This window comes from Sinocyclocheilus grahami, unplaced genomic scaffold (genome assembly GCF_001515645.1).
Source record: "Sinocyclocheilus grahami isolate Dianchi unplaced genomic scaffold, SAMN03320097.WGS_v1.1 scaffold623.1, whole genome shotgun sequence".
NCBI classification, from domain to species: Eukaryota; Metazoa; Chordata; class Actinopteri; order Cypriniformes; family Cyprinidae; genus Sinocyclocheilus; species Sinocyclocheilus grahami.
Window position 1 is genome coordinate 354769 of NW_015505802.1, and position 63495 is coordinate 418263.

The following is a 63495-nucleotide window of genomic DNA, read 5'->3' on the forward strand; positions in this document are numbered from 1 at the left end:
TTTGTGTATCTTGTATTAGAGCAGTTAAAATTTGGTGCTTTGAGTACAATTCTCTCATACTGACCACTGGATGTTCAACATGGCACCACATGGCAAAGAACTCTCTGAGAATTTGAGAATTAGAATTGTTGCTCTCCACAAAGATGGCCTTGGCTATAAGAAGATCTGTAACACCCTTAAACTGAGCTGCAGTACATTGGCCAGGGTCATACAGAGGTTTTCTAAGACAATTTCCACTCGGAACAGGCTTCGCAAGGGTCGATCAAAGAAGTTGAGTCCTCTTGCTGTGCATCAGGTACAGAAGCTGGCTTCAAAAAACAGATGCATGAGTGCTGCCAGCATTGCTTTAGAGGTTGCAGAAGCGGGAGGTTAGCTTGTCAGTGCTCAAACCATACGCCGCACACTGCAACAAGTTGGTTTGCATGGCCGTCATCCCAGAAGGAAGCCTCTTCTAAAGCTGGCTCACAAGAAAGCCCGCAAACAGTTTGCTGAAGACAACCTGTCCAAGAGCATGAATTACTGGAACCATGTCCTGTGGTCTGATGAGACCAAGATAAACTTGTTTGGCTCAGATGGTGTCCAGCATGTGTGGCAACGCCCTGGTGAGGAGTACCAAGGTAATTGTGTCTTGCCTACAGTCAAGCATGGTGGTGGTAGCATCATGGTCTGGGGCTGCATGAGTGCTTCTGGTACTGGGGAGCTGCGGTTCATTGAGGGAAACATGGATTCCAGCATGTACTGTGACATTCTGATACAGAACATGATGCCCTCCCTGCAGAAATTGGGTCGATCGGCAGTTTTCCAACATGATAACGACTCCAAACACACCGCCAAGATGACAACTGCCTTGCTGAGAAAGCTGAAGGTGAAGGTGTTGAAGTGGCCTAGTATGTCTCCAGACCTGAACCCTATTGAGCACCTGTAGGGCATCCTCAAGTGGAAGGTGGAGAAACGACATGTGTCTAACATCCAGCAGCTCCGTGATGTCATTATGGAGGAGTGGAAGATGATCCCAGCAACAACCTGTGCAGCTCTGATAAATTCCATGCCCAGGAGGATTAAGGCAGTGCTAGATAACAATGGTGCTCACACAAAATATTGACACTTTGGACACAGTTTTGACATTCACTTAGGGTGTACTCTCTTTTGATGCCAGTTATTTAGACAACAATGGCTTTATGTTGAGTTATTTTTAGAGGACAGTAAACTCTAAAATATATCTACTCTAAAATATATCCAATTTTTATTTCTATAGTATTGTCCCTTGACAATATATAATAAAATGGTTGCTGAAATGTGAGGGGTGTACTCACTTTTGTGAGATACTGTGTATATATATATATATATATAAGTATAAAGGTCCACCCCTAAAATCTAACCATTAGTGGGGCCTAAGCAGATTGCACAAAAAGATTTGTATTAGATGGTACAAATTCTTATGAATTAGCCACCAGTTTGCTGGTGAAGGTTAAAAATTGCTCTGAGACGGTTTTAAAACATCACCTAACCATCACTGTTTGTCTATTGCTATGAATTGTATCTATGAAATGCAGCACTGTCTGGCAAACAAAGTGCATGTCTATACCAAAAGGTTCCACTTTTGAGTCATCTGCCCATGAAACATTTTTCCAGAGGTCGAGAGGATCATCCAAGTTCTTCTAAGCAAGCCAGGGACGTTTTTGTTTTTCATTGTTCTTTGAAATAAACATTTTATTTGGATATTTTTAGACTGCAGACTTTTTTGAATTTTTATTCTTGTGAAACATGTTTCACCTCAGCACCTGAAAAAGAAAGTGTGGTAACAACCTTTGTATTTTTCTTGGTTTCTGCCGTGCTGCTCTGCCATGGATCCCATTTGTTCCCATCAGTGTCTTTCTGAGGTTAGAGTCATGTGCTCAAACATTAAAAGTCTTCTATCAGCCTAAACAGTTTACAGAGGAAATTATGGTGTACTGCTCAGAGACTAGTAAAGTTCCAATCCAACTGCAGCTTTTATCGGGCCAAACCAGAAACATAATCTAAAACAGGCAACATGACAATAAACAGGCAAGCAATCCAAACAAGCAACAAGGCAGGAAATGCAGGCAAAAGAGTAATCCAAGAGACAGACAAGAAATCCAAAAACCGAGAGACATAATACCAGGGCGAATGCTCAGATTTGCAGAGTAACAACTGGCAAGACTTCACAACGTGACAGAAAACACAGGGCTAATATAAGCAGAGGTAACGAGCAACAGGTGAAAACAATCAGGCATGATGAGTCCGGGCAATGGGTTATGGGAATTGCAGTCCAGGATTGAGTGGCAAAGGTATGGGATGAAGTGCCCTCTGGTGGCTATCAAAGGCACTCCAGCTGGTGATCGTGACAGGAAACCATGCAATAGCATAAAGCAGGAGACAAAGTGATTATAAAATGTGAGCATGGTGTATGGAATTATTTAGTTAGTTGCATGTTTCAGTGTACAGACTTAATAATTATGCCAAGCTCTAAACCTTTTTTCGAGTATAAATCAATTAAAAATCCTTATCCAGTAAATCATGAAAGACTGGAAAAGTCATGTAAATAAATTTGTTAAAAACAGAAAAATTGGTTAAGAATCACTCTTCTATATCCATTATGGGAGTGAGGGAAATTATGCATTTATATGTGTTGTGAATAATCTTAGTTTCATTGGCATGATCGTCACTAGCTGTCTTTTTCCCCTCTGTGCAGATTTGGCCATTTTGTGGCATTATTCCACATGTCAAAAATATTCATGCAAGGAATACAATCTATAGCAAAAAGTTTGTCTCATTCCAACTAAAACCTTGATTCTGAGAGTTGGAGAGTCTACTGTTGAGTTTTAATGCTTTAAGCTTTTCGTATGAGTTATTTTAGGCTTTCAGGCTCTCTTTAATGTGTCAGATTTTTTATGATTATGAAATGGGTATTAGGTTATGGTGTATGAAAGATTTAATTTTTTTCATTTGCCTCTGAAGCACGTGACCAGTGGAAGAGGCAATATTTTGATACTAAGAAGGCAACAACACTTCTGGAGGACACACTGAAGAGTGTACGACTGGAACTTCACACATTCTACAGTAAAATGCTACAACAACTCCAAGCACGGGATGGTGCAAAACGACGAACGCAAGCAAAGAAACATTTAAGCACAAAGTTAAAGGTAGTTTAAACTATGATTCTTTACTAGTTTTTTCAGTAAAATAGTGGCCTAATCATGCTTTATTTATAGAACTCCTCAGCAGGAAAGTAACTGTGCATTTCTTTCTTTCTAAATATAATATTTTGATACATTAAAACAAAAACATTGTGCTTTTCCATTTACAGAATGAGTTGATAATCCAGATTATGACAGAGAGCAGTGAAATTGATAATCTGAGGAAAAATGTGGATGATGCTAAAATGAAACTGGCTACAGAGATCAAGGTACTGAACAGACATGCACTGGTTAGTTCTGCTGGTTAGTTTCAGCACTTGTGATGTTTTTTATTTCTTTCTTTTGTCTAGTTGAGAAAGCAAGCTGCCACAGAACTACAGGCCCTGAAAGCAGAACTGATGCAAAAGAGAGCTCAGTTATAAAGAAACACAGAATACATGTCTATGTGCTCAGCATTAGGTTTTGTAGAAATGAGATTTGAAATGTGTTTGTATTGAACGTATCTCAGAAGATCAAAGTGTCTGAGGTTCTTAAAGACTTACAGGAACACAATACGTGAAAAAGTTCTCTAAATGTCATTGTTTAGTGCAGGGGTTCCCAACCACATTTCCAAACCACAACCAGGATACCTTTGGCAATATTACAAATGCATTGTCCAAACATGATGGAAAAAGATCAAACTGTCATGCATGCATTAATTTGTCCATTAACAGCTGTGTTTGTGTTGCACTACACATAGCTATTACTGAGAATACTTATTCTTCTGAATAAGTATGAGATGGGTGTGTTGTAGGTCGTTACAGTTTTAATGTTTGAAAACAGTTATGCATCTGGAGGTCCTAAGGAATTTTTATGGCGGTCACAGGACACAACTATAGGAATCAGTCTCTAGATGGGTGAAGGTGTGGACCAATGGGATGTTAGTCTGTCCTTCCCAGGCTTGGAACCAGAGGTCTTCTTCTTGCCCTCTAAGAAGTGTTTGGCCATTGTCCTAGCATCTCTATCTGATGGCGGACAGTTTATTTGTGTTCGTCCCCCAAGATCCAATCAAAATGTAGCAAACCTTTGTCCACTGTTGTGGCCAGAGAGGGGCCCCACCATAAAACTGGGCTCTGGAATGTGCTGTTCACCACATTAGAGAGCACTCTGTCCCAACCACAAGAATATGGAAATACCACCTAATCACACAAAATATGTTGTTCCTCAGTATTTCATTTTACAGTGCAAATGTCTAAAGATTCCTAAATCATGATACAGTGGAGATCAAAATTAGAGAACAACCTACAATTTCCTCAATTTCAAGGTCACTGCTTAGTCCTATTTGATGTTATCTTAACAAGAGTAGAAGGCAAGTTTTTGTAAGCATTTTTCATAAATTAATTGTATTCCGAAGCACAGTATAAAAAAAAATTACACAAGATATTTGAAAAAGAACCTGGTGCTAATTTCCTTAATTATATGACAAACCCTATGTAACTGGCAGCATTCCTCTAATTATCACTGATTTTGCAAGAAGGAGACTGTAATCTTGCAACAGCAGTTTGTCCAGATGAAGTGCCAACGAGATGACCCTTTCAGCCATAGCAAGAGAAGTTGGTAATTCCAGATCTGTGATTTCTAGAATATTGCAGCTTTACAATGACACAAATTCATTCAAGTCCCCCAAAAAGGCTGGTCGTCCAAGTAAGAGACAAATAAACGAGTAAGTAAGACAAATAACCGAGAAGAAGTTAATGTGGATACTCTCAATGGGGAATCGGTTCAACACTGCAGCTGGAATTGCTCTTTAGTTCAGAGATGAACAGGATATGGATTTGTCTCGGCACGTTTAAGAGAAGTCGGACTGAAAGTGCACTCGGCAGTGACAAAGCCTCTCATCAGCAGAAAGAATCAGAAGGCTAGAGTAACCCTTGCTGTGGAGCATGTTGTGTGGAGAGAGAAGAACTAGTCCAAAGTTCAATTTAGTGATGAGAGCAAGTTTAATTTATTTGGGTCTGATGGGAAACATTATGTTCGATGTCAAACTGGGGAAAGACTGAACCCCGAATGCGTAAAGAAGTCAGTGAAAGGTGGAGCTGGCCACTTATACAGATACATGGCAGGGTGAATGCAAATGTTTATCAGAACTTCCTGTGACATGCGGTCCCTTCCCTGCATTCATCGCCTAATCAGCCAGCAGTTTCCATGCAGAAAAATGCCCTTGTCACACTGCAAAATGGGTAAAGGTTTCTTGAAGCTGAAAACATTCAAATAATGAAATGGCCGGCCCAGAGTCCAGATATAAACCCAACCGAAAATCCTTGGCAACAAAGTTATGTCTAAGAAACCCACTTAATCACCAAACTGTGGAAGAAACTGGAAGAAGAGTGGACCAAGATCACACCAGAGCAGTGTAAGAGACTAGCGATGTCTGCGGCCGTAGATGTGCTGAAGTCATTCAAAGCAAGGGCCTGTTCACTTCCTACTATAATTTTTGACTGCTGTAACCTTCAGACATTTTTGTTGTGATTGTAGCATTAATCTTTCTTCATGCTACAATAATTGCTGTTCTCTAATTTTGCTTACTGTGTTTTCCACAAAATAAAGGGTTTTTGTTGAAGTGCCTTGGTTACTTTGTAAAACACTGTTCTACTAGCATGGTTTGGCCGCAACTAAAATTCCTTCAAATTTTGAACTATGAAGATTATTTCTGGGGGGAAAAAAATCAATTGTTCATAAATTTTTTCTCTAATTTTGATCTCCACTGTACATGTACTTGAGAAGCAAAAAGACCATGTTTTCTGTGAAACTGATCAAAATGAAGTGAGTTTATGATTAAAACAGAAACAAATATCTGTCAGTGGACTTAGAAAACTTAACTTAATTCTAAGAGAAAACAAGTTTTCATACCTCACTGACAGACATTAGTTCTTGTTTTAAGAATAAATTTGCTTAATTTTGTTCAATTTCTCAGAAAACAAGACTTCAACTATCTTCATTTTGCATCTCAAGTAAATGTATCTTGATTTAAGGATGTTTAGATATCTGAATTGGAAAACAAGACAAAAATACTGAGGACGTTTTTATTTTTTTTGCAGTGTATGCAGCATTTCATTCCATGACTTCATACATTTTAGACTTTCTGCTCTCTGCTCTGATTGGAATGACTAATTACCTTTTAAAACCTGCAGAACCCTGCCTTATGCTAATTTAAAATCATCATATGCAGTATTGAACAGCAAATTATGGTCATGCAAATGATTACATTTAGTAAATGTGGCAATGTCAATTAATGTTCAATTAAATAAAAAGGTTTTAGGCTTGCTGAAATGGAGTGTGCCATTTATTCAGTTTGTGATAAGACGGCAGCAGACTCCCTGTGTTCACTGGGTGTAAGGGCGTTCCACATGTCCACCGTTCTTTGCTGGGCGATTGGATCACTACTGTAGTCCAGGAGATTTCCGTTCCACATTCCCATTCCTTTCAGGCCACGCTGTGCCACATAGGCAGCTTTCAGAGCAATGCTTTCAGGGTCATCATACCACACCTGATGGACCCTGCCTTCTGTGTCCTGTAAATAAAATCTTATTCATTTTAGGGAAAAGATAACATGTCTAACAGTGAAACGGTCCACTTGAAAATGTTGTTTTTACAAGTGTATTTTAGCAGGTATTCAACTTTTGATAAGACACATACAGAACTGATACAGTACCTTGTAATTATAATATGGAGCTCGCTGGTTCTCATCCCACAGTCTTCCTGATATTGAGCTGTTGATCTGTTTCATCATGATGCTGTAGGGAATTTGTTTGCCGGATGCATCGCTACATGGAGCCCCTCTGAATGGCACTTTTGGAATTGTACATATTCCTTCCTGTTATAATAACAAACAGAGTGCCAAACAGCATAACAGTTTTTAAAAAACATAATTTATCTATTCTATTGACTACCCAACTCAACCAAATTTATATACTCAGTTGTACCAGAGATTCAGTGTTATTACTCCTATGCATTAATGTGTATTTGTTTAGTCAAGGGTCAGATAAGCATCATAGTCCATTCCTTTTTTTTTTTTTGTCCAATTGCAGTCAATTGCTTACTGTATGTTTGTGTGGAAATATTCTGTGTATGGTCTATTGAAAGCACACAATTTAAAGTATTGTATTATGAGGTATTGTATGAATATGCCAAAATGTTTCCCAACAGAAAATATATGACCAGAAATGGAATTAACAGATCTGATGACAAAAACTTTGACATGGAGAAACTGTGAAATGTATAGGTTTGATCAGATTTAATGCAATATTAAGCACCAGCTTAATGATGATATCTTGCCAGAAAAGCTTGGGTACCCACTCTGATGTGTCATGAGAAGATTCATGTGGGAAATATCCAGAAAGACAAATGAGCATGATTAGTTAACATTTGCTTTTCCAAAGTTTGCATACACAATGATTAACAGTGTTTGTATGTTGGATCTGGCCATAATCATAATCATTTGTGCAAGACTGCAAAATAGTAAGTTGTATAAGCTAGGTTGTAAAAAAAACTTTCAACCCAAACCTAAACCTCACCATTAACAATAAATTATAAATGTCACAGTTTTGTACAATCTCATACAATTTCACCAACAATGGTGAAAGAAATTGCAAACGTTGCAGGGGCAGAAGATGATATGTTTGGGAGTATGTGGGTTTTACATGTTAAGACCATATTCAAAGAGAAGTGGCAACTCAAGAGCGGAAAAGCTTTCTTGCCAAAGCAGGTTCTTTGCCAGCTTTGTTCAGAAGGCCTAGTTTTTCAAATTGATGTGTAACTATGTAGGCATTCTGGGGGGAAAAAAGTAAAGAAAAAAGAAAAGAGCCTATGCGGGAGTGAGGGGAAGTATTTAAATTATGTAAAAGATAAAATGGGAAAGGGTTCATTTGCAATAACAACCTGCCGGCTATACATTGTCCTGCTTAGTATATAGCTATTTGCCACATAAATAATTACACACAAAATATTGATTTAAACTCTGAAATATTTTATTAGCTCACTTGTAATAAACTTCTGCTTTTTGAGTACATATATGCAATAAACTAAATAATGTGTCTTTTAATATAAAATAACTGCAAATTGATTTATTGATTTGACACATTAATTAGTATATTGCACTGCATATCAGATTTTCTTCTATATCAGACAACTCTAGTGCTGCATGTCATTTTAAATTAAGTACTGAAAATACTGAAAATAAATGGTTTACCTTTGTGAAATTAAGGCAGCTGTAGTCATAACCATACCATGGAACACCCATCACAAGTTTCTTTGGCTCTATGTTCATGCTGATGTATTGATCATAGGCTGAAAAACATGTCTAAACCTTAGGTGTGCATTATTTTACAATGGTTTGTAACATGAAAACAGGCATTATTAATAATGTTATGGTCTAACCAACTGTTGTTCAGTTAACATAATCCAAAGAGAGGGGTTCAAAAGTTATATAAATATGCAGTGATGACTGCATACAGGGAAGGGATATTTTGGAAATGTCATCAAGGAAGACATGTCAGATTTAACCTTTGTGGCAAAGGGCAAACTATGTAGAACACCCGATCTCTGTTCACAAGTACAAAAGCAGGGTTCAATAACAAAAGCTTGTAAGTGCAAAGTAATTTCTTTTAATGCCTTGCAAGATGATACTGTCAAAAAGAGTGAGCTTTTATTTAATTTTTTCAAGAAATCACTTACCTGTCAATGTCTGATTGAACGGGGCATTTGCCATGGCAATACAATCACCCCAGATCTGGCTTTGCTCATCATAGGACATAACAAACAAGAGATCGCATGAATCTGCAATGGCAATGTAGTCATAGCAACGCTTATCAATGCATTTGGGCGACCAAGCCACATCAAATGATACCTGTGATTCAAGATAAGAAGACAGTACGTCAAGGGCTTTTAAAGTAGCTATACCACACAGTTTCCAGTGATATGCTGTTTTACCTGAGAGCCTGGGATCTCTGTGTGGAAACTTTCAGTGGTTTCCTTGACAAGGGCTGTCAAAGCATAGTATTCAGGGGATCCGGTTTCCACTGCCTGCTCAACGTCGATGTTTATTCCATCCATGAACCGACTCTTTGCCAACTGGACTTTTTCCTGAATCCAAGCTGTCCTATTTACTGGATCCACAATATATGAGAGTGGCACATCTCCTGTAAAAACATTTTATCCATCACCATCACACACAACAGTGTGACTGACTAAAACAATGTTAATTTGATCACTGACACTGATAGTCACTATTACTACTGTTCATACTTGGAGATCTGAATAAACCCTAATCTTAAGTTTTAGATTTTGCCACATACAATTTCCAGCTTGTTGAAAATAGGTGGGACATTATTATTATTATTATTATTATTATTATTACATCGAAGGAGAGACAGAACACCCTAGAAACACCCTAAGAAACTAAATAGCAATGCCCTGGCAATAACCCACAATATTCTAGCATCATGGTGGTGGATTTTGCAAGGGGAAGCGCCACACAGGTTGTTGAGAAAATGTAAAAATCTTGTTTGATTTGAAATATAGGCTACATCATGCTTATAAAAGAGTGAAAAGTTTGCTATATGTTCAGTCGAACCCTACCTTTCAGGACCACACGAGCTCCTTTAGAGTGAGCGTAACACATGAGCTCAGCATCATATTCTCCAAAAGTTGCAACCGTTGTCACTTTGGTCCAGTCATAAAACTTCCAAGACTTTTTCCCAACATCAAATACAAAAACCTGGAAAAGATGCAGTAATTACATGTGTTTAGCAGCTTTATCTCAGTATAAAGATAATAATTTTTAATGTCTTTATTGCATTATACAATGTGATATACCCATTTCTGACCGAAGTTTACTTTTTGAATTTTTACAAATCACAGCTTCATCGGAATTGTATGAAACTTGGTGACTTTTATGGCACTTGGAATGTGAACACAGAAAAAAAATTAGGCCATGATTCGAACAGGCTAAGTGGTCATAAACAAAATAGCCTTCGGTCAATGGACGACTATAGGAAATGAACGGGACAATTCAGATAATTTCTGTGTGCACAATCAACAAATCAGCCATGATGCAGAAAAGAAATACTCAGCAATGAATGGGTGAAACTGTAAAACATCAAGAGCGCAAAAGAGACACACCTACTCACACACGCACGCACACACACTTATACACACCAACACCTATGAACTGGTATGAATGTAACACAGCAAATATGTCAAATAAAATCAATAATTCAACCACAATGCAGTAAAAAAGTGGACCGCATGAAAGAGGTTACACTAAAACATCAAGAGTGCAAAACAGACACGCACTCACAGACACACAAACACACACATACACAATTATACACACTCAAATGAATTGGTATGGCTATAACAATATATCCAAAATGAGTCAGAAGTCTGAAATAAGAGGTTGAAATCAGATCAGACCCAGAAGGATTAAACTCTGATAAAGCATTCCTGTTCATTTTTGTAACATTTTTATAGAATTTTAATGATTTGTGTAACAAAATGCTTTCTCTATGTTCAGGTTTGACTGGAGTAATAATAATGCAAAAACTGACATTTCAGATCAAAATGTCAAACAAAAAAATATATAAACCTTGACAAAAAGTAGTCTTTGAGAATGTCTTAATATGATGAGAAACACACATGAAACTGAGTCACAAAGGGGGCGGAGTCAACTGAATCGGACTGTTTTCATTGGTCTGATTCGATTACATAATTTCTATAACATGAAACTTTACATGGTAAATAAAGAGATTTTATTAATGCACTTCAAACTTTGTGCAATAATGCCAATGCTTCAATCAAATTACAACATGGTACTACTCATAGGTTTATTATAGATAAAGGCATCCCTCAAGGCTGCCCATCTCACCATAACTTTTTCTGCGTCCTATGCAATTAGTAGTCATCCACATTCAAAATAGTCATTTTGAAAGGTATCTCTGTGGCAATCGATCAATATTAAAAAGTCAAAAAGTATAATTCTAGTGTTGACTTTTTTATATTAGTTTTTTATTTAAATGCACAGCTGTTCTAAGCGGATGATGTCATTAAACCTTATAATCAAATGATCACATAAAGCCATATTAATAAAGCCGTTTATTACGGTTTTTGGTTTTAATAATAATCGCATAAACACATTGCATTACACCAAATACGCAAAATAATGTTATTTTTAGCAACATCATATGACCCCTTTAAGAGCTGACTCAAAAGAATGATTAATGCAAATTGGATATCGTTATAATAAAAAGGTGAGTTTTATGACATTTTACATTTTACATGATATTTTATATGATATTTACATGACATTTATGCGCTGTCCTGCAGATTTGCCTATATATATATATATATATAAACTTGACCCTCTAACACTAACACTTTCTATTCTAATTCTATTCTAACTATTTGTTTTTCTTATGATTTATTAAACTAATAATTCATAAGATTTATGATAATAAATCATAAAAATAACCTTTTGTGTTTTTTTATGTTATGTAACAGTGTAAATGAATAAGCTGAAGGATCATTAAGCGTAACCACCTAACCACGTTTTTCACATGATTTCTTTAACCCAGCTACAACAACACCTGAAGTGTGAATGGCGCTTCATGAGCCACAGTACGCCCTCTGTTGAAGAAAAAAACTTCTAGATGTACATGTATCAGCCATTCTACTACTTTCAGTTCATCAGGACCCTGAACTTCCTCATACTTGTGAACAGGGAAGTTATATATTCTCTGAGGATTTAATGACTTTAATTATGCCTTCTTGTGACATATATGACAAGATACTGCCTTCCTGATGTCATCTTGAGGTTTCAAAGGTGAAAACAAAAATTAAGCAATATACACTACAGTCAAATGTTTGGACACACCTACTATTTTTTTATTTTAAGAAGTGGAGACTGTGAAAACAATTTAACCCAACAACTTGTGTTCACTGTGCATCACTGTTGTCACATATGTGCAGAAAATGCTAAAAAAAAAAAAACAACAAAAAACAAGAATGTGCAGGAACAGGCTGATTTTATTGAAGAACAGTGGGCAGTTTAACTGATCAGAACAAACAAGAGCCTCATGAAAAAAATGCTGTAGATCATGCATGTAATAGCAATAAGGTAAAGTTCGGTTCACTTCCTTTTTCCACAGCACAGGATGTGTTCAATAAAGACATGAAATATTATGGCTGTTTGTGTGTTGTTAGCTTAATGTTTGTCTGTCATGACATTTGATGATATTTTATGACCAATTAATACAGAAAACCAAACAATTCCAATGGGTTCTCATACGTTTTCTTGCTACTGTATGTCTAGATGAGTTTAGAATCTATGTGGATACAATTTGTGTGTAAAAATATTGAGGTCATATTTTTGAAAATGTGAGGACATCTTTCGAAATGTCCTCAGTATTTAAAATAATAATAATAATAATTATTATTATTATAAACTGGCCAAATCATGGTTTGCTTCAAATCTAAGAAGGTTCCTTTAATAAGGCTTAGGTGTTTAGGTTAAGCACACATTAGGTATTGCAAATATAAGTAAGATATTGCAAATATCATTGTACAACAGTTGTTCGGGACCTCAAATTTTGATTGGCCAGTTCCAAAGCTGCACATTAGAAACTCTATCAGCCGGGTCAATATTCATGATATTGTAGGTACTGATAAAAATCAGTTATTTCTGATTTCTAACTCTATGGCTACAATAAGATGACTACTAATTACAGATGAACTAGCAAAGAGATCTAAAATACTGAACACTAAAATATTGAAATAACTTTCATCGCCCCCATTTTTTAAAAAACAATATGATGAAGCCCACATAAAAGATCCCTCTTGCCAATGAAAACTGGATCATTACCCAAAACCAAAAGCTAATTTAAATGAGCACTGTGTCGTTCCTATGACAACATGTAATATCACTAATAGGAATATAAAACCAACAGTGGGAACTAATCTGAACAGATAATATTTGAGGTACACATCAGTGCTTCTTAACACTGGGGAAATGAACAGAAGAATATAAAGAATTTAGAAGATGTTGTCGACTAAACAGAACTGAAACAGCTGTTATTAAATCTCACACATGCTGATGTTCAGAAAAAAAATCAAGTTTAATAAAAACAATAATTTGTAACAGTTCATTTTACAGTGTCCTCATTTGTAAGTCGCTGGGCAAAAGCGTCTGCTAAATAACTAAATGTAAATGTAAATGTAGTAAAATCAAGTACATTATGCATACTTAGAAGCAAGTAATCCTAAACCTAACCTAGAGTATATACATGTTGTTAATTAATATTGCTCAGTAACAGGGACACCTTAAAATAAAGTGTAACCTAATCCTTAAATAAATGCCTTATGTGATTTAATTGCATCTGTCGAATTGTGTGTGGGACATCACTTTTTTGCATCGATCAGCATGGTTTGGGAGCTGCCCAAAATTTCAGATATGAGTTCTGGTTTCTGTGGTCAGTCTGGTGCTACTTTACTTTAACTCGACAGCTAACAGATAAAGCCAAACTGACACACAAGAGACAACAATAGCATTGAACTGATGTAAAGAAGTACAGAAAACTACTTGATTTCATACCAACTCAAGCTACAGTATAGGATTTAAGCAGATTCAAACTGTAGCTTGGCATGTACTAAACTGCTTATTTGCGCATGAACTATGACCATCTAGTCATGCAGTCTATTCATGTAAACATACTGCAAAAAAGTACATACTTGTAAAACCTTATATTGTCTTCTGAAGCTGTTAAAATTACACTCACTGTTGTGTTAAGGAATAGCTCACCCAAAAACAAAATGCTTTTGTCATTTCATATGACTTTCTTTCGAACATGGAACACAACATTGATGTGAATTAATTCTGTTACAAATATCATGATACTGGTATCAGAATTTTCTTCAAAATACATAATCTCCATGTTTTAATGTTTGCTTAACACTTGTTAACATAATTGTTTGTATCTAAATGCATTTCTGTCATTCCTAAATCAAATTGATCACTTTTCATTTATAGGTCTCAAAATGAGGAAATCCCAATTCTCAGATGTCCACATTTAGCAGCTTAGCAAATAAATAAGTCATGACCAATCTTATGAATTGAACTACATAAATATAGAGCAGATTGCATGGCATATGGTTTTACAAGAATCTTTTGAATCCTTAAAAGATTTACAAAATAAACAAATGTTGGAGTTCCACTGCAAACAAAAAATAAATCAAGTAAGTTAATTAAAAAAACTACAGTATGCTGAGTATAACAAACTGTCTTGGAAAATAAGTAGTAATTCACCAACAGCAACAGATGGACACTTGGCAGCATAACACCCCAAAATACAGCTTCAGGAGACCTTACTAATATGAAACTGCACATTATGAGCTTCACAAACCTCAGGCTGAAAAACAACCAAATGTAAAGCTGTTTGAATAGTTTGCTCAAAAAATCTCGTTCATTGTTTTTGAAGCTTGTACTATGTATTCATGAAATACAAAAAATAATATTCTAAAACAAAATAGTTCCATAAACCAAACAAAAATTCCTTATGCATTATGGCCTTGGTAGCAAAGAAAGCTGGTTGGTTATATCTTGGGTTTGGTCTTTGTTTAGTAGGAACTTGGCCCAGGTTTGCCACCTTCTGCTTGGTTGTAGGAGCTGGCAGAGCTGCCAGACTGGTCCTGGTGGTCAATGGACTGGTAGGCATCTCTGTTTCGAGTTATCCTTGGAAAACCTGAAATTAAAAGATAAAAACTGTGAACCTTTGCATACTCAACAATAATTTCAGTTTGCATTATTAAAATGTATTGTTATAAAATACATCATAATTATACTTGTTTCAGAAATTGCATTCTAATTGAAAACGACTCAATAACATTCTCCAGCTGCATAAATGGAACATCTAATGGCAGTTTGTAGCTGTTTTACATTTTTGCAAATTGCATGAATTCATACACAATCTCATTCCTTCATTTTTGTATGTCCCATTGACGGTTAAGGGTTTAGGGGTGGGATTAATGGTGGACCTTCATATCTTCATGCTTTTTTCCCCAAAAATATTAATTTTAGTATGATTCACTTCATATGAATTCATACAAATTCATGTTTTTTCCATGAAATTGGGTTCAACATTCAGGCATGAGTTAATGTGAGTTAAACACACATCGCAAAACAACTTACAGTTGTTTTGTTCACACCATATCATTCCTGGACATCTGCAGCATATGTCATTTACACAGGTAGCACTGGAGCAATATGCTAGCCTAATCTTCTTTATTCAGCCTGAAGATTCCCTTATGATAGATTAACTGAAGAAATCCCATCGCACCTCAACAGAATACCATTGATGAGATGGTTTCACTGCATTGTGAGCGTATCAGGCACAGAGGTAAATGCTCTCAATTACATAATAGGCCTAATATCTCAGGCATGAGAAAGTGCTGTGTAAAAACGAAGCATCATTGAAGAAAAGGGATCAATTTGCTATTGCTTCCATTTAATAAAACAACTTGAGAAATCCAGTGTCAATAAATAATTTAAAATAACACAATTCTCTTATATTGCGCAATAAAAATCCAGGCAAATATTGACTGCTAAGACAGTGTAGCAAATCAGCACTTCTGTGACCATTCAGGCCGAAAATACAACATACAGCCAGAAAATAAAGCCTCTTGTTTCACATGGTTTGGTTCTTAATGTTCTTGGAATGTTTCAACACAGAGACCCTACACCCAGACTCACAACCAACCCAAAACATTATTTTCTCTTTAACACTTTATAATAATAATAACAATTACATTAACAAACAATATTATTGAACATAAATTAGATTTAAAAGGTGCACTCTGTTTATTTATTTTTTTATCCCATTAAAATGTTTTACATAGAAAAAACATAATAATAATAATAATAATAATAATAATAATAACAATAATATTTACTTTTGCGGGTGGATATATTGATAACATGACCAACCAAATACTACTTCCTTTTGCTTCTGCACTTTCCATTTCTGTCAATTAGTAAATCAAAGTAAATCCTACACCTTTTTTATTATAAGTCTTTTATACCTTTATTTTTATTTTAAGACGATGTGACAGGTTGCTGTAAAATAATAATAATTAAAAAAATTTACAGAACAATTTAACCACGAATTTGGAAATATAGTAAATATTTTATCCATCTGTTTTCCATACCACTTGTCCTACTGTATGTCGAGTTGTGGGGGTGCGTGGAGCCTAGTGTCCCAGGCCATAGGCAGGGAAATAACCTGGATGCATGGCTAGTAAATATTTAATATTATATTAATCCATTATGTAAGGGATAATGCATGGCTAGCTGTGATTTGTGAAAACGATTTTAATGCACAACGTGGAGGCCAAGAACCACCCGACGCGAGCCGTACATTATCCAACTTACCATGGTAATTTCTACAAACAATGAAGTTGTTGTGTGTTTAGTTACTTAGTTACAGCGATTTTACCTCCTCATTGCTGAGGAATATAATGTAGTGATCCAGTATCTAAACTATTTTATTAAAGTCGCTGGGCAGTGTTGACAAGAAGTTTCTGTGCTCCTGAATGTTTCTCTGTGTGCACAGTGCGATCTCTGATCTCTCTCTCTCTCTCTCTCTCTCTCTCTAAATTCTGTAAATTTCTGCGTATTAAAATTTTGACAGAGACTTCTTACAGAATTGATGATTCTTCTGAAACCTCATGTAATCGAACACACACACACACACACACACACACAGAGTACACAAATGTAATGAACATCAAGCAAAAGGAAATGCACAAATAACACACACAAAAAAAACACTAACACAAGACATTAAAATGCAGGAAATAATATGATGTGCTAAAAAACATAAATACCAAGACATAATGTGAAGAAGTGCAAGAAAATAAGTCAACATTAAATACACCACGGCAGCTCAGAGAAGACAACTTCCTATTTTAGAGAAAGATGAACAGGACTGCAGGAGGAAAAGGAGGGAAGGTTCAGTAGCGACGGCTGAGCAGTGTGCTATCAGCACTGTCTGTGGTGCAGCGACTATCCACGGATGTTTCCAAGTCTGAGAGACAGATACAGAAGACAACGAGACAGCAAGCAGGGCAGTGAATGAAGACAGGCAGTCAAGACAGAGCATGAAGGACAGGAACAAACACAATGATGATAGATGAATAATAAACACACAAAACAGGCCTGAATTTAGTGAAATGTGTCTTGAGTAGAATAACATTACTGGTTACAGTAAAACAATCATGTAAACCCCAATGGATTTTGTATCCTGAAAACTAGAATTTATGCAATAATCACGATTGACTTTACACTGTTCTGTTTATTGCAGTGTTTCTCAACTGGTGGGTCGCAACCCAAAAGTGGGTCGCGGAGTGTACAGTCAAAGAAACAACATCAACAACAAAAAACGTAATTCTAAATGTTTTTCTGATACGAAACTTTTATTTTGAAAAAAAAAAAAAAAAAGCTGTTGACACTTATTTTGCAGTTTAAGTAAAGACTGCCTGAGAAAACGTGTTCTCCTGATTCAGTATCTGCGGTCAGGCTTAATGTCAGCCTCATTTTTCTATCGTTATTTTTGTAACTTATGAAATAAAAAGTCTCTCACCTCAGAAAAATGAACTATCCTGTCCTGTCAGACGTTATACTGTGCTTGTAGCACGCACTCTTCAATTGCACACGCAAATGCGGCGGTGCACGCTGTATATCATTTCCCTAAAGCTCAAAAGAGAGCACGCAACTTGTGAAATAAAAGTAAAGTACCAATAAAACTGGTACTTCGTGTGTTAGCTGGGAAGGATTTGCATGAAGGTATGATATATTTTTAAACACAAATTTTTTATATATTATATATATATATAATAAAGTGGGTCGTGGCTTGATGACCATGGGAAAATCAGTTGAGAAGCACTGGTTTAATGTACAGTACGGATACTTACCAACAAAATGAATGTATATGAACTGATTTGTGCTGAAATTATTTGATCATATTAGTGCGAAGTGAATCAATGAAAGAAACAGTGGAGCAGCGAGGTTTTAACACCAGGCTCCAGTGAACTCACAATGGCACAGCTCTCGCATACTTCACTTTCCCCCCAACGCCTCAATTTGCTGGTGTGCGTCACACTTGAGGATCAACGCCCCTCGTTGGCTGCGAGCGGCTTGATTTCCTTCGGCGCATCTGAGGAGGAAGCCACCTTGAATGACTCCATGTCATCAATGGCTTCGGATGCTGAAGAGTGGGCGTGTTCCAGCTAAGAGCCCGAAACCCCGCCTCTGATGCAGACAACATGGGCCAGTGAGATGATCTGCGTTCTTCAGGACTACCTCAGACCTAGCAAACAGAGCTTATTCAGCAGCTGGCCAGGTTGTCTCACACGATGGTGTTGCTTCAAGTGTTCCAGGCCAAACTTCTCCACACCATGAGTTCCACCGCACCAGCCAGAGTTCTGAGAGCAGTTCATATGCCAGGCAGAATGAACCAGGGGGCAGACATGCTTTCCAGGGACAAGGTAGCTCCAGGAGAATGGAGACTACATCCCCAAACGGTTCAAATTATTTGGTCTGTCTTCGGGAGGGCACAGGTGAACTTCTTCGCCTCAGAAGACAATTTTCACTGACCAATCTACTTTTCGAGACAGCAAGATGCCCTGACCCATGATTGGTACAGCGCTCACCTGTACGCCTTAACCCCGATTGCCCTGCTTCCTCATGCCATCAGACGGGTGAGGGAAGTCAGATGATTCGGGTCAGTTAATTCAGCTGCTATCGGCAGCCACTTGGGCGATACCACTGAGGGAAGACCTTCTCTCGCAAGTGAAGGGCATGATTTGGCATCTTTTTTTATCTTTTTTTGGCAGAGCTGTGGAACCTTCATGTTTTGCCCCTCGAAGGGAGTCTTTGCAGCTCCCCGCGAGTGTAACTAATACCATTTTGGAGGCTAGAGCTCCTTCTAGAAGATGTCTTTATGCCCTTAAATGCTCAGTCTTCTCTGACTGGTGTGCAGCACGGAACGAGGACGTGTCCCACATGTTAACCTTTCTACAAAAGCTGCTGAATAAGGGGTGCACCTCTTCCACACTCAAAGTGACAGCCATCTTGGCAAATCATTCAAACCGTGGCTGACCAATCAGTCAGAATTAGACTAATGACTTAGTCGTTAAGTTTCTGAGGGGAGCTCAGAGACTGAATCCTCCTCGTCCTCATACTGTGCCAACTTGGGACTTGTCTATAGTCATCAGGGCCCTATGGCGCCCTTGCTTTGAGCTGCTCCAATTAGCTGACTTATGGCCCCTGTCACTTAAGACCGCCCTCCTTTTGGCTCTAGCATCGGTCAAGCAAGTGGGTGACCTGCAAGCACTGTCAGTCAGTGCTTTCTGTCTTGAGTTTGGGCCAAACGACTGTAGAGTCGTCCTCAAACCGAGACAAGCAGAGACAGGATAGTGGATGCTATAGCCATGACTTACGCTTCAGAAGGCTTGCAGTGCCCTATGGGGGTGAGGGCCCACTCCTCCAGAGGAATGGCCTCCTCCTGGGCTTGGTCCAACGGGATTTGGTGATATTTGTGCAGCCACCAGCTGGTTGTCGCTGTCAACCTTTACCAGGTTTTATAACTTGGACGTCCCTGCCATGCAGGCACAGATTTTATCCACTTAATTATATCTAATCCCCTTATAAGTGGAGAGGGCTATGTTATGTAGTCCTCAGCCTAAACGGCTTGGGTCTCATTATTGACTCATGCTTACAGGAGCCCTCAGTAAGAGTGCTCCAGGGCTGGGCTCGCAGAGCGGCTTCGTTGTGCACTTGCTAATAGCACAGCACCATTGGACACATTCCCCATAAGCGTGTCAATGCAACGGGAGAGATCGTTCAAAATGGAATGCTCTGGTTACTAACGTAACCTCAGTTCGCTGACATAAGGGAATGAGCATTGCGTAGGCTGTTGTGTTATATAAGGCTGCATGCGAATCAATGGCTGTCGCTTCAGTCGAAAGATTCTGACAAAATGGCGCTCAGAGCTTAATGAAAATCTTAATGATTTTTATAAAGTAAACATAGAATATGTTAATAAGAATACATAAACATGGAATCAAATAACTAAACAATATTTTAAGATGAACACTTACTGGACTGAAGCAACTTAAGTTTAATTATCCATACATAATTTTTTCGAAAAAATTATATTAAAATGTATTCAATATGATGCATCAAACTTTTGAGGAACATTTATTTGTCAATCTGTCATTCATCATTGTACTTGCATTAAATGTTTTGCCCCACACAAAAAAAAATACAGGGTTTTGATCATAAAACTAAATTTCATTGTACCACGCAGGGGTGGACTTAACCAATAAGCGAGGTAACCGGGGAATTAGGGGGCCCCATCTGATACTGGCGAAACATATTTGGCAAACGCTCCACTGTGTATTTGTGTTCTGGAGAGCAAGTTTTTGTCAAGTGCCGAGTTCTGCAAGCTCGCGAATCCTCTCATTAATTTCAAAATGACTCACTTGTGTGCTTTTATGCGCACCGGCGCAAACTGTTGCGCACTCATACAAATGCATGAATGCGATGACTGGAGATTTTCACTTAATAATAGATTACATTTTCGATTCGTTTCTTGGCAAACCCTAACGTATGCCATAAGAACATTGGAATATGGAATGAGTTGCATGGGATAATTTTATTTGAATCCTTTTTGTAAAAAGATTGAAGAAGGTTACAATTCATTAAATGGACAAGTGCAAGCTTTTTTAAGATAATGTCTTCTTTTGTGATCTGACAAAAAATAAGCCTAGTATGGCTTTAAAACACCATCAGGTTGACTAATTGTTTACTTAAGTTGTGAAGAGGTAAATAAACTATAAACTATGACAGAGAGAGAGAGAGAGAGAGAGAGAGAGAGAGTGAGCAAAATAAGGGTTAGATGTAAAAGATGACAAAGTTATTGTGTTGGGGCCCCATACCTGAAATTTGCTTAGGTGCCCCAAATCACTAAGTCCGACCCTGCTAATAAGACATATTATTTGGAGATATAGGGCCCTATTTCAATGATCTAAGCGCAAGGTCTAAAGCGCACGGCGTAGGTGCACTTAGGGCGTGTCCGAATCCACTTTTGCTAGTTTAACGACGGGAAAAACGGTCTGCGCGCCAGGCGCATGGTCTAAAAGGGTTGTCCCTATTCTATTGATGAGTAATGGGTGTGTTTTGTGCATAACGTGCAATAAACCAATCAGAGTCTCATCTCCCATTCCCTTCAAGAGCCAGTTGCGCTCGCGCCATGGCGAATTTGCTATTTACACGGCGGAATTTGCAAGCGCAAAGACAGAAATCGTCTCCAGAGAGGAAACGGATCTAAATGCATGCAATGACAATTCATTAGCCTATGACATGCAGGCATTTTTATATTTATGTAGCCTACACAATAATAATCTTTTAAAAATGACTCACTTGTGTGCTTTTATGCGCACCGGCGCAAACTGTTGCGCACTCATACAAATGCATGAATGCGATGACTGGAGATTTTCACTTAATAATAGATTACATTTTCGATTCGTTTCTTGGCAAACCCTAACGTATGCCATAAGAACATTGGAATATGGAATGAGTTGCATGGGATAATTTTATTTGAATCCTTTTTGTAAAAAGATTGAAGAAGGTTACAATTCATTAAATGGACAAGTGCAAGCTTTTTTAAGATAATGTCTTCTTTTGTGATCTGACAAAAAATAAGCCTAGTATGGCTTTAAAACACCATCAGGTTGACTAATTGTTTACTTAAGTTGTGAAGAGGTAAATAAACTATAAACTATGACAGAGAGAGAGAGAGAGAGAGAGAGAGAGAGAGTGAGCAAAATAAGGGTTAGATGTAAAAGATGACAAAGTTATTGTGTTGGGGCCCCATACCTGAAATTTGCTTAGGTGCCCCAAATCACTAAGTCCGACCCTGCTAATAAGACATATTATTTGGAGATATAGGGCCCTATTTCAATGATCTAAGCGCAAGGTCTAAAGCGCACGGCGTAGGTGCACTTAGGGCGTGTCCGAATCCACTTTTGCTAGTTTAATGACGGGAAAAATGGTCGGCGCCCGGCGCATGGTCTAAAAGGGTTGTACCTATTCTATTCATGAGTAATGGGTGTCTTTTGGGCATAATGTGCATGATGCTCACGCCATGGCGTATTCGCTATTTACACAGCGGAATTTGCAAGTGCAAAGAGTGTCTCCAGAGAGGAAACAGAGCTGCTTGTGCGTGAGAAAATAGGTAGCCTAATTTTGATGCATGCAATGACTATCCATTATGACATGTAGGCATTTTTATATTTATGTAGCCTACACAATAATAATCTTTTACATTTTAATCCTTTAATTTTTAAAAATGTTTGTGTGCTGCTGCACATACCTGTGTGTGTAATAAGCAAAGTGTACACGCGTTGTTCACCCGCCTATAGGCGCATATTACTAACGCTCTTTAAATTAAATTAAATAATAAAATATTGCGCCAGACTTTAGACAAGATTTTTGTTGGTCAATGGCGCAGTCTATTTCAGTTGCCTCAAAATAGCAACGCGCCAGTAATGCACCTGAACACACCTCGTTTTCAGACCAGCATGCCCATGGGCACACAAATGAGCACAAATGCATTTGCTATTTAAACAACGTGGCGCAGGATGTGAAAATGACAACTGCCTCGGGCTGAAACTAGCAAAAACCACATGCGTCGTGCCTAGCGCCGCATTGCGCCAGCTGCATGATAGGGCCCATAGAGTGACAACTGATATTTATATGTATTTTGTGTAAATAGTCTGCTATCATGTTATAAAGATCTCATTGATTTACAATGCAAACCATTTGAATTTCATCTTACTTTTTGACCAGATAAATATCAGCAACTGATATTTACGTCAAATTTCATATTTTTGCTCAGTTGAATAAAACTGAGGTGTCCATGTTTTTTATCATACTGTAATCATACAAGTGGTCTATGATACTCAACAAAAAAAAAAACATGTAATTTTTGTGCAACATATGCTCCATATGATCCTTTTAGGCCCAAGCCCTTTTTTTCAGACTGCAGAGATCAGTCAAGCTGTCTGTCTCTTGTCTTTTCTGTGGGCCGCTCTTTCAGGCATCTGCCTTTTGACCAGCCCTAAAACTCAATTAAACGCTCCTCTTTTTACTCATTTTGCTTGCCATTTTGAGTGAAATACTCTGCTTGTGCTCCACAATCAGTGAGCTAGGAATTATAGTGCCTAAAATAGACTCAATAATGCTTTAAACAAACCAAAGCAAACAATGCTGGCATTTTAACCTCACAGAAAGACTTTCACATGCATCAGAAAGCACTCTGAACCAAAATTAATCAGTCACTTTCTTCTATTCTTTCTCCCCCGGGCCTTCGGTCACCCACTTACCGAAGTTGACGTTGTATTCGCCACCCCGCTCACGGTACATCTGGTAGACAAAGATGCAGGAAACAGGTTTGAGCAGCAGGCTCAGGATGGCCATGCCCCCACAAAAGCGGAACAAGCCCAGGTTTCTCTCATAATGGCTTCTAACCTCCGCATAGTACAGCCCAAAATGAACAATGTCAGTCAGGATGGTCACTGCCAACCCAATCAAGAACTGAATGAAGGAGAGAAGAGATCAAATATTAGTATGGCAAATATACTATGTACAAGAACATAAGAAGGTCAAAAAATAATCTCAGCATGCTCATAGGCCATCTCGTAAACTCGAATCTGATTGGCTGGCTTTAGACAACTTTCGGGGAGGAGGACACAGATTTTTTGTATCAGGAAGAACACTAATTCAAATTAATTCAAACTAAGTTACAAGTATAATAAAATTTTATGCATTACACATTATACACATTACACAATCTATTTCAGATAAACTCACCCCTAAATGGCACACAAAAACCAAACAAACTGTAATTTCTTGCTTTACACGTCAGTCAGATGCTCTTTTCCTGTCTAAGAGGGTGGTTTATCCCGACAGTTAACTGTAATGTGGACCAGACCTTATAGTCAAAATTCTGGCTATGCAAGACTCAAGCTGTGGATTTCCCATCTGTCATCAATATTGAATAAAATGTTTGTCTTTAAGCCTTCATGACCTAAAAATCATGTTCTTCTTGGATGGAAAAAAAGTCACACCTACCATTAATACAGCATCTATGGAGTCTCTCTGTGCAATGGCCCACACTCCCACTGCAAGGGCACTCACGTTCCCCAACACGTAAGAAGTAGGAAGCCAGGTGATCGAACATGCCCTGCATACAAACATGGATTAAAACCTTTTAAGACTAATATTTTAATTAGGGCTGTCAATATAACTCAGTTTGCTAAAATAAATAAAACAATAAAGTGATTTTTAAAAAAATAGAGCAAATGAAAACTTCATTGTCCTCTGATCCATACATACATTTTATAATAAGCCATTTTTCTACTGTCGGAGCATTCAAGCTTCAAGTACCACCTAAATTCAAAGCATATTTCCGTGACCTGTGCAGCCAGCATAGCTCCAGCTGCTACTACAGACAATGTACCACACTAACTGAGAGAAGAGATCAATTCAAATTAATTCAAATTAATCTGTTACATAATTTATTAATACAATACAATATGAAAATGGCTTCAAATGTTATAAATACACACACATTTAGAGGCTTGAATTTTTTAGTCTGGAGAAGAAATATATTTCCATTTCTGTTGCACTAAAAACTGGATAATAAAGTTTTACTAATGGTGAAATTCCTCAGGTTAGTGTGGGAAAACAGAAACGAGAAAGGCAAATGCACCAGAACTCTCACCAGATTGTCAGTAACCAGTGAGCCAACACGATGGCCTGCAGAACACACACACACACACACACACACACACACACACACACAGTGCAGCTCATGAGTAAATGTACAAATCTGTTCCCTAGACATAGGCCGTGGCTCAAACCCAGTAAACATTCAGTCATGGGCCTTTTTGGGCTTACATGCCCAAAATGTTGCTGCACCTATGATCTGGGGCATCTCTAAAGTTCACAGTGCCCAGAACAAATACAAATACCTTTAATAAATGCAATGGGTTTCTAAAATGATGAGGATATGAACCCATACAAAAGAACGATTCTGTCCAAAATGAATAAAATAAATATATTTACAGCACTACTATATCCATTCAGAATCTTACTGGTTCCTGGTTATAATAATAAGCAAAACTGAGGAAATAATGTAACAAAACTGACCAAAAGTTGCTTTAATGGATAATAGGTAGATAGATAATAGGTAATAGATAATTAAGTTACTGCTAAATTATTTAACAAATTTAATGTTTCCTGTATCATAAAAAGTGTAGAAATATTTTAAATAAAACAAGCTTTTTCTTTTGATCTTTAAGGTTTTGATGGATCATCTAGCAAAGGATATTTTTTTATATCAATGTACTCACTGTACAACACACATACTGAATGAAACATAATGAGACATAAATACATTACCTTGAGATTTATTGCTGGTATTTCCATAGTTTCACTGCCCCTTTATGATTTTGTGTCCCTCTGTAGTTTTCAGTATTTCACAAAGGAAGCCTCAAACACTTTCATTGTAACTGTGTGTAACAGAAGTTTGCTCAGCTCTCTGAAGTGACTGCAAACATAAACCATGTGACACCAGCATGACCAGAGCCATGTGACTACACCTCCCACAACTCATTACTCCATCTGAACATATTTTATTTTTTATTTATTTTTATTTAGTCATTTAGCAGACGCTTTTATCCAAAGAGACTTACAAATGAGGACAACAGAAACTATATATATACACACACATTTATAAATTCAATATATATATTATTTCATTTCCATTTAGTTTGTTGAAGTATTAAAATAACTCAAATTAAATTAAAATAAAACTTAATAAAAGACCTATACAGACATAATAAATTCAGACATAATTTAACTAAAATTAAAATAAATAACAAATACAAATAATACAAATCAAACGACAGTAGTTTATCAGTAATCCTAAAAAATAACACTGCCAAACTTACATGATAAAAAACAACAACTTACTTACACATAGTGAGAAATGGTTATAAAAACTGAAACAGAAGTGAAACAAGTAATAGGAAAGAGGATAAATAAAAAGCGATACTTATTGACTTAACATATGAGAGCATAATAATTTTCTAGATTCACCCCGGTACATATTTACAATAACATCTTGTTTTCTGAAAGTTATAGGAGAGATCAATAGGGTTCATGATCCATAGGGTTTTTTGTTTTTGTTTTTTTACTTTTCCTTTTTGTCTTCTGTCATTGTGCATGTTGTTTGGCTCTAGAAAAATATCAATGCATCTAAACAGAGTTTGACAAGTTATTCTTCAGCTCCCATCGTTTTGTGGCTCATGTTATTTTAATACGCAGTCCTTTAAAGACTTGTCATAGCGGAAACAACCTAAATAAATTGCACATACCTCTTGGCTCATTCATAACTAAATAAAACATAGCCTGTGCTCATAAATGATTTGTTAAATGCTCCTACACAGACACACATGCTTATGGACATGAAATTACTAAATTCAACAAAACTGAATTTGATAGATGCTGCTGGTCCAATTAGCCAGCTGTGATCCATGATTTTAATAACACCTGGGAAAGTTCTTTGGAAGCATATGTCACTAAGTCTGACGAATAGCTCAGATCTGAGCTAGAGGAACCAAAACCTACTTTGGAAGGTTTTCACATGTCATATGGGAAATCAGTTACTTTGTTGTTTGAGAGTCTGGCAAAAAGGTTCATCTTCCTGTTTGACCTCTGATATATATTAGGCTTGTCTTCACAAATGATAGTGTTATGATGCACATAAGAGGTAGTTTTGTGTGTGTGTATGTGTGTGTGTGTGTGTGTGTGTGTGTGTGTGTGTAGGCCTACCTGTTTTTCTATTCTGGTGGGGACTTAAACCTGAATACACACAGACTCATGGGGACTTGTGTCATGGTGGGGACTCAAATTGAGGTCCCCACAGGTAAACAAGCTAATAAATCACACAGTATGAAGTTTTTTGAAAATCTAAAAATGCAGAAAGTTAGGTTTAGGTGTAGGGTTGGTGTAGGGCAATAGAATATATGGTCTGTACAGTAGAAAAAACATTACGCCTATGGAGAGTCCCCACAAGGATAGCAAACCAGACGTGTGTGTGTGTGTGTGTGTGTGTGTGTGTGTGTGTGTGTGTGTGTTTCACTATTAAGCCACACTAGACTTTGAGCGTGCAACATTTCTGTGGATACTGGTTTGTAGTACATCTAAAATGTAAAAATATGCTGCAAAACGCTGCAAACCTGCAGATTTAAAGTTTTCGCTCTTTTATTTCTGGCTAGAGGTCACACGTGATATATCGATCTTCTGTTGGTCAGACATCTTCACTTTTGCAAATTTGAAGGTCAGAGTTCAACAAACGTATACTTCAGATTGCACCAAAATTCACATGAACTTGCATTTCCTATTTCCATTTCCTAGATAATGTAGAAATAGACGAGCCAATGGAACGAAAAGTGTAGAGTGTCTGCACCTTTACTCTTGTTCATTCTTAGAGTTTGAACAAACTCCTAATTTGAGTTAATTTGAGCATTTGTATGTCACTAATTCCAACATGTTGCTGCTATGGTCATGAAGGATACCTCAAAAACGTGGCTTATTGCTATTAATTTTCACTCACTTAGCAATGTCCTGGCAACCATGAAGAACACTATAAAATCATGGCATATAGGCATATACACCACTCAAATCTTCTACAGAATATGTTGAAAACATACAATCTGCACAAGCCTGTACTGATACGCATGATGTTAAAAAACAGGAGGAATCTTCCTGATGTGTTACAAAACATACTGCTACCACACAACACAATAAAATGTCCTGTGTTGCTTAAATCACAGATTTCTTACGGTGAATATCAGCTACTGAATGTACATCTACTGCATTTCAACAGCAGTGCATAAGGAAACATCTCTTTCGCTGTCCCTCACTCTTATCCCATGCTTTATTGACTGTTTTATAGTCAATGCAGCTCCTGGGGTGACAGTGTTGTGCAGTGAGTGTCCAATCGGGATGTGTGTGAATGTGATATATCATTTCTGTGGCCTCACTCCCAGACCAGCCAAGCCCAGCATGAGACTGCATCAAAAATACATCAGCCCGATCTTCTTAAAAGCACAAGAGTGTGATGCTTTTTTTTTTCAAAACTGAATTACAGTCGGTATAGGAGGAAGGTAACATGTATTTAGATTTTTATCTTTGTTGCAGCTGCTAATTTTAAACAGTTCTGTAGAGGACCCTGCTTGACCCGTATGTCTATAATTTGAGCCTTTTATGACAACCAGTTAGTTCAGGTTGTAAAATGTCAATGGTGCAACTCCTCAAAAATGTAATTTATTAATTATTTTTTTAAACAAACCTTTATCCTATTAAACTGGGTATCCTAGCTTTCGCCAGTAGGAAAAATATATTGCTAACCTGGATCAATAACCATCTCTCAAAGGTTAGATTATTAGAGGAATTATTCATTTAGAACTTCTAATATGTGTTGGTTATGTGCTTTTCAATTCAAGATGTCTGGATTTTAAAATAATATTTTGAGGTATGATACATCATACCTGTCATTGATATTTCAGTTTTTCTTTTTTAATAAATCTGCAAAAATGTCAACAATTCTGTGTTTTTCGGTCAATATGGGGTGCTGTGTGTACATTAATGAGGAAAAAAATTAACTTAAATGATTTTAGCAAATGGCTGCAATATAACAAAGAGTGGAAAATGTAAGGGGGTCTGAATACTTTCCGTACCCACTGTATATACTTTTAAATTGATGATTGAACAACATTTGATATTTAAAGTCATCATATTTAAACTTTTCTTTAAAAACCAGGTGAAACCAACATGAAAACCATTTTCACATTTTCAGTTTTCTTTTTTAATTTCAATACATATATACATTTCAAAGCCAATTTAAACTACATTTTAAGAAGATTTTTTCTTTATTGTAGACTATTATTTATTATTGACCCACATGCAGTTCTGGTGTTAAGCTTGCATTGTGCTTGTGGAGTCACCTGGGGGCCCTGTTGTTCAGCTCACACTGTACTCTCTGAGGGTCCCTCATTTAAAAGTTGCAGAGGGCCCAGTGGTTATCTCATATACACGAGTGGCCTGGAGATTTCAATGATCAGCTCGGACTGTATGCAACTCAGACCCCAGTGTTAAGTTTTCTTTTGCAGTCTGGAGCCATGCAGCCTGAGGCTTTAAAAGGCCCCTGGCATTTAAAGGCCTTGTGTGGCATTAACCCACTAGCCTTGTCCATTGACTAGCACTAATGTGCAAAAATTTATTTGGACTCTACCTCGCAAATATTGATATGGGGTGATAAATTGAAGGTGAAAAACAAGAAACAGTGATACTCAGGAAGCAAGTGTGACACAGAATACACAAAGATAATGGGAAGATAAATAAACAGCAAGGAAGTCAGAAGGACACAAAGACAGAGAAAGCAAGGTCACCTGCTCTGCAGAGAGCCTTCCAGTCCCTGGACAGAGACGATGCCACAGACTATTAGTCAGTTTAGAGGACACATCCATGCATTATAGAGCTCTCTGAGGAAGTTTTTTTCAGAGGCATCATACACTGCCTGAGGTTCTAGATTCAATGGCAAGTCTAGGCTTTACCGCCAGTGTTCACCTTTTTGTGTAATTTTGCTAATAAAATTATCTTTAATACCTACAGATAATGCCTTTTTTGATTAATATCTAAATTCCTGTAGTTTAGATCAATCATGCAATAAAGTTCAAACTAATTATTTTGCAAACCATATTGCAGCACAATTCAAAAAACATAATCAAAAGTAATAAATACATATCTTCTGTATCTTCTCCTGTCTATAATTTGTTTCATTATCATGTTTCATAATTCACTGATGCGTTATATGAGAATGGTTTGATGTTTCAACTTGGAAAAAGCATCCTCCAGCATGGTCTGAGGATGATTTCACCTAAATCTATAAGAGAAGTTTGAAAAAGTATGTAGCTACACAAGGAATCTAATGCAGTTATGGTTGGAATCCTTTGTCAACTTCTCATGTACTCTCAGGGTATGATGCTGATACATTCGTCACAATACGTCAATGCATTGATGAAAATTATGACACAATATAGCTGACCTAAGAGCATGATTTTTTTTTTATTAATTTTTTTTGCCTAACCAGTTAATCACAAACCCCATCCCACAGTTATTTTATTGTTCAACTCAATTGAGCCGTCACCTGTTCAGACTTGTTTCATTGTTGTGTATGCGTTTAACACTGTGAATTACATGACCAATAAAACTATTAGAATCGACTGTAAGGCGGGATTGCATATTTTGTTGGTTTGGGGAAAATATCACATCTAGTCAAGAAAAAAAAAATAGCTTATATTATATCCAGTCAATCATTGTTGCATTGTGGGAGACAGTACTAAGCACAGTCATGTACACTACACATATTAGCTAGTAAGTAGCAAGTCATCAGAGTAACCCCATGCATTTAGATCATGAACCTTCAGTAGCAGTGCATGGTAACATGAAGTGTACTACTTCAAATGTAACTGTTGTCTTTCCTAATCACACAGTTTTGAAAGGTTGTAGGGAAACTTGATATTTTTGTGACCTAAATATTTGCAATAATATATCAGAGTGTGCTATTGTCTCAGAGCGTCTGTAATGGAGAAAAAAACTGTTAGGATCCTAGTGTCCTTTAGTTAAGTTTATTTCTGGTATACCAGTTAAAAATAATCGACAATTTATCGAGCGTGAGAAATTTCAAGTTGAAAACAAGGTGAAAGAAAAGACTTTACAAAGACTAAAGCATTTCAGCTCCACTAACATAAAAGTCTAATAAACAGTTAAATCAAGACAGTGATGGGACGCAGAGGAGTGTCAGAACATAAAGAAGCTCAGTGATTTAAACTGACAAGTCATCCATCTCTCCCTCAATCTCCTCTGTCCATCTCTATCCCTCTAACCATACAGGTAACAATCACTCATTCATCCATCCATCTTTCTGTCAGAGCGCACAGTCGTTAAAGAAGAGCACATTGATACATCTCTCAATAAAAGAAGCGGTTTGGTACTTGAATAAATAAAGCATATATTACAAATAAACCAAACAAATGATTATCCATTAATACAGGAGTTTTTCACAGTAGTACATCAATAAATCAGTATAAAAAGCCTTCCATTCAGACACAAATGATTCTGTACAAACTTATATGTAAGTTTTGACAAACAGCAGAGTTGGGCAAAATTCATAATTTAAGAATCGGCTTACTTTAAATTCATAAGTGTGAATTCTCATATTCAATTGGCCACAGTCAGATTGTTGAATTGGAATTTGAATAACAGAAAGAGGAATTGACCGAATTGTAATTCAAAAAATTAATAGTTGCATCATCAATTTAATCACTATTATTGTATAACTGTGCCTATTTAATCCCTGATATGCACAAATCATTTTTCTTTGAACAGACATATTTCTACAAACTAAATACATTTTCACTTCCAACCAAGGTTCATTGGAAATAAATACATGCCTGAGAAAATTAAATAACTTACTGTACCACTTACAATTAAACCTAACCAACAGTGTTAACCAAAGCAAATGTGAGATAAAAATGCATTAGCTGAAGAAACAATGGGATTTTCTACAAATCTTTGATCTCTTTTATCATGACTTGTGTTTCATGGAACTCAAGTGCAGTGCTGTACCGGGTGAGAGACTGAGCAAGTTTACTGTGTTAGAAAAGCCAAGCCATACATATGGAGCTGGTTATGTGATGCCAATGTCCAAATGTATTTATTCACAAATCATGTGCTATGGTAAAAACATTTTGAGGTTATCATATTGAGGTAATATATAATATTGTGCAAGGAACCACAGAAAAATAACTGTTTATTAATAGATAATATGTCCCCATAATCATCATTTGTTTGAAAAGAGATGAAAGTTGTTGCCATTTTACTGCCTCTAGTGTTCATTTCAGCTGGAAGCTGTGATGAACTGTGTGTAAAGGTGCATTTTTAGAGTTTTGAAAAAAAATTTAGGTAGAGTCGCGTCTTTTTTTTCCAGATATTTTCAGATTTTAATTATGCCACCCTGCATCACAAAAAAAATCGCCAAAATGTTTTCAAATAATTGTATTTAAAAAATACTGACCAAATTTGAATCTATCAATTACATAATATATGGAGCTCATCTATCCACGCAAGTGTACTACTAGTAAAAGTATGTTAAAAAAAATTCAGTGGTCCATTAGTTGGCTTTGATTAATTCCATGGTCCAACAACATAATTTGATTATATGGCATTTCAAAATTGTATTATTAATATCATCTAGTGTTTCTAGAAATATCCCATATGTTGAGTGTGTGATAACGTTTATGGTTAATTCAAATTGAAAAATACAATTCTACTTCCGGTTTCAAATTAATTCTGTATCCTGATTGCTACCTCAATTCAAATCCAAGAATTTAAAAGCCATTCTATATTTAATTCTGAATGGTGCAGAACCCTGACAGGCAGATGAACAGTGTATGTACATTTATTCTGTGGGCAGAGGACATTTAACTTTGACCCACATTCTTCAAAGCTCAGTCCATCATCAGTCATATGGGATATCTCTCTATATGTCAGATGGTGATGAAGGCTCCTTGGTTGCTGTTGGCTGATTCTGGCTCCACACAGCGGCCCCGTCTTCGGGTCACCCTCCGCTTGTGGTGAAACTTTGCATAACAACGCAGACCTAAAGAATTTTACATTTACATTTATTAAGTTAAATTTATTACATTTTCCCAGGTTAGGGCCTTGATGCAATGTAAAATATCTTTATAGTTCTAAAAATAAACTTTTGATTTATTAGTGAAATACTGTAAGACCTAGACATGTTCCTGAGTTTTATGAGATTCCTTTCTATATATTGTTTATTGCTAGAATGTTATTTTTCCTAAAACCAAAAAAGCCATACCCACCCTCTTCACACATGCAGTCATCATAACACTTGTTGTTTAGGCCGCGATTGTGAGGTTTGCACTCATGTTCTCTCAGGTCACAACAGGAACCTGGTCGCAGCACAAAAAGAACCACAAATGTAAACACTGGCGAGAATTTTATCATATTGCTTGCTAATAAATATCATATTAAAAGAAACAGTTCACTGGAAAAAAAAAATTCATCATTTACCCATCCTCACATCATTCCAAACCAATATGACTTTTTCTACTGTGAAACACAGAAGGTATATTTTGGGAAATAGAAAGAAAGAAAGAAAGAAAGAAAGAAAGAAAGAAAGAAAGAAAGAAAGAAAGAAAGAAAGAAAGAAGCATGGATTTAATGCTCTTGAGCAAAAAAAGCTTACATGCTGGAGATATTATATATTTCATATTCTGTCGAAATACAAACTTAGAAATGTTGTTTATTATTTGTCGCAGCAGGTCAGGACAAAATATATACTGTATATGGAAGAGATTTTAGAAGAGAGCTTTTGTTTTGATTTTCGCTGTATTACATTGTGTCAGGTTAGTGCCCTGATGTAAAACTCCTAATAGTACAGTAGTTTATTGGTTTTAATAGTTTATTGGTGAAATGACCCAGACATGTTCCTGACTAAACCAATGTGGTTCGGACAACGAATGTGCAACAAACCACGGTGTGACTAGCTGGGTAATTTATTCAACGACATATCATACTAAAGTAGTTAGGCAGAGAGTTGTCACAGTACCCCAATCAACTATTCTGACTGAAAAGATCAGACTCAAAGGGTAAATCTCATTCGCTCATGAATGTGCCCAGAAGACACTTTTTTTTTTATGTACCATCAGTGTTCCATCAAAAAAGAAGAAAATCATACAGGTTTGGTACAGCATGATGAAAAGTAAATAATGACAGATTTGTAATGTGGTGACTGGGCAAACTATTCCTTTGTAATATAAAAACAATTATAGCGTTGCACTGACCAGGGAGGCAGTTGAGATGATGGTCACATGGGTCAATGACATCAGCATCAAGTGTTGCGTTCCCATTACTCTTGTTTTTGCCACGACGTTTATCTTTATTGGGGAAAAAGACAGACACAGGCCTCCTATGAAATCCTTTATTCAGAAATCAACTGTGAGTTTGCAAATTATTTACGCTTAGAGGTTTAAAGATCTGGGAGAACTACATCCAGTCTTATAATCAAATATTTATTCAGATCTTTCGATATAGCTTGGTCTTAACTCCCCAAAGATTTTGACTTTAAAAAAAAAGGAAACAAATCTGACAGATTGTAAAATCACTGTTATTGATTAAACTTGAGAATGTACTTTCATACCTTTTCTTTTGTTGGATGGCCAAGTGTCTACAGGCTTCATATCCTCATAATCAGTCCAGTCAAAGAGTGCCATGTCCAGAGTTGGCATCACCTCCCCTTGAGCCTTCCCTCGAGTCGGCTTCTGAATGAGATGGATTTAAAACATGGTTTTAGAGAGGTTTATTCTGGGTGATCATCTTGACGTCACCTTTAAGCAAGGTGCTAATTCAAAACCTGTGCTATAACAGCTTTGGGTAACACTTTCCTCAAAGTAACATATATATTACAATAAACAAGAAGTATACAAGCAAATGTAACTAAATACTGCCCCCCCAACTTTCACCCAGCCCACAGCACATCAGGAATTCAAAAATGGGTACGTAATAATCACTTTAATGTAGCTTGCGCCAACAGTTGTACATGGAAGCAGTTCTGGGCAGATGACGTATGAGGTCAGTGCTGCGCATGCGCCGGGGAGTCTCGTGAAAACCAATGTTTGTTTACAGGAACAAAGGAAGCAAAGTTGGAAGCACCAGTCACCTCTTGGCTTATATCGAAATCCTCCGACATTCTTCTTAACAAATCCTCATTTTGTATTTCTAATTAGTGACCGTTGTTTTGTTTTGATCTCTCCGCTGCACTTCGATAATATAACTTTTTAATATAACTCCGACTGGATTCGTCTGAAAGAAGAAAGTCATATACACCTAGGATGACTTGAGGGTGAGTAATTTATGGGCTAATTTTCATTTTTGGGTGAACTAAGGGATTATAATGAATGCAATATATATATATATAAAAAAAAACATACACATGTATCATCTCATAAATAATCATAATAACAATTATAATACTCACGCATTTGTGGTTATAACTTTTAAGAGTATGATTTCTTACACACAATTAATACCATATTAAATCCACTTAGTTTATGATTGTCACAAAGCAAGGCCGGAAACAACAGGTAAGTGCAAAACAGAATGGTTTATTGACTGGATAAGCAGAAGAATGGAACGGGTGAGGTAAAGGCAGGTGAGTGTCAACACAGTGAATGATTCCAGGGTTCTTATCGGAGTTCTGATGGTGTGTATCTTATGCCAGTTTCATTGGAGATCGTGGAACCGATTCCAAGGAGTCGTTGGAGGATCGCGAGAGGAACAGAAGGTAAGTCTTTCTAGGAGAATTCAGTAGAGAGTCCAGAACAGTCCATAGGAGTGAACGGTGGACCGGACAGTGAGTAACTTTGATGTGTGTATATTTGTAGGGTGGCTTGATTGGTGACAGCAGGTGCGGGTGATCAGAACTCAGGTAACTGTGATTGGGTGATTGTCCAGGATGGTGACTGAAGTGACTGATGAATCCCTGACATTTCCCTCTCCTCCAGGGGCGGCTCCTGACACCCTCAAGCGACGACGGGGGCAGCCACGGCTTCTGGGTGCGGGGCGACCAGGATGGGTGCGATGGAAGTCCTCTAGTAGCAAAGGGTCCAGAATGTCGTCCCTGGCCAACCAGGAACGTTCCTCCGGTCCATAACCATCACAGTCTACTAAATATTCCAACCGACCACCCCGTCGCCACGAGTCCAGGATGTCTCGGACCAGGTAGATGGATGGTTGGTCAAGGACTTCTGGAGGAGGGGGTTCGTCAGATTCGGTGGGTCCTGGAGCAGAGGGAGAGTGAGGTTTAAGGAGTGAAACATGGAAAGTAGGGTGAATTCGGTACCTGGGTGGGAGTCGGAGTTCATATGTGACCTCGTTGATCTGCCTCTGTATCGGGAACGGACCAATGTAGCGGGGACTCAGCTTCTTACAGGGCAGGCGGAGGCGCAGATCCCGGGTGGACAGCCATACTTTTTCTCCTGGATGGCAAGTGGGAGTGGAAGTACGCCAAGCATCTGCGAAGGCCTTGTGCCTCCGCACTGCACGTTGGAGGTGGAGATGAGCTGAGTCCCACACTCTCTCGCTCGTTCGGAACCAGTGGTCTACAGCTGGAACCTCCGACGGTTCTCCTGTTCACGGGAAGAGCGGGGGCTGGTAACCGTGTATGCACTGAAACGGCGTGAGGCCGGTGGGGGTCTGTCTCAGGGAATTCTGTGCATACTCTGCCCAAGGGAGGAAACGGCTCCAGCGGTGTTGGTCGTCGTGACAGTATGCCCGGAGGTAGCATCCGAGTTCCTGGATCTTCCGCTCAGTCTGGCCGTTTGTCTGGGGATGGTAGCCTGAGGACAAGTTGACAGTGACCCCTAATAGCCGGAAGAATGCCTTCCAAACGCGGGAGATAAATTGAGGTCCCCTGTCAGAGACTACGTCCTTGGGGACTCCAAAGTTTCTGAAGATATGTGTGAATAAACTTTCTGCAGTTTCGAGGGCGGTTGGAAGTCCTTTGCTGGGCCACCAGTACCGAGCCTGGAGGAGCGAGAGGGTCCGTTGGCTGCCTGGATGTCCAGAGCCTGGTACATTGTGAACTGAGCCCAGAAGGGATTGCTGTTGAGAAGTGGGTACATACGTTTTCCCTTCTGGGCCTCCCGGCGGAGCAGGTTCGGTAAGAGTGGCGGCTCGAATGTCCTCGCCGATGTTCCATTGAATGGGGCTTACAATCAGGGCTGGAGGGAGAATGGGCTCAGGATCGGAAGGTGTGTCTGGAGAGTGCATGCGTGAGAGGGCGTCGGCTTTATTGTTATGATTCCCAGGAAGATAGGTAATGGTGAACTGAAACCTGGTGAAGAACAATGCCCAGCGGGCTTGGCGAGGGTTAAGTCTCTTGACTTCTCTGAGGTATTGAAGATTCTTGTGGTCGGTAATTGTGAACGGATGGTTTGCTCCCTCCAGCCAGTGCCATCACTCCTCCAGGGTGAGTTTGATACCCAACAACTCCCGGTTGCCGATGTCGTAATTCTGCGCCGCTGGGGTCAGTTTCTTAGAATAGTATGCGCAAGGCTGGAGGCGAGGAGGCTCACCGTAATGTTGGGACAGCACGGCCCCAATGCCGGTGGTGGAGGCGTCCACTTCCACTACGAACGGAATGTCCGGATCAGGATGGTGAAGAATGGGGGCCGTGCTGAAGGCTGTTCTGAGCTTTGTGAGAGCTTTGTGGGCGCTGGTGGTCCAGGACAGGGACTTGGGTTTTCCTCGGAGCATGGAAGTCAAAGGAGCAGTGTGGGAACTGAAATCCTTGATGAATCGACTATAGAAGTTAGCAAATCCTAGAAATCTCTGGAGCTCCTTTACGGTCTGGGGAAGAGGCCACTCCTTGACTGCATCAACCTTCCCCTGGTCCATCTGAATTCCTTCTTGGCCGACCATGTAACCCAGGAACTACACAGTGGGGTGATGGAATTCACATTTCTCCAGCTTTAAGAAGAGATGGTGTCGACGGAGCTTCTGTAGGACCTGCTGAACATGTTGGCGATGGTCGGCCACGTTCCGGGAGTAAATGAGTATATCGTCGATGTAGACAATCACAGAGCGGTGGAGAAACTCCCAGAGCCCCTCGTTCATGAATCCCTGGAAGACCGACGGGGCGTTGGCTAGCCAATACGGCATTACAAGGTACTCATAGTGGCCAGTTGGTGTAATGAATGCCGTCTTCCACTCGTCGCCCTCCCGGATTCGAATGAGGTTGTATGCACTTTGCAGGCCCCACGGAGTTCTTCGAGGGCGGTCGGGACCAGGGGAAGTGGATAGGGCAGTTTCACCATATGGGAGTTCAGAGTCTGATAGTTGATACAAGGCCGCAAGTCCCCGTCCTTCTTGCCCACGAAGAAGAAACTAGAAGCAGCTGGAGAAGTGGAAGGTCGGATGCATCCTTGGTTAAGAGCCTCCTTGATGTATTCCTCCATCGCCTTGCACTCTGGGATGGACAATGGGTATACTCTACCCTTGGGGAGTTTTGCTCCAGGCAAGTTGATGGCGCAGTCCCATGGCTGATGAGGTGGTAACTGGGTGGCTGCCTGCTTACTGAAGACATCCTGGAACGCCAAGTAATCAGATGGGACCGTGACCTTCTCCCGAGGTTCGGGGCTTTCGACGAGGGTAGATGCAACTTGAGCTGAGCGAGATCCTGGGAGCGGAGTGGGTAATGACGTGAGGCAGTTGCGGTGACAGTGCTCGCTCCAGCGAGTCACCTCACACGAGTCCCATCTGATCTCTGGAGAATGGAGAACTAGCCAGGGGCGTCCCAGGATGATATCCACGGTGGGTCCCTCCAGTGCCAAAAACGTGATTTCCTCCTCGTGTAGAGTGCCAATCTTCAGCTTTAGTGTCGGTGCTCTATATTTCACCCACCCACGTCCTAGCGGTTTTCCCTGGATGGTCTTGACTCGGAGTTCCTGGGCATGACGTTTCCGGGGCAGATGGAGACGATTCAATAGGTCCTGGGATTTGAAATTGCCCAAGGAGCCCGAGTTGACGAGGGCAGGGACTGAAACAGAAAGGTCTGGGGTAAGTAGTTGTACCGATAGCATTGACAGCGTGGAAATGACAGGGTCTAGTTGGAGGGTACTCACCGCAGGACGTGGGGGTCTGACTGGGCAGGTCCTGATGTAATGATCCTTCGCAGCGCAGTAAAGGCACAGACCTGCCACGAGATGGTGAGCACGTTCAGATGGGGTGAGCCGGGAGGTGTCTACTTGCATCGGCTCTGGTACAGGGGAACCCATACCGGGCGTGACGGACTGGTGGGCGGCTTCGGTGGCGTGGCATGTGGACAGACGCTGGGAAATTCGTTTGGCTTTTTGCATGAAACTTTCCAGTCCAACGGAATCATCATAGATAGCCATTTGAGCTTGTACACGGGGATTCAATCCTTGCCGGTAAGAGCTAAGTAGAGCCACCTCATTCCACCCGCTAGTCGCCGCCAGCATTCTGAACCACAGTGTGTAATGGAAGAAGTGCCTTGGCGCAGCCGCAGTAACTGGTCGGACACAGATAGGGTGTGGGAGGTCGAGGATCCATGGAGGTAATTGTATGGGTCCGGTCTTCTGTCACAAAGCAAGGCCGGAAACAACAGGTGAGTGCAAAACAGAATGGTTTATTGACTGGATAAGCAGAGGAATGGAACGGGTGAGGTAAAGGCAGGTGAGTGTCAACACAGTGAATGATTCCAGGGTTCTTATCTGAGTTCTGATGGGGTGTATCTTATGCCGGTTTTGTTGGAGATCGTGGAACAGATTCCAAGGAGTCGTTGGAGGATCGTGGGAGGAACAGAAGGTAAGTCCTTCTAGGAGAATTCAGTAGAGCGAGTCCAGAACAGTCCATAGGAGTGAACGGTGGACCGGACACTGAGTAACTGTGATGTGTGTGTATTTGTAGGGTGGCTTGATTGGTGACAGCAGGTGCGGGTGATCAGAACTCAGGTGACTGTGATCGGGTGATTATTCTGGATGGTGACTGAAGTGACTGTGATGAATCCCTGACAATAATGGATTATCTCATATCATTACATTGTTTAGTTAAGATCTGCACAGTATCTTACTACATCTTTTGAGAGGTTAGAAGTGTTTGAGCGTTTTTGAGTGTTTCCTGTGAGGTTAATGTCAATTTTGCTGTGAGCTAGTTAAATGAAAACTGCTGTGAGCTTTTTCAAATGAAAAATAAATTGCAATGTGTGTGTTTTTTTTATATTACATTACATTACATTTTATTTTGATGGTCCCCTTAGTCTATTAACTATAAGCAATTTTGCAACTACATGACAACTAACTCTCATTTAGAGTATTAGTAGACCTATAGGTTAAAGGGTTATACCCTTACAATGTATTATAAATACAGGCTTCATAGAAATTGTTACCCAACTTACTAACAACACTAAAATAACAAGGAAATTCTTAAAGATAGAGAGCAATTTTTTAAATCATTTTTTATAATTTTTTTGAAAATCATATTTTCCATGTTACCAAAACAGCCTTCTTCCACCTTTGAAACAATCACAAGTTATGGAACAAGTTATCTCTTTTTGATGCAGAAAAGCTACTTCAAGCATTAATGACCTCAAGACTACATTATTGTAGTGCACTGCAAAGTGTCTGCCCTGCTTCCATAAACAAGCTACAGTTGATTCAAAATGCAGCTCCTAGTGTTCTTGCCAGGTTAAGAAAATATTATCTTATCACACCAATTTTATCATCTCTAGACTGGCTACCTCTCAAGTTCCGCTTTAACATTCAAATATTGCTACATATGAAGCCCTAAACTGCCGAGCTCCTTTGTATTTAATCAATCTTCTGTCTCATTACAATCCATCATGCTCTTTAAGGTCACAGAACTCTAGGTTATCAAAGTCTGATATAAAGGCTTTTTTACATTTGGCTCCTAAACTCTGGAACAGCCTTCCTGATAATGGTCGGCACTCAGACAGACTCTGTCAGTTTCAATGTAAAGACATCTCTTTAGCCAAGCATTTACATAACACATCTCATAATATAGAATTCCAGTTATGTCTAATGAAATTGTAACAAATGCACATCATCTTTGTCTAAAATAACTTGCACAGCAGTTATACTAATCTTTTTGCTTTCTGGTTTCTACTGTATCTTAGGATGCCCATCCTGAGGTTACTAGAGACTGCACCAGCTCCAATTTGGGTCCAGCCTTACATGTGAAGACTTTAGATTATGTCAGCTATGGATCAATTACGAGACTATTATCCATATGTCATAATCATTATGATCACAAATTGAATCATCGCCTTAATCCACTGAAGGATAGCATAATTTTGTCTGTTTAACTAAACATTCCTTCATTCATTCATTCATTTATAGTGAATTGTGTTCAATCCACTTAGGGTCAATTTTAACTTAATTTTAGAACTTTAGCATAATACAATGGTATCAGAGATTAAAGCAAATGTAAGGAAATATTCCCTATTTATTAGATACCAAAGACACAGTAACTCTGAAACATGCATTTTCTGTAAAGCTGCTTTGAAATTTTATGTACTGTGAAAAGCACTAAACAAATAAATGTGACAAAAATTACATTTTTAATTTTTCTCCCTCATGTCATTCCAAAATTTGGGCCGTTAATTTTTTTCAATGGATCACAAAGGAAAGAATTAGGAAGAAAAATTACTCACAATTAGGTACTAAAATAGAGATATAAGTTGTGGTTTTACACCCTTCAATGCTGAAACAGCAGAGGATAGCAATCTTCAAATACCACTTTGCAAATACCAATTCTTAGAAAGAACATCTAGTACCAAGAAAGGCAAATTTCATCCTTTACATATAAAAATATTTTAAATATATTAAAAAAAAATTTTTTTAAAAGGTGTTCAACATCTTACCAAAACATCCTTTTACCATAACAAAATGTACCCTTCATATGTCAGACCAAAGAAAAATATACTACATCTATACGGAATAAAAATATAAATGGAATACATACAAAAAAGAAAATAAATGAGTAATACTGAATATATAAGTAACATAAGACAGTAATATGAATATAATTAAGAGTAACAATAAAAAGAATAAAAAAAGAATAACTCATAATGAATAATAATGTATAAATAATGAACATGAATATGAAAAGATAAGAAAAAAAAAACAATATTAGAAATTTGCATACACCACAATATACATAACTGCAAATCCCAATTCTAAAATTCCCTGAAATTGTCACAAATCCTGTCCATGGACTTCCGTCCGATTGGCACCAGAGGTCACCCTTTCTGATTACATTGACTCTCACGCTACACAAACTGTTACACATCACTCTGGTGTAACGTTTATTATTATTTATTAGCTCTAAAAAGGGGAATATTTATGACGAATCATAAATGGTTATGATTCATAATAAATATTTAGATTATATCTTCGAATTAACTGTAGCAGAATCAATATTACAATTATTTGTTTTTGACGGCGAAGAACCATTTGGCAATTTACAACCCCTATACAAGTAACATCTCTGACCAGAACTGTAATTTATATGCAAATGTCAAAAGGCTAAAAGGGTCTTTTAAGCCATAAACAGTCCAACACTCCAGCATGATCCTACGCAGACGCTACACTGGACTACATTTCCCATGCTCCAATGCACTAATCACAAGCTCACCTGAAACCTATCACACACATTACATAAGCTACACTCAAACCATTACAGACTGCCGAGTATTGTAAACACATATCACTCTCATAGCGATAGCTCCTCTATGGAGCCTGTTCTAGTTTTATAAATAGTCATAGTCCTGCCTTCCCTTGTATTTTCCATGTCCACTGAAACCTTAAAAAGAGCTGTATGAACATTCAAAATGTACCCTTTTGTGTTCTAAAAAATAGTAGCATACCTAGGGCTAGATTTACTAAACAAGGCAACTTACCGTGAGACCACAATCCCATAAAAGCACTGATGGGAGTGGGAAGTTCTGCCAAAATCCAAAAAAACAGTAAATTGACTACCGCAAATTCTAGTAAATCTCTATACATACTTCAATTAAATAGTCTCTTCCCATCAATTTTCCTACAACTGCATATGCAATAAGGTCAGCAACAAAAATGACTTTATCACAAATTTTTCACTGCATGTCTTTAGTAAACCCTGACAGCAGTTTTTTACTGCCAAAAGAGGGTTTGCGCTGGTGCAAGCTGTTAGTAAATCTGGCTTTAGATGTGTATACACTGAAGCCTACACTCTAAAGCTTCTGGCATCACATGCTGATATGTGTGTAAGCTCCTGTAGAGTTTTTGCCGGCAGCTGGAGCAGCAGTGGCACTGACACAGTACAAGTGAACATCATTGAGGATGGTGCTCTTCTGGGAGTTGAATGACTGGAGAGGACAGAGAGAATCTAACCAGACTAATAACTGACTTCTGCTGCTCAGTGCCTCAGCAATACAAGGAAAAAACACTGTGTGTGTGCTATTTGAAACAATTGCTTTTGCATCATGTTTAAGAACTGGATAATTTATGGCATGCCATCAAAATACCTATGGAGTAGTATAGACAGGTGGATAGGTATATAGATTGACTCTAAAGACTACAGCTGATCTATTAGAGGAATGGCCGTTATTAAGTGCAAACTGAAGATCTGTCTTTGTATTTCTTTATTTAAGGCTGTTAGTGATCGAAGCCTAATTAGAACTGCCTACAGTACTTTAAGTCATTGAACTGCAATCCACAGCATTTGAGTAGCAGCTGGGGGTTTGTGTGTTACAGTTTCAATTCTGTATAGCCATAATGCTCTGTGTAGCCATACCACTAACATAGGCTTGTACACCATTTAGCATTACAGTGCTTGCAATGCAATACTGTTTTGAAATTGTTTAGCATTTCTTCTTTTTCTTACATCATTTTCTGCAATTAATTCATCTTCTTTTTCTTACATCATTTTCTGCAATTAATTCAGCCTAAACCACTTGAACAAAATTGACTTATAAAATTGGGATCAGGTAAATAAATTAATAAATTATCTGTTTTGCCCACCAACCTAATTTGCTGGTAAATGGTCAATTTTACCAGCAATTGGTAACCTATTTGGATTTATGAAAATAAATATCAAAATAATGTGCACCTTCAGACCATTTTACAAACCACACCATAGTTTTAAAGCGAACTACACACAAGAAGACCTCCTGATGTGGCTATTTTGGTTTATTCACATCATTTTTTTTTCTTTGTCTGAAAAGCTCTTGCACCATGTTTATCAGTGGATGTGCCATCAGTGGTTGAGCTTCTCAAACATGCAGCTTTGACAGCTTTTGTTCTGTCTATTTCTTCAAGCATGTATGTTGCTTGCATCTAAGCAACAGCATTTCATGTTAAATTACCGAGATGTCTCACAAATCACACACCACAGTCGCCAACAGATTAAATAAAAATGACATGGCATTGCCTTCATTTGACTGTTTCCACGTTAACACCCTTGTTGGGATCTTTTGGAACAATGTGCAGAGCAGCAGGTGCTACACTAGACTAGACTTAACTGTGTTTTGCTCTTATATTGTTATTTTTTCTGGTGTTTATAAAAATAAACAATAGTATTCACTTTTCTGTCAAATTTTGCCGTTTGAATTGAAAATACTGAACTGAAAATATAGTCATTTATGTGATTCATGTAATTCACAACTGAATGTGACAATACAAGAAGCATTTCTATATTTTCAACATATTAGGCACACAAAAATGTTTGAAAAAAAAAAATGACTTTAGCTGAAAAATATTATTGGCAAACTATTTTCCTGTTTAACACTGTAAACCTGCTTTGACATTCAGTATTGCATAAAGCGCTTTACAAATAAAGGTGACTTGACGACAAAAAAAATATTGCATGGGTGAATATTTTGAAATAAAATTCTTATTCTTGTTCTTTTACTATTCTTCTTTCTTTTTCTTTATTTCTCAAAAATCCATTTATTTATTTAATTTAAATAAAAATACCATTACCATTGTGGTGTGGTAAGGTAAGGTAAAGTAAAATAAAATAAAATACAACAAAATTAAATAAAATACAATAAAAAATTAAATTAAATTAAATAAATTGATACCTGAGAATTTGATCTACTTAAAGGGGTCATATGATGTTGCTAAAAAGAACATTATTTTGTGTATTTGGTGTAATGAAATATGTTTATGCGGTTTAAGGTTCAAAAAACACATTCTTTTCCACATACTGTACATTATTGTTTCTCCTCTATGCCCCGCCTTTCTGAAACGCGTTGATTTTTACAAAGCTCATCGGTCTGAAAAGCGAGGTGTGCTCTCATTGGCCAGCTATCCAGTGCGTTGTGATTGGCCGAATACCTCAAGCGTGTGATGGAAATGTTACGCCTCTTACCATATTGTGATGCCGTCTGGCAGGAGCAACGAGACAAATACATTCAAACCCATTATAAACAAGGCATTTGTTGCATCCAGTGGGGACATAATTACAGATTATAATGATTTATACTGTCTTTTTACGCGTTGCATTGTAAACATAAAACCATGTCTGCATTTGTGATCGGAGAAATGACAAACAACAAGTGCTATGCTACACTGCTCAAAACTCCCGTTTGAATCGTCAGTGGCAAATTCTTTAAATATAAAAAAACGTACTTACAGTCTGTGAGTCAGAACAGCCGGCATAGCAGTCTACTCTCCCAGGATCAGGAAACAGTCCTTCATAAAATGCGCTGCACACATCTGAATATTTGGGTTGAACTGTTCCAGAACAGTGTTGTAAATACAACTTAACCACTGATTTCTAGTCGTATCCTCTTTTGGAAGGCCAACAAAGTAGTTTCGCATTCACAACGAAACACACAGCTTCTTCATGAAATAAAAGTTCCGCCTTCTTTCTTTGCATGAACATTTGGGCGGCGTTATGCAAATCTTCCCTCATAGTGATGTAGATATGTGGGGGCATGTTAGAACGAGCCGCTTTAGGAGGGAGCGTGGTTGACTCTTAACTTTTATAAAGAATATCTCTTTGGATTTGAGACGTTAGTCTTTGCAACTTTACAGACCTTCTTTATGCACCAAGAGCTTGTAACACTCCAAAGAGAAACTAAAAATTGAAATCGCATCATATGACCCCTTTAAGATTAAAATTTGGAAATCACCTATTGACTTTAAGTCATAGAATTTTCACCAGTATCAGCTTATGCTCATCTCTCTGTGTCTCATTCTGGCAGCGTACTTTCCATTCTGGATTATTTTAGCAAAAACACTATTCTTTTGCTGCTTTGTAAGCGTTTGTATTTCCTTAAGGAAATGCAAATGTAGTTTTTATTAATATCAGTATCCAGGCCTAGTGATGCCCCTCAAGAGAATCTGAATATATACAGGGAGTGGTAAAAAGAGATCCAGGGAGGAGAATGGAGCAGAACAGATGGCTGTGAAAAAGAGGAGCAGGAGGATGGGCGAGCGACATCTCACCCCTCACTCGCTCTGGTGACAGCTCCCCTCCTCCACCTCCTCCCTCGTGCAAAGCGAGCTGGGTAATTTTACTTGTGTATGATCCAGCCCCGGGCGGCACTCAATAATAAGCACGGCACAGAAGCACAGGTAAATAAATCTGTCTGATGAAGTGCTGCACACCACAAGGTTGACAAGTACCTCCACTACTGGCTCCAAACAGCATTTCAGTGTCTATATCTGCCACAGTGTGCGGTTCAAATGAAGATGTTCATTTTGGGATCTAACAACAAAATGACAGAGTGGAAAAAGACTCAAGGCAGTTTAACGCAGGCTGAAAGCAGCAAAACGTCCCAAGAGTAATGCCATTAAGTATTTCTAACAATAAAACCAGGATGCTGGTGAACTGTTTAACAAAGATCTTATATTATATATATATATATATATATATATATATATAAACTCCCCCCCCCCCCCCCTCCAAACAATCAAACAATGCAAAAATGCTTCAGGACATATTGAACATAGTCCTCTGTGTAAATGAGAGAATAACAGCATCTTAGGAAATGAAACACTCTGGACAACACAACAGACCTTCATATTCAAGGACACTTCTGCTTGCCAGGGTACCTGGGGTTTGGTGGAGGCTGGGGACAGTGTTGGGGGATGCTCGTTGATTGCCGTGGTTACCAAAATGGGGAAGAGAGGGGAGGGAGCTTCAGTGAGTGGGGCATTGTCGTGATTGGACGGGGAGGTGAAAAAATCATCCTCAAATGCATTCATATCCTTCAACAAGGAGCTTAATTCAGGTTCAGGGTCATAGAGATCCCCTAGGAGAAAAAGAGAGAGAAACTATGGTTGGTCTTTAATAAAAATTAGTATTCGTAGTTTAGACCTGGCAAACATCTCATATGGCTACTTATAGACACAGAATCAAACCCAATGTTACTCTACCCCATAGGCTTATTGAACATCTCAGAGCTTTATTGTTAAATATATTTAATTCTATACAGTGAAAAAGTTTTTTTATATTTTTTTATATAAGTCTCTTATGCTTGCCAATTAAGGCTGCATGTATTTGATCAAAATACAGTAAAAACAACAAAACCGTGAAATATTATTACAATTTAAAATAACTGTTGTCTTTTACATATATTTTAAAATGTGTCATTTTTTTCATTTATTCCTGCAGCAAAGCTGAATTTTCAGCATCATTACTCCAGTCTTCAGTGCCACACGACCCTTCAAAAATCATTCTAATATGTTGATTTGCTGCTCAAGAAACATTTCTGATTATTATCAATGTTGAAAACAGTTGTGGTGCTTAATATTTTTGAGAAAGCTGTGATGATGCTATCATTGAAACTATTATGTTATAATGTTAGGTTACTATTTCAAATAAATGCTGTTCTTTTTTTTTTTACTTTCTATTAATCATTAATCACATTAATCAAATTAAGACTGATTTCCAGTAGTGGACCAAGTAGTGTATGTAATTCTTGTTATTTGAATGTGGCTTGAAACTGAATGTGTGCTTAGCTGGATACATTTGAAATAATATACTATATCTACCTGCCAGTGAGCAGGGAAAGTTTGGATCTGTCACTCTGCCAATACAGACTTCACCCCAAAAATAACAATTCTGTCAACATGTACTTCATTGTGTTGTTCCAAACTATAGTTTCTTTCTTCTGTGGAACACAAATGAGACATTTTGAAGGATCCTCTGCTCTTTAAATAGCCATAGATTATTGTGAAAAGGTGCTGCCAAGTTCCAAAAAGCATCATGAAAGTAGTTTTAGGTGCTATATTACCACTTAAGTGTGTAATTACATGTTGCCTGTCATTCCTGTGGGTAACAACTTTTTGGCCATTCACTCATATAGCTTCAGCTGACTTTAAATGTAGTACACAAGCATTGACTAACTGACAGTCATTGGTTACTATAAGCTTTCAATATATGGAAAAAAGCAGAGATTGAAAAATAGGTCTGTACAAGTAATTGAAATAAAATGACTTGGCTTAGTGCAATTAATAAAAGAAAGGCTGTGATTTAGAGCATTTTTCAGAGTGAAGCGCGGCACTGTGTTCATTTACATTTACATAATTGCTCAAATTTAAAAAAAAACATAAATTTTAGAATTTTATCAGATTACTAACGAGAATTGTTCATAAACCTGTTGTCAACTAAAAAGACTTAGAAGACTACCTGAAGTTTTTCACCAAATGTAAAGCATACAGGTTTAACTTTTACATTTTTTTGTGATAACCGTATATTGGGCCTAATTGATTTGTCCCATACGTGACCTCCCTTGTCCCGTTGATTGACTGCTATGCTGATCACGACACCTGTCATCATCCAGTCACAGCCCCCTCGCACGCATGATCAGTATGCAATAAGTAAATCACAAATTGTGAACATAACTGTATGAGGAAGGCTTAAGACAAAGCAGAATCCTCTGCCGGCTGGTCACTCTCGCTTCACCGTCACCGTCACCGTCAGTGTTTTTTGTTTTCAGCAAATCCGTTTTGGCGAATGCAAACAACGTGATTATTTTTCATGACTCCAACATCCAGCCGCGCAAGAAAACATGTAGCCTAATCTACCTGAGAGAAGATGTAATGCTAAATAGAGAAAAACATTTTACATTTCAGTAACTTCTAGCGTATGCTTTACCTTGGACCTTATTCTTGAAACACAAAATGACAAATAAAAAAGTGTCAAGCACCAAAAGCAGCCCATATTAAATCTATGTTCTCTTTAACTGAATTTTTTTTTAAATAATAGATATATATATATACAGTAACTTAAATGATTTTAGCAAATGGCTGCAATATAACAAAGAGTGAAAAATGTAAGGGGGTCTGAATACTTTCCGTACCCACTGTATATATATATATTTCTGTCAGGACCACTATCGTCAAAGATGATTGACAATTAGCATACAGTTTGGATTGCCGGTATGGTTCTGTTCTGGGCAAGAACTCCCTGCGCATCCATGCAGCCTAGCATGGATGAGAGCAGGGAGCGCAGCACTAACCGCCCCCCAGGGTAAACAGAACAGAACCAACACAAATGTATTGCAGATATTGTTAAAGTTCAATAATTTTAAGTACACATTTTAGAATTAGTCTGATTCAAAGGAAAATCAGAAGGCTGAATCCCGACTGAAAAGAGGAGGAGTCGGGGATGGTGGTGTGTACAGTAATTAGCTATTGAGCAATCCGAAGCTGGTGATAATACTGAAGGACCTTATACAGTATATGAGTGCTATGATAGGTGTCGCATCCCTATAGGTAGACGTGGATCAGCTGGGAGTCAGCTGATGCGAGCTTGACTAATGTGACCTGCCAGAACTAACGCTACGCTAGATTTCTGTCAAGACCACTATCGTCAAAGATGACTGCCAATTTGCATACAATTTGGATAGACAGTATATATATATATATATATATATATATATATATATACACGTGTGTGTGTGTGTGTCTTATTTTTCTATGAAAAACTACGATTGTCCCATATTTTATTTTAGTTGGCAACCCTAGTGATAACCAAAAGAGGTCTTAGTTGATTCTTGTAAAGACTGAACACTTAAAAATAAAAAAAAATTGGCACCACTGTGATTCCTTTGTCCTTTTGGCATAGATGTTTTAGCAACAGAAATATGGGGGATAATTTCTTGCACATTGCAATATATGACTCATATTAACTAAGTAGAAAATTCAGCAAATCTCAATTACCTTTAGCTCGACCTTTGCCTCTTTTGCCTCCCTGTTTTCTGTGATCAGCCTGATGCCCGTGGCCATGTCTCCTGCCTTTACGATTGAACTCTCCCTTCGTTGGATGATTTCCCCGCCGCATATGAGCAGGACCCCTGACCTCCTCATGAACCTCCGTCCTCATACTGTCCCCGGGCCCTATCTCCAGCCTTACAGGGCTTAGACCCTCCAGACTTGTCCCATCATCCTCCGGTCGATCCAGTGGCCTTTGAGAGTGAAGCACAACACTATCCCTGTCTTTACGTGACCAGTGTCTCCGTCGTTGGCTGCCGCCCAGAAGTCCCATGTCATGGTCTTGCTTGGAATCAGAGGTGGAAGACAGGGCCAGACTCCGTTTGGCATTTTCAGATGGGATCTCAGAGCTGTACAAGGTGTGTGACAGTGTGATGAGGAGCAGAACTAAGAGGCGACAAAAGCCGGGAGCCGCCATCTTCAAACACAGCACAACCTGTTGTTTAGGGCAATATCAGGTCAGACTTTTGCACTTTGAATACATGTAAGTGTACACACCTTAATTATTATTTTGAGAAAAGCTTATTAAATATACTTTTTTACATATATCATCAACAACACCTGGCATTTTAGGTTACGAGTTTTGCCTCAATAAACAAATTACTGCTTATTAATGGTTAGTAATGTAGTTGTTTAGGTACGGAGTAGGATTAAGGGATGTAGAACATGGCCATGCAGAATACATGCTTTATAATTACTAATAAGCAGCCAGTATGCTAGTAATATGCATGCTAATATGAAACTAGTTAATCATGAGATCTCTAAACTAAAGTGTGACCACATTTTACAACAAGAACTAAGGTTAGTGTGGTTCCTCTATGATATAATTTCCTTTTTTTCTGTTGGTTGAACCATTGGTTTCTTGCACCACATTCGTTTGGCAATATTACATGGCAATAATATCAATATTTAAATTTCATTAATATTTCAAATATTAAGGATGCTAAGAATTATTATTTTTATTATTATTATTCCAAAAATTAAAGGATGCTCATCATGTAAAAAGCATTTTCAGTGTATGTATGAATTACATTAGTAATATATTATTGAATAAATTAATAGATTAACCATAATTGACACACTGGTAAATAGATATTTATAACATCCGGTGTGCATCTCACTGTTTGACCATGTATCCAAGAATCCAGCTATATAAGTTTGAATGTTATAGCCAATATGCCCTGATAATAATGTTTATTATAACTTAGCTTAGTTAGCTAAGCTTAAATTAATCAAAACTGAAAAAAAAATACGAAAAACTTTAAAGGATTTTCAAGTAAACTTTTGCATTTTAAATCAGGACATCTCAAACCAAACACCCACAAATATACTTTCATATTTAAATAATGGCTTTGCTTTGACATGAAATAAACAAGAGCTCAAAGGCAACCTAAATGTGTTGAGAAAACTTGCCAGACTAAATTTCAGGTTTGGATTCCCATAGGCCAAGAACAAGAGGATCCAAAGGAAGACTCTTTCCTCAGGTGGCATATCAAAGTCAAGCTTATGAGGAGGTTCTCACCATGCATCTCACCATGCAAATCAGTGACACGGGTCTTACTTTGATCATCCGAGGTCTGCTCTCATCCTCAGATGCTCCCCTCAGTAAATCTGGCCCCTTTATTTACTCTGTCTTTTGTCCCTGAGAGCTGGTCACGTTACCTCAAATGGCAGGCATCCATCCTTGCATTTAAGACTGGCACCAGTGATACAAGCATGCTAACTTTACATCTAAGATATCTTTATATTTCTGATGATTTGTCATGTTTATAATGCTGCAGTAAGGCTATACTTCATGGCTTAGCCAGTTTATGAGGTGTCAGGCTTGTGTGACCAAACCACATTTCCACGAATGATAACCATGCTCAAAAAGTAGATCATGGTGCTAGAAATGCCAGTGTCATGGGTTTGATTCCCAGGGGATTCATGAACTGATCAAATGCATACATGTAAATGTTATCGGCAAGTGAGAAAGAGAGCAAGAAATATAAATCTGCCCAACGAGTCCATTTTATTCCAAACGAAAATCACATAATGCTAAAGATTCCTTGTAAGACAGTTTGGGCCAATTTAATTAATGCATCAGATGTAAAACTGAAAAGATATCTATTAGAGATGTACTTGAAGCTCTTATTTAGAAAGGCACAGATAATAACTTCAAAAGAAATAATGAATTTTCAGTTAATTACTTTCGATTTAAGCCCAGTCAACATCGAGTTTTATCTTATATCTATTGCTTACATTCACAAATGGAACATCTTTTTCATTTTTTAACATATGTTTCATTCTGGTGCATGGCTGTCTTCTGAATTGCAGAGCTTTGCCAAAAGCTCTATTCCGGCATCCGATTAAGGCTACAGTTTTTGGCTGTGAGGCTGTTTTATGGACCAAAAATTTGTGGGGTGGCGACTGTGGCTGCTGCGTGTGGTAGGATTTGTCACAGCTTGTTTAATTGCTGTTGCAGCAACATTTTACTTTTACAGTCAGAAATTAAAATTATTATTATTATTTTAGTAGTAGTAGTAGTAGTAGTAGTAGTAGTAGTAGTAGTAGTAGATTAGGAGTAGTAGTAGTAGCAGTAGTAGATTAGTAGTAGTAGTAGTAGCAGTAGTAGCAGTAGTAGTAGATTAGTAGTAGTAGTACCTCAGTCGTCAGATTGCTTAATCTCAACATTCTGGATATGACTTGACTGGATATGTGAGTGTGCATCATGTTAATCATATTTCACAAAAGTTTCTTTATATGCAAAATGTATTCAATAGAAAATGAATGAGTACACCTATAATTCATTTGGGCTGGATTAATAAATGATCATCCAAATTCCATACAGTACATCTTTAAAAATCTCCTAAATTCTTATTGCCGCCTTTAAGATGCTAGTAAAATTATCAGAGGAGAACATTACTCTTCATTGCCTTTGCAACTGGTGAGACCATTAAGATAGCAAAACTTAAATTGCAGCTCCATCTCTCACCATTATTGCCTTATAATTGGTATCTCAGTGCTGTGATTTAGGTAATGAATCAAGCTCAGTGAAATTAAGCAGAATTTAATGAGAAGGGTTTGGTACATCTGGGTGGTAATGAGGAGCGTTTGATATGCCATGGTTTATATTATATATTTTTCACTTTCGCAATCAGATTAAAAAATGTCTTGCATGCACACACAGCAAGGTTTAGGAAAACTTTCTACCACCAATCTTTGCTACGTACTCTCATCCAGAGATATGGCAGTGTACATACAGGTTTTAACATTGTGTTAGTGCTACCATTAGCATTAGTATCAATTAGTGCTTGTATTGAGTTATTTCCCACGCTTTTGTGGGCTTAGGGGTGTGTGCTTACATTGTGTTGGTGTCAGCATTAGCTTATTTAGGTCTCTCTGAGACATTCTTTAATGTGGGCGGGGGTAGTTCATCAACCTGGCAACCTGCTCAGGCAGGCATTCTGCTCTGTGAAGACAGCGGCGTATGATAAATCAATGGGGATGGGGTATTGAGCTCATGTGGGTCAATAGTTGGACCAGCCTCATCAGCCACAGACACGCAAATGCACCTCACACCCTGCAGATATTGTTGTGTAGGGTTGCTAACCAGAGGACTTTATTGTGGGCTATTTAAGAACCCGTCCACAAAGACTAAGTGAAGGAAATTGCATATAAGCCTGGGTAGCAAAACACCTGCCAGAGGACATTTGTATCAAGATTGCAGGTGCTTCATTTGGGAATACACACTGAGTGCTTTGGGCTGAGTGCTTTGGGCTGTGTCAGTCAGTTGTACACAACCAGATAGAGTTTAGAGCGACCACTGAGCTTTAGTCTCCACACAGTTGCTGGGCTCTATTCAGTATAAGCACTTGTTAGTATGACAAGTGTGTTTGTTAGTAGCTCATTAGTCTCTCATCCACCACACAAAAAAACAACAGTAAAGATACCCCCCCCCCCCCCCCCCCAAAAAAAAAAAACAGTGTAAACAATAAACAAACAAACAAGCAAAAATGCCTGAAGGCTGCTCAGATTCCTGAAAAATCTTGAAGGCTCTGGCTGATTTGATTCATGCTGATCCCATACAAAAACTGCCTACTGTCATGTGACTAACAGGTGGAGCTTTGAGGGAGCTGAATGATGGGATGCAATGAAGTCTTGAGATGTGGGAGCTATACACCCTGCTGGGCTTGGTAGGACCTCACCCACAAAGACCACACACCATTTAAACAGGAGCCATGGATAACATATACAACATCTGGCAAGAGATGGCAAAGGCCCAGGGCTCATCCATAAGGTGAGATGCTGACCATGAGATGACAAGAAAGAGAGATGTTGAGGGGGATGGGGAACCATCCAATGCACAATTTATAAAGATGCTGGGCTGTGCAAAATCAATAATACAGCCATTGGCTAAAATGTTGCCTATTTGTTCTGTATTCAATGGCTGTTTATCAAAATGTGGTTTCTAGATTTTGAAAAGGCCTTGATCAAAACAAGAGAGTAAATATACATTTTTTGATACATCTGCAATGCTAATTTTTACTAGCTCAAAAAGCTCGGTACTAATAATTACTGCTGATTTTCACCTTTTCAGGAGAATGCTATATATTTTACCCTCATTAAATGTGAGTGGTGAGTATCACTGTGTTCTTGGTGATTACCAAGGTGATCTGAATGGCTTATACAGTACAGTACCATGCTACTATGGTTAGGTGTTCTGAGTGTTTATTATCATGTTGTTATGTGGTTGCTCAGGGTGGTTGCTAGGACGTTGCTGGTCCAAATAAAATAAATAAATAAAATAAAATATATATATAGTAACACTTTATTTTAAGGAAAACTTCTCACTATTAACTAGTTTCTTATTAGCATGCATATTACTAGCATATTGGTTATTTATTAAGCACTTATTAATGCCTTATTCTACATGACAATATTTTAGATCTTTTAATCCTACCCCACACCTAAACTTAACAACTACCTTACTAACTATTAATAAGCAGCAAAAATGTTTGGGAATCCCTGCCTTAGTGAATCAAGAAGACATTAAATAGTCAAACTATATAATACTGTAACTTTGACATGTCATCAGCATGTTAAAAATCACCAAGCTAAAGTATTGAATATATTTTTTTTAATGCATAGAAAGAATATTCAATTTCTTTGACATTTCCCGTCCATCCAACAGAAATAATCAAATATACATCCTGGAAACACATTCCAGTAACCAACAGATCCTCTGTAGTATCACAAAAAACAAATCACAAACACAGACACATGCATATGAGATACAAGACATAGAAGTATAGCAATACAACAAACAAAGATCTCAGTGGATTCATGCGGTAGTACTTCTGCTGTTTGTAGAGTAACAGCAGACAAGTTATGATCATACAGGATATTCAGCAAAGGGTCACAACATGGAGCCCAGCATGGTGCTGGAAACTCAGCAAAAGACAACCAGACCCAGACCCAGAAAGAGAATGAAAAAAAAATCCCAGAAAGAAAACAGTGAGGCGGTGGAGTTACCACAGAGGGTATGTTTGAGCACAACATGGTGTTCAGACACTTCAGATCCTACTACTGTGTGAATAACTGATAAAAGCCTCCACAAGCGACTTGCATGATATTGTGCAAAAGTTTGAAAGGAATGTGGAGCTCACTAATGAACTCACTGACATCTCAAGAGGAGGGAGGGCTTCCACTGTGAGGTCTTCAACATCTCCTCCTGCTGAGATCTGGGGCTTTATAAGCCATCTGTTGCAATCCTGCTACCTCCAGGAAGCAGAAGAACAAAAAAAAAACTTTTCAACGGGATGAAAGGTTGAAGCCTTTTCTCTTTCTCAACTGGAAGATCTAAGAAGGTTACATCTTTGTGTGAGTTTTCTGATGCTGAATGAAGTGAAAACAGACCACATATGGGACACAGAGAACATTTTCTCAGTCAATAGCAGCTAACTCTAATTAGTTTCTATTCCGGGAATTATAGGTCTACCTTAGTTATGGTGTTTAGGATCGGATCATGTTTGGTGTGTAGAAGCAATTGGCTGCACTCCAAATAATATGAGGGGATGCTGCCCACGGCAGATTCACACCCACCAAATCTGCCAGACAGTGAAGACAGTCATAGCCATCAAGAAAGGGTGGCACTATTGCGAAGCCTCAAAGATATTTTGCTACAAATTGTATTGTATATAGACATACAAGAAAAGTTAACATACAATTTAATTTAAGAAAGTTAATGCAGGAATTTGGCTTTTCTGTCTAATTTGAGTGCATTTAAGCTAATTGTTAATTGAATTAATTACAATATATTTTAAGTTCTGGAATATTTGAAGTGGAACAAGTGGAAAAATATGCTGAGATGCACCTTGATAATTTGATGGTAGGTAATAATTTGATTATAAATAGATTTTATTCATTTGCTTTATTACTGAGTTATTGAATAGGTTTGATGGGCTTTTTAAGTTGTTCATTCTATAACCCTGATTTAAAGATGACCTTTATCTGCCTATACATGACAGCATTTAAATCATTAGATTTATAAATGTATCCATTATTATGCATATTTAACAGTCTACCTACTGTCGTTTTGTATTGAGATATTGATTTTAGTATCAATTCTGAGGTACCAGGGACTAATATTATACCAAAACCAAAATTCTGGCATCAAGCCAACCATAATCCTTGGACTAAATGTGGAAAGTCTATAATGACACCAATAATATCACTGTAATTCAAATATCATAAGTACAATTTCATACTCCACTCAGGTAAAGAGTATTGCTTTGTCACAATTTATTTTTAATGGAAGTCAGATATTGCACTGCTGGTGTGTTGGTCTGTATAAGCACATTATTTGTGACTAAGATCAATCAAAGAGGGAAAAACAAGTGCTTAGTTTTGCAAATTGCATCGTTCCCATCTTGCACTGAGAATCTGAGATAAGGTTGGCTGAAACATTAAGATTTCACAGGCAGCCTCCTAAAATTACAAAAGAATGCTTCAAAAGAGGGAAATAAACCCACACAAACGAGAGCACCCATCTCTTGACAAACAGTTTCAGCAATTTCACACCTCACATTGTTCGTTTTGGCAGCTCTAAAAGTGTCAAGGGCACAAAAGGCATAACAACAGGCTAAGTGTTAAAACTGCCATTAGGAGGATCCATCTGGTGCCAAGAGCTGAGGGAAATATAGAGAGAGATCATGACTCCAATGTGACTGCTTACAACACATGTGGTGCTCCATCAAATATCGCTTCTGTTTCGCAGTATCACAACTGGCTCCCTGCAATGTGCCTCCTTATCTTCTAGCTGAGCATCCTGGCAGAATGCTCCTCATCCTCACAGCAGGGAAAACTCCTTCATCCTGTCCCAAAAACAGTCAGACACAAAAGCACACACACACTCCTGAGTGGGAGTGCAGTCTCTACAGGCATGTTGCGAGGTGTGAAGATAACAAAAAGAATGGAACAGAATCATGCCATATGACATCAACCGTAAAACTAGTCCGCACGGAAATGTCTCTGTTGAGTCAAAGCAGTTCCCGTACAAGATAAGCGGGAGAGAAAGACTCATTTGTTAAGCAATAGACCTGCTGTCTCCAAGACTGATTCCCAGTTAGCCAGCAGGAGATTGAGGCTGGAGAAGAAATCACACAAAGGTCTTTATTGATCTGATATGGGGTCTCTTAATAGCCAAAACGATTGTAAGTGATTCAGAGATGGTCTACCTTCGGAGCATCTGCTCTCTCTTAACAATCACCCTCTAGCAAGAATCAGCAGAAGGTCATTCAGACTTCTTTGACATTCATTCAGCATTGTGCAGTCACTGTCTTGATACCACTGTGTGGCATGATCAATAATGTATCATCTTTAAAAACATCATTCTTTAGGAGAGTGGCTCTGTAATTACAGCACATATTTGGAAAACACAATTACCAAGCAACAATTTAGGTTTACAATAATGTTGAAAAAATTTTTTTTACCAAATGATGGAAACGAATGACCAAGAAGACATATGGATATCACACTTCTCAACACCATTTATGAGCTGTGCAGCTGTGTTAGTATGACAATAGAGCCCACATGAGATTCAAGCATTTATTGGGGCCAGAAAAAAAAATGCATCTAAAACAATCTTCTAAAGTCACAGAATCACAGTTTTGCAGAACTGTACAATTAATTGTTGCTACATTTACAGTAGAAAACTGCAATCTGTGGTTATAAAATTTAAGGTACAAAGTGATGATGTTATAAGTATTACTGGATGGCATTTTTGTTCCTGTATATGTTGCAGTCCATGTACTGTATACGTCATTAAATTAAATTATATAATGTTAATTATACCTACCGATTTGAGCTATTAAAATTGGTTTATTACCATAAAATTGACTGATAATAACACAATAGAAGACCAGACGATGACTTAAAGTTCCTAAAAATTTACCATTCCAGCAACTGTGGCCAATAAAGACAATATGTAAATTATTAAATTAATAACTGTAACAATATTTGATTGTAAAAGTATACATTTTGCCTTAGCTATATATATTTTAACTTTTTTTTTTTTTTTACATTACATTACAGTAAAATGATGTATTGTCTTATCAAATATAATTATATATGCCCATACTGTAGCCTATGTGACAAGGCAATTTACTTTTAAGGATTAACAGATTTCTACTATATCATTTTACATTCTTTTTCATTTTTAAAAAGTCACATGGATGGACCAAGTTGATGTTTAATTATGTGTGCAGAAAGAGAAGAGCTTTCTTTGGAGTCTAATTGAAATTCATATGTAATTGCATGCTTTCAAACTCAGCTGCCCACTCAATTCAAGACACACAATTATGAACATAACGATTCGATCAATCATGTGCAGTCGCAGGTGCGCGCGCACAGACGCACTCTCCTACATTTTCTATTCCTCCTCTTTATAAAATACCATGAACACTTTACGAAAAAATGAAATTGCTTATAAATAATTTAAGTATATTTAGAAGAGATGGCGATTGCTTACGTGGTGTATCCCGCATAGACAACACGTGAAAATGCTTTTCTTAATGGTCAAATTTGAAAAGAAAGCTGTTATCCATACAGTTTTCAGGCGACAAAACTAATTTGATATTTAAAAATAATACAAATGAAAAATATGCTTCAAAGGTAATAAGGATAGAAAAGGACGAAGAGGCAAAAGTTGTTATCTTACTGAAACCACCGAGCGAAATAATAATAATAATAATAATAATAATAATAATAATAATAAAAGCTTCGTAATATGTTTCCGTCAAAATATTTGCGCAAACATACAGGATATAACACATTCTTTAAAGCACGAGAATTAGTATAAGAGCAGCACTCTCACCGTGAGTTCCGTTAGAAGCAGCCGAGTGAAGCAGCGGATCTCAGATGAACTGTCTCGTGCTCTGAAAGTCTGAAAGGCGCGCGGCTGTGAAGTCTGGGCTGCGTTCAGCCCCGACAAAAACGGTGCAAAACGTGTTTTAAACGGAAACGGTGGTGCGTTGAACACCCTGTTCTGATGACGCAAGAAGCTATGGCAGCTGAGAAGGCCATTCTTTGTGTTCTTTTTGAAGAGTTCTCGGAGCCTGATGAAATCGGTATAAATACGTGTTTAATACTGCAAAATACGCTCGATGGTACAGTCATTGCCCTTGCCCTCCAGAATAAAAGAGAACATCCCAATCAAATGAAGGGATTTGTGGAAACTGTGGTTCCTAATTATTGTGATCCAACATTTGCCTCGCATTTCAGGATGAAAAGACAAACATTTCAGGTGAAGGATAATCCACTTCTTACCTCCAAGACTGTGTTATGATCTATATGACCTTATTATTTTTATTGTGAGTATTAAGCTTATCATTATTGCTGATCACTGTTGTTGTGCTATGATATTGTAATATTTACCATTATATAATCAGAGGGGTAGGCCTATAGAAAAGTTTATTAACGTGTCACTCCAGGGAACGTTTTTTTTGTTTGTTTTTATATTACTTTGTAAACTAAACAAACAAATTAATTTTGTGAAAGGTAATACATTTACTAACATAATGCAATTGTTGCTTGCAATTAAAAAAATGCATGGCTAATTGTTTGACTAATTGTTTTCTCACTTTCCTTGTTAAAACAATTGTAATATACAGTGCTGTGAAAAGGTTTTTGCCCCCTTCCTGTTTTACATTTTTTTGCATATTTGTCACACTTAAAAGATTCAGATCATCAAACTAATTTTAATATTACACAAAGATAATGCAAGTAAATACAAAATGCAGTTTTTAAATAATGATTTCATTTATTAAGGGAAAAAATCTGTCCAAACCTACATGAAAAATTAATTGCCCCCTCCTGTCAAATCATAAAAGAACTGCAATTAACCACATTATTTTAGAAAGCTGAGTTAAATTTCACTAGCCACACTCAGGCCTGATTACTGCCAAACCTGTTGAATCAAAAAATCACTTAAATAGAACCTGTCTGACAAAGTGAAGCATGCTTAAAGAGCAACACATCATGCCGAGAAAATGAAAAGAAAAGAAAATTTTCTTTTCTAAAGAAATTCAAGAACAGATGAGAAACAAAACAGTTCACAAGAATCAGTCTGGAAAGGGTTATAAAGCCATTTCTAAGGCTTTGGGACTCCAGTGAACCATGGTCAGAGCCATTATCCACAAATGGAGAAAACTTGGAACAGTGGTGAACCTTCCCAGGAGTTGCCGGCCAACCAAAATTACTCCAAGAGCGCAACGACGACTCATCCAGGTCATAAAAGAACCCAGAACAACATCTAAAGAACTGCAGGCCTCACTTAAGGTCAATTAAGGTCAGTGTTCATGATTCAACAATAAGAAAGAGACTCCAAAGACCACTCCAAAACCTTAACGTGAGGATTGTGTTGGTGGAAAACAGTTACTTAAAAACATAAATCATCAAGCTAATAATTACATAAACAGCCAAAAAGAATTAAGAATGTGTTGAAATGTTGAAACACAAAGGGTCTGTCTCTGCGGCTTCACATTATCAGCAGATTTCAGCACAAGAAATACCATGTGCAGTACTAAACAAAAGCGGTAACGCTTTAGATTACAACCCGCAAAGAACTATGTAAGTATACTGAATTTACGGTGTACGTTTCTGTAATTATAGTGTACCTATAAATGAATGTACGTGTAAGTATAAGGGAACAACGTGTTACGTTTGGGTAATAAGGGGGTAACAACCAGATATGCAACCTGCAAAGAACTGCGTAAGTAAACTGAAGTTACAGTGTAACTTTTTTGTAATTATAGTGTACCTATTCAGTACCTCCGTGTAGGTATAAGGGAACAATATGCGAAGTTTGGGGAATAAAGGGGTAACAACCTGTAAAATTACATATCATTTATACTGTAAGTATTTTGAAACTAAGAGGTGCTTATTCTAATATTACGTGGTATGTATGGCCTGAACAACAATCTTATGTTTGTGAATGATTTAGAAAGACGATATATACTTTTTTAATTTTATATTGGTATTTTATTATAGGCTTATAGGTATTTTTTAACCAAGGGGTACACATTCTATTATTAAAGGAAGGACTTGATGGAGATTACTGAACAACAAAACTGGACATCTAGTGAAATGAGTTAATGAGTTTCTATGATTTATAATTCACAAGTCTACTTACCTTGTGAAAGCTTATTCGTCGATTTCAGCAACTTCACACCAGCAACTTCTCAACACCACTATCACCAAATAACTTTGCATGATATACCATCAAGGTTCAATGCACATATTCCTGTCATGAGCGCCGCAAACACGGATAGACTCGTCTCATGCGCCATTCCAGCTGTTTCCAGTTCGCACTCACCACATTCACTGCTGCAGTTTTAAAGGAACACACTCCAGACAGTTTCAAAGTTGTCCTTTGTCTGCGCTTCGATTCGTTTTCTCCTATTTTCCACACATGTTCCCGTCTTTAGCACCGCAAACACGGATTTCGTCCCACACAGAGCCGTTCACGTTTGAACTCGCGTGACTTGCTGCATGCTCTCATTCACGTCCTCCACATTCATAACCCAGCAACATCGGGTTATTACTTGTATCAACCCAAATCGGGTCACATGAAGCCAGCTTCCTAACCCCACAGTCTCAACCAAGCGTTTGGATTGAAACAATTACCAGCGTGTTTTATATGTGTAGGCTATAAAAAAGTATACAGTGTATGTTTTTGCTTAATCGCTTGCAAATATAAGAGGTCATACATACTTAATAGGCACCCCTTAGTTTCAAAATACTTACAGTAGAAATAATTTGTAATTTTACTGATTATTACTCCTTTACTCTTCAAACTTCGCATATTGTTACCTTATACCTACACGGAGGTACTGAATAGGTACACTGTAATTACAAAAAAGTTACGCTGTAAATTGTCAATTCTGTTTACTTACGCAGTACATTGCGGGTTGTAATCTAAAGCGTTACCACAAAAGCTTCTCACAAGACTGCAGCTGCATCTCAGTGAAGATGCTGTTCCTCCAGTAAAAACGAAAAAAATGACGACACGTGTACATTGTAGACATGTTCTTATTTAAAGGTCTTACCAAGCTCAAATAAATATTACGTGGCTGGTCATGTGATTCATGAGGCTGTCCAGGTCAAAAGGTTAAGATTTTTATGGTTAGCTTGGTCCATCAAGCCCCTGTTGGTAGATGTTATAATTACACCATATGGACACAAAAAAGCAACTTTATTTACTGGCAGCCATATATACATACATGTATATATATACAGTGCACAGCATAAATGAGTACACCCCCTCTGATTAAATATAAAAGATGTATTTTCTTAACGCTTAACGATCACTAATATAATTCATAGAAAGATGGCAACATTTAAATGTATTAAACATATTCTTAATAAAAACAGAGAAATACATGCCATTAATATCTGTAAAATAAGAAACTTAGCCAATTTTTGTTTAAATTAAGGATTGCAGAATTGAGTACAACCTAGATTTAATTCAACCAAGTGTAATATTCTAGAACTTAATATGTCCTCCATAACTCCAAGTACACTGCTCTGACACTTCTTGGCACTGAGTGTACAAGTTCATGACAAATTTTCACATCTGTGCTGTTTAAAACTCCTGGAGGACGACCTCCTTGAATGCTCTGGTCTTTAATGGGGAGTGTTGCTCAGCTCGTCTCTACAGAATCTCTCACAGCAGCTCAAGAGTGTTAAGATTGAGTGAAATACATGTCCACTGAAGGATTTTCAACTCAGGAGAATGAATATCTTC

The 63495-nt window shown here is 37.9% G+C and overlaps 4 protein-coding genes across 4 annotated transcripts in view; 1 reads left to right on the forward strand and 3 right to left on the reverse strand.

Moving 5' to 3' along the window:
* The window catches only part of spata1 (spermatogenesis associated 1), a 10145-nt gene extending 5637 nt beyond the window's left edge, over nt 1–4508 (forward strand). The window contains exons 10-12 of the mRNA XM_016241473.1: nt 2980–3164; nt 3329–3427; nt 3509–4508. Of these exons, the coding sequence (XP_016096959.1) occupies nt 2980–3164; nt 3329–3427; nt 3509–3580 (356 nt within the window). The 3' untranslated portion in view covers nt 3581–4508. The remainder of the gene's footprint in view (nt 1–2979; nt 3165–3328; nt 3428–3508) is intronic.
* Nucleotides 4509–6216: 1708 nt separating this feature from the next.
* ctbs (chitobiase, di-N-acetyl-) lies at nt 6217–11901 on the reverse strand. The gene is made up of 7 exons (XM_016241468.1): nt 11887–11901; nt 9774–9912; nt 9126–9334; nt 8871–9042; nt 8386–8483; nt 6850–7011; nt 6217–6708 (listed from the first exon to the last, which is right to left on the reverse strand). The coding sequence occupies exons 1-7, from the start codon at nt 11899–11901 to the stop codon at nt 6481–6483; spliced, it is 1023 nt and encodes a 340-aa protein (XP_016096954.1). The 3' UTR covers nt 6217–6480.
* Nucleotides 11902–13351: 1450 nt separating this feature from the next.
* agtrap (angiotensin II receptor-associated protein) lies at nt 13352–25860 on the reverse strand. Its single transcript, XM_016241474.1, has 5 exons — nt 25711–25860; nt 25031–25065; nt 24379–24490; nt 23631–23841; nt 13352–14929 (listed from the first exon to the last, which is right to left on the reverse strand). Exons 1-5 carry the CDS (start codon nt 25735–25737, stop codon nt 14805–14807), a joined length of 510 nt encoding a protein of 169 aa, XP_016096960.1. The 5' UTR covers nt 25738–25860; the 3' UTR covers nt 13352–14804.
* Nucleotides 25861–32108: 6248 nt separating this feature from the next.
* On the reverse strand, nt 32109–59616 carry draxina (dorsal inhibitory axon guidance protein a). Its single transcript, XM_016241486.1, has 7 exons — nt 59566–59616; nt 50160–50646; nt 47046–47245; nt 34604–34724; nt 34248–34340; nt 33264–33353; nt 32109–33037 (listed from the first exon to the last, which is right to left on the reverse strand). Exons 2-7 carry the CDS (start codon nt 50626–50628, stop codon nt 32925–32927), a joined length of 1086 nt encoding a protein of 361 aa, XP_016096972.1. The 5' UTR covers nt 50629–50646; nt 59566–59616; the 3' UTR covers nt 32109–32924.
* Nucleotides 59617–63495: the final 3879 nt, after the last annotated feature.

Coding starts and splice junctions, on each gene's coding strand:
- ctbs (XM_016241468.1), bottom strand. Junction 9,043..9,125: donor CAGAGATCCCAGGCTCTCAG/GTAAAACAGCAT, acceptor CTTGAATCACAG/GTATCATTTGATGTGGCTTG. Junction 7,012..8,385: donor GCTGCCTTAATTTCACAAAG/GTAAACCATTTA, acceptor TTATTATAACAG/GAAGGAATATGTACAATTCC.
- agtrap (XM_016241474.1), bottom strand. CDS start 25,737: ATGGAAATACCAGCAATAAATCTCAAG. Junction 24,491..25,030: donor CACTGGTTACTGACAATCTG/GTGAGAGTTCTG, acceptor GTTTGTATGCAG/GGCATGTTCGATCACCTGGC. Junction 23,842..24,378: donor CCATAGATGCTGTATTAATG/GTAGGTGTGACT, acceptor TCCTTCATTCAG/TTCTTGATTGGGTTGGCAGT.
- draxina (XM_016241486.1), bottom strand. CDS start 50,628: ATGGCGGCTCCCGGCTTTTGTCGCCTCTTAGTTCTGCTCCTCATCACA. Junction 33,354..34,247: donor TCATCTCAACTGCCTCCCTG/GTCAGTGCAACG, acceptor TGCTGCGACCAG/GTTCCTGTTGTGACCTGAGA. Junction 33,038..33,263: donor TGACTGCATGTGTGAAGAGG/GTGGGTATGGCT, acceptor AAAATTCTTTAG/GTCTGCGTTGTTATGCAAAG.